Genomic DNA, 69,972 nt, shown 5'->3' with positions numbered 1-69,972 from the left:
AGTTGTTAACACACTTCTCAACGAAACCTTCTAAAACATGTTGGGGGAAATGAATGTGCTGCCTGAACTTCTCACCATTCTCTTCCTCCGCAAGAGACAGGAGAATAGCCGTTTCTAGTTGAGATCGATGGCCATTGAAAGCTGGAGAGTTAGAGCTCCTTTCCCAGGCTATATCAAGAGCAGTCTTCACAGACACTGCCTGTCAAAGAGCTCCTGAAAGCTCGTCACATAAAAAAAATCAGCAACTGCTGTGATAGAGGGCACTGCTTGGCAGGACATGTGGAAACTTGTGAAGAAGTCTTCTCTCTGGCCCCGCAGGTAGAAAGTGGGGTCGTTTGCTCTTGTGAAAGCCTTCTGCATCTTTGCCAACCTTTCTGCTGCCACTTTGCCTAGAGACACTGCTGAATGTCTTCTGTATCCATGAGTGAAGACATATGTGGAGTTCCTGGCTGCCGAGTCCACCTGTTTTCCTATTTCATGCAGTCTGTCATGAATGCAACTTTGGTTGTCATGCATTGGCTCCTGTTCCTGTGTGTCGATGGGGAGGCTGATGAGCTGTGTGATGCGGTCGTGAAGCTGCTCCGTTCTGGTAATAGCGCAGCTGCGCAAAGGCTTTTTCCTGAAGGGCAGTGCTCCCTTCATGACCACCTGCTTGGAAATAGCTTCGATTGGGCAGGTCTCTCTCAGGGAGTGGTCCTCTCAGGTCCCGAGTACAATTGTTTGCTGTCCCCACTGTAACACTGAGCCATCTATTTCGTAGGCCCTACGCACGGTGTCTGGTTCACTCCCCCAGGTGACATGACAGTTTTGATCCCACACATTCCTCCAGTTCAAGTCTTGTGGAAGATTCATGGCTTGCTAGACATATGATGGAGAGATGGGAGTTGGAGACTTGTATGCCCAGGCCCCAATCATATAGACGCACCGTTGGTATTATTCCCGATACAGTTGATTCTCTCTTTCATATTAACTGGAATGATCCCAAGGGGAATGGGGCTCCCTGTGTGCGTGGGCAGTGGCAACCAAGCTGTAATTTGGGGAGTAGTCACTCAATGTGCAAAACCTTTCCTTAGCTCCAAAACCAGATTGCTAGCTGTACGTTCTAACCATTCCCTCAACTGGTTTAAATCAACTAGGTGAACCAACCCCTGTAGCAACCATATGACCTATAGCATTTGAACACTACATGAGCACATTACAGGTGATTGTGGAAGATGTGTGATGGGCTCGACCATCGATGGGAACCAATTCTGAGAAGAAAGGAAAAGAAAACTTCTGGGATGTGAGTGTTAAAATTTTAGCCTTAACATTTCACAGAATCACAGGCTCAGAGAATGGTGGAGGTTGGAAGGGACCTCCGGAGATCCTGGAGTCCAACGCCCCTGCTCAGCCAGGGTCCTCTGGAGCATATTGCCCAGGATTGGGCCAGGCGGCTTTTGAATATCTCCAGGGAAGGAGACTCCACAACCTCTCAGGGCAACCTGGTCGAGTGCTCCGTAACCCTCTCCGCACCCCCAAAAAAAGGCCTAGATTCCCTCAACACCCCCACAACAAGGCCCAGCACACCCAAAACAATGCCCAGATCCCCACCGTACCCCGAAAACAAGGCCCAGATCCCCTAAGCACCCTGAAAACAAGCCTAGTTCTCCCAAAACAACCCCCACCACCCCCAATACAACACCATGACCACTCAGGACCCCCACGACAAGCCCAGCACCCCCAACACAAGGCCCACGTCCTCTAAGCACCCCCACAACAACACCCAGATCCCCTCAGCACCCCCATGACAAGCCCAGCAAACCCTACACAATGCCCAGCACCCCCAACACAATGCCCTGATCCCCTCAGCACCCCCACAACAAGCCCAGCACTCCCAAAACAAGGCCCACCTCCTCTAAGCACCCCCACAACAACACCCAGATCCCCTATGCACCCCCAACACGAGGTCCAGATCCCCTCTGCACCTCAAAACAAAGACCAGCACCCCCAACACAAGGACCAACTCCCCTCTGCACCCCCCACGACAAGACCAGCACCCCCAACACAACGCCCCACTCCCCCCTGCACCCCCGCCACAAGCCCAGCACCAGCAGACACCCTGACCAGAAGGCTAGCCCGCGAGTTTATTGTAGACATGTTTTGGGAAGTACGACTAGCATCTGAAATACAAAGCGATGAAATGAAATGCAGCTTCCCGCAGCAATGATCTCTTGCACTGCCTGCAAGGGATGCCATGGGAAATGCATCCTTTGGCAAGAAGCATTTTATTTCTTCCTCTCTGTTTGGCTCTTGCTTGAAATGTTCCAGCAGAGTGGTCTCACTAGGGAGGTTTATGTTTGGTTCTGCAGGAGGAGGTGCACTGGAAGATACTTTGTAGAGCCATTGTTTCCAGAGGCTAGTCAAGTGTTGCCTCAGCTTTTCTTCATGCAGCTCTTCCTTCTTTAGCGACCAAGCCACCAGTTGCCTTCTCTTGACAAGCTCGTGTTCACATTCTGGCTTCTTCTGATGCCCTTTGCTCGGATTCTTCTCCCGTTCAATGAACTCGGCAGACTTTCTCTGTGTCTCTTCCACAAGTGCTTCTCTCAGATCTTGCGGTTGATTTTCAATGCTTGCTTTCCGCTGAATCAAAAGCCCACTGGCGTCATCTTCCCTGAAATACGGTTCCAAGCCTTTCCAGAGGGTCTCATATTTATCTTGCACTTCCTCCATAAGGCTTCTTCGAGTCACATGCGGAACGTCTCCCTTTTTAATCCGATTGTTCCGTTTCATTTGCAAGTCTAGGATGTGGCTCCCCAGCTGCCAGGTCCACTGGCTGTCGGTTGTTCCTAAGCTGTTGTCTGCGGCAACTTCCCGAGTGTTTTGGAAAGGGAAAACAAACTTTCCATTCAGCAGAGCCTTCCACAAGTCACTCATACGAACTTTCAAGCTCGAGAGCCTTGAAATAGTGCCCTGCAATCCCTTCTTGGCAGCTTGGAGAATTGTGCTCTTTAACTGCTGCACGTGCTGGCTGTGTGTGGGGTTGGGTGGGGCCCTGGGTGGGTTTCCTTGCCACCCAGAGGTGAGCAAAGTAGTGACTGTGGGTGACATGGCAGAATGCCTGCTGGGCGGCTGGGTGGCTGTCCCTGCCATTTCCTCCAGCTTTTCCTGCAGGCGTCTTTGTCCTTGCATGTTTTGTTCCTGGGCAGTTATTTCTGCAACATTGTGGTGCACAAAGCAGCAGCTTGGCGAAAGATTGACTTGCTTCATGCGGAGAAAAGCCTGCCCAGCTAGCTGAAGGACATCTTGCATGTCTCCAGGATTTTCTCCCAAGATATTGATCAGAGTCATGTTGCCAATGCCAATGCCAAAGGTGGCTAGCTCATTGTTATCATTAAGTGACTGCTTATTGGCCACCTCCATGGCACAAAGTCCTCCTGTGTCAACAATCAGCCTGTAATCAAAGTCCACAGCCTCTTGGGGTTTCTCATCCACCTGAAGCAGCTGCATAAACACTCCCCGCGTGCCTCTCCCCGCACTGACGTTCCACTGCAGACCAAACATGGCATTCAGCAGGCTTGACTTCCCCGGGCTCTGGATGCCAAGCACTGAGAGAACAAACGCTCTTCTCTCCCCTAGCTTCTCAATTAACTTGTCAAAGATTGCCCCAAGCCATCGTCACCGTACAGACGAAGCATCACCATCCACCACTTCAAGGGCATACCCTGAAACCATCAGATCGACTGCCACGTCAGGTAGTTTGCAAAAACATTCATCTTTTGAGTTCAAGGATTCTAGAGCTTCACGAATCTGCCCTACTTCTCTCAAAAGACGCTTAAGACCAATGGATGAATCATTGACTGCATTGGAGAGGGCTTCTAACTTATTCATCAATGCTGTTTTCAGAGTGGTTTTTTTCCTTGCTTTTCTTTATTTCCAGGATTTGATACCTTCACTGATGAAACTCTTTCTGAAGTTCCTCCAAGTGCTCAGAGGACAGGTCATCCCTAAAGACCTTCATCCACTGCAGCAAGTATTTCTTGGTGTCTCTTGACTGTGCCTGGAGAAAAGCGAGGACTGATTTCATCAGCTGCTTGAGGGGGAACGCTCTGTCGAGTTGCTTTCTTCGTCCTGCACACTTCTCTGGCTCAGTTTGGCTCCCATGATGTTCTATGTTCTTGTTCCTCTTTTCCTGCAAGCGGGGGAGCTCTTTCTCCTTTTTACACCATGGGTACCATAGTTGTCCTTGAAGAGGCAGTAGCTGTGACTTGATCTCAAACACAATTTCTCCTTTGTCAAGAATCCCACCAAGGTTCTTGCCTTTGCTTTGGCTCTCACACACTCTTCTGCCTCTTTAGCCACAATAAATCCACGTTGGCGAGCTGTGTCCTGACAAGCATCAAGCCTTAAAAGGTTGTTTGACCTTGCTAGCAGGTCTCTGATTGTTTTTACCAGCTCCTCTACCAATTCTGCTTTGTTTCTGTTCTGGATACCTCTTTTTACATTCTGGCTAGATCGGCCACATGCAACATTCTCTTCTTCAGTGAAAAGACAAATCAAAGGCTTTTGAGACTGCCACAGGTCACGTACAATGTTCATGCCTTTCTTGTCACTCTGGTCAGACTCAGCTAACTGAGAGCCTCCTTCACAGAAGAGATCTGCTGTAAAAACGGCAATTGTTGTTCATGACCTCTAGCATCCCCATGCAGGTTACAAAAAGCAACACAGCCGTCAAAAGTGCCATCAGCACTGCCACTGGCACAGGACCAAGAGATCTGCACAACACCTGTCATTAGAAGACAGCCTTTGGTGCTGCCTTTGCAATGTCGGTGGAAGAAAGTGTCGTGTTTGTGTTTAGTCGGCAGAGCATTCAGGAGCTGAGCCTTGGAAGAGGAAGGAGAACTCCCGATCCGTATGAAGGACATGATGGGTGTGTCTGCCTGATCAATCGGTTTGTTTTTGTGCCTCTGAATTGTGGTCTGCTCCTCTGAATTGTGGTCTGCTTTCCCAATTGTTCCGTGGCTTTCCAGCTCTTTTTAACTTGGCTGAGGGAACTCTCTTGGTGCGGTGCATGGATTTGGTAGCAGGAGGGGGAGCGCCAAGTGGCACAAAGCGAGGTTTGTTGAAATGTACTGGCTCGTGAAATCATGGGCACCATGAAACATCGCCACCTGGAGGTCCATGGCATGTATGTGTGTCAGACCTGCTGTAACAGAGGCATCCCCTTCTTCACGCTCAGCATTGAAAAACTCACTGTCAATATCTGAGGCATTATCTGAGCACTCAGTGCCAAGGCTTGTTGCATTCGGAGTGCTCAGAACGCCTTCTTTTGCTTTGCCATCCTCCTGGCAAACCAGATACCTTCCACGGTAGTCCAGCATCAGCAGCTTGTGCCGAAAAGGGAAGGGGTATTCACTGCCAATCCTGGGCTGGCTGTCACACAGGGCAGTCTTGTCGATAACCTGAAGATCTGCCCTCCCCCTTTTCCTTGCGTAGCAATTTTCTAGTCCCGGGTGTTTGATCAAGTGGAGGACCTCTTGGCCTCTGGAACGCTCATTCCTTTTAGGATCCTCCCACTGTTCTGCTGAGGGTGATGGCTTGGATGAATCTTTCCGCTCAGCCCCCTGACCGATATCAATTCTCCCCTGTTTTATAACTTCTTTCTGCAGATCACTGTTGGAGGCTACATAGTCTCCATTCACAGGGGAATTCAGATCTTGCTCCAGAGTGCCCCCAGGATCACATCCACTGCGCTTTGTAAGGATCTCACGGACTTCTTCTGACAGCCAGTTTCCTATGTGATGGTTCATCTGAGCTAAGCATTTAAACTTCTGTTCTGGAGACATGTTTTTGCATGTTGCTGCTCTACTCAGCCCTGTCAGGAGCAGGAAAGCCTGAGTTCGGGGAACGGCTGGCTTCCTAAGACTCAGGGAGCATTCCTGCGCCGCCTTCTTTTCACTTCACATGGTGTTTCACTCTCGCCTCCCGCAGAGTCTTGCTCAGAGGTTTATTGACGCTGGCCCGGAGGTGGCGAAGGCGTCTAGCTCCGCGGGCGCTGGTTACTGGCACGTGTGCCCAGGCGCGGAGCCTGCTGCTGGCCCCAATCAGCTGGCCCTTGCCTGGCGCCTCCTGAGCACTCGCCGTGGCCCTCGCAGGAAGGAGGCGCATCTGCGGAGGCCCTTGCGCAGCCCTCTGAAGGCGCCTGCAGGGCAGGCTGGGCAGGCTGGGCACAGCAGGCAGGCCAGGGCCGCTGTGCAGCCGGTGGCTGCAGCGGGAGGGGAGGGCGCCTCCGGTGGTGGGCTCCAGAGCTGCATGGTGGGCCAGCGCTGCAGGGAGGTGGCACACGCTGGCTCCTCGTCCTCTTCCTCCTCGGACTGCCCGGGGGGCGAAACTGGCCGCACTGTGCCTTCCCCTGCCAGCGGGACGGGTGCCCAGGCACAGTGCAGGATGGACCGGCGCGGGATGTGGGCTGGCCAGTCGAGGTGTGGGGCTTTGGGGAGGCAGTCCAGCAGCTCGTGACCTTCCTCGCTGAGCAACACGGTCTGGTTGCGCCCAAAGCGGACCCGCCTGCGTGGTGGGGATGGCGGGAGGGCTGTGGGCACAAGCAGCTCACCCAGCACTGCTGCAGGTGTTGGGGGAGCGTCCAGCAGGATGGAGGTTGGTGGCAGTGGGAGAGGACCATCCAACTTCCATCCATCCGTGTGTGGCTCGGAGGTCGGCAGGAAGTGGCGAGGGGGCAAGGTGTCCTCGCTTGTGAGCCTGGGAGGGAGAAAGGAGGTGAGGAGGCTGCCTTGGGTGCCCCAGGGGGAAGCCCTGGTGGCAGCAGATGCTAAAGGGTGCCAGGGTGCGGGCGGAGGGGGCGCTGGGGCCAGGGCTGCAGCAGTGGGCAAGGAGCAAAGGGGCTTCCCAGTTGGTGAGCAGCAGGCATGCGGCATGTCCTGGGCGTCCCGCGCGTCGACCCCAGCCCTAGCCATGCCATGCCCTGCTCTTTGGGGGGCCCAGGCCAGGCGCAGGTCTGTGGCTCTGGGCTGCATCGGGCTCTTGCCTGCGGTGGGCCTGGCCAGGGCTGTGGGGCAGCCCCCCTGCAGGCCACGCCTCCGCTTACCCTGCCTGCCGGCTGGCTGCACAGTCCTGCGTGTCCACCGTGGGCAGGAAGGAGGCTGCTGGAAGAGGAGGCAGAGAGGCAGTGAGCGAGGGCAGCCCGTCGGCGGAGCCCCAGCTGGGGCCGAGGGCGGTGGGCGCTGGCGGCGCTGGGCTGTCTTGGCCGGGAGGCGCTGCCGAGCGCGCCTACGCTCTGGGCCGGGGCTGCTCACCTCCGGGCTCGTCCACGCTGCCGTTGCCCAGGCTGCCAGCACTGCCGCGAGGCCCCTGCACAGCCCAAGAGAGCGCTGCCTTAGTGGCGAGCATCCACGCTGCGCCAAGAGGCGCCCTGCTCGCGGAAGGGCTGCGCGGGGCACGCAGAGCTGAGGCTGCAGGCAGGCTTGCGCGCAGCACCATCAGGCTGCCCTTGCTGCAAGTGCTGCCGCGGCCTCAGCCCTCTCGCTGCCCGCGCCAGCTCGGGGCCATGCCCAGGCTGACTCCTACCTTGGGCCAGAGCCTTTTCCCCGCCAGCACCAACACTACCGCTATGCACAGGATCGTGAGGACGTTGACGACCGAGGGCATGTGGGCCAGGCACACCACAAAGAAGCTCAGCACCACAAACTCGCCCACGATGCTCAGCCTCCGAGGCTCCATGCCGCCACCGGAAGCGCGCCGCGAGCGTGCAGCCTGCTCAGCGCTCCGCCTCCACGTCCTGCTCCAAGAGTGCCACCCAAAACACAGCACCCACCTCTGAGCACGCCGCCCCTTGCAGCCACCCTCCCCCTCCCCGACCAAGGCAGACCAGCAGCCCCCAAAGCCCTGCTCCCCACCGCCCCTCCAACGCCCCTCCACCAACCTCCCCCGACCCTGACCGCTCCGCTCTGCTCTGCGGCTCACCCTGTGCACGCTCCTCCGCACCCCAAGATCGACAGCGTCAATCTGACACCAGGAGAAGAGCCAAAGGCCGCCGAGAGCAACTCTGCAAAAAGCAGGGCACGGTGCCCTCACTCCGTCGGCCTTGCCTGGCTGCCCGCTCCCACGGCTGCTTTCCCACGTGTGACGCGGGGACACCGGGTGGTGAGCAGCAAGGGCGCAGAATGGTGCCCGAGCGTGGCTGGGCTTCGCGGCGGGGACGTTTGCCTGATTGTGGCACTTGTGCCCACCGAGGGAGCGTGCAGCGGGTGGTGGGCGCTGGGGGGGCGACAAAGCCAGGGAGAGCGCCCCGAGGGGAGGAGAGACTGCAGAGAGACGGAAGGAGCCACCTCTTACCCCGCTGCCTCGCTCCTTCGCCCCAGCTCAACGCCACGCTCTCCACCTGCTCGCGCACTCGCTCGCACACTCGCTCGCTCGCTCGCTCGCAGGCAAAGTGACAGCAGCACTTCCCCCAGCCCCACCTCCAGAAAGACCCCGGCATTGTGATGCCATGGCCACATCACTTCCACACACCTGGTCTGCCAGGGCACCCCCAGGCCCCACCTGACGCTGCTCTCACCCAAACCCCAACAAGGCGCAGCCCGCCAAGGCCAGCCCCAACACAGCTCCCGCCAGCACAAAGCCCAACCAAAGCCCAGAGTCGTCCCTGACAAGCCCATGCCGAGCCCGTGGCTCGTTCTTCCTTTGGGCACTTTTCCCCTTCTGGACGGGTTGCTGCTGTGCCCTCCAATTGTGCACAGCAATCTTGTTGCAATTGTGAGCGGAAACGGCACACAAGCCATTTGCAGCATGCCTGCGGGGAGCTTTCTGGCGTGAGGCTCCAACTGGCAGAAGCTGCTCCTGCTTCTCTAGACTTTGTATAGGCAGCTTCCTTGTTATCCTCAAGCACGAGGCAACAGTGACTTGCTACAAGACTGGAGCAAAGGGCAGGGACAAACCGATTTCTTCTAACCCACTGGGTCCCATTGAGGACTTGAGGGCGATGGAAGTGAACACTGTGGTCCCCATCAGGAGCACGTATTGTGTCTGTGCAAAGAGCGCTGCACAACGGGCATTGCTTCCAGCAGCCGTGCAGCCCTTCAACTCCGATTGTATGAGGTTTCCAGTTCCAAGCTTTCAGATGAGGCATGGAAAATGCCTGTTTCAGGTTTGCTAGCACAGGGGCCAGAGCTTTACTCATTGCCTCCTCCAGGAGCTCTAGCTCCTTTCTTTCTTGATGCTCAGTGCTTTTCAGATGACTTCTGGGAAGTTCAGAATTAGCTCCAAGTCTGCTCCCAAATTCCTCTAGCCACAGGGAGACATTGCCACAGTTCTCTTGGACAACTGGAGTTGTAGGCGCAAAGCTAGCAGCAGCAACAAGAGTCTGGAATGAATTCAGGGAAACATGGAACAAGTTCTTCAGCCTTGAATTGTTCTTGTCTAAGCAATAGTTGTTAACACACTTCTCAACGAAACCTTCTAAAACATGTTGGGGGAAATGAATGTGCTGCCTGAACTTCTCACCATTCTCTTCCTCCGCAAGAGACAGGAGAATAGCCGTTTCTAGTTGAGATCGATGGCCATTGAAAGCTGGAGAGTTAGAGCTCCTTTCCCAGGCTATATCAAGAGCAGTCTTCACAGACACTGCCTGTCAAAGAGCTCCTGAAAGCTCGTCACATAAAAAAAATCAGCAACTGCTGTGATAGAGGGCACTGCTTGGCAGGACATGTGGAAACTTGTGAAGAAGTCTTCTCTCTGGCCCCGCAGGTAGAAAGTGCGGTCGTTTGCTCTTGTGAAAGCCTTCTGCATCTTTGCCAACCTTTCTGCTGCCACTTTGCCTAGAGACACTGCTGAATGTCTTCTGTATCCATGAGTGAAGACATATGTGGAGTTCCTGGCTGCCGAGTCCACCTGTTTTCCTATTTCATGCAGTCTGTCATGAATGCAACTTTGGTTGTCATGCATTGGCTCCTGTTCCTGTGTGTCGATGGGGAGGCTGATGAGCTGTGTGATGCGGTCGTGAAGCTGCTCCGTTCTGGTAATAGCGCAGCTGCGCAAAGGCTTTTTCCTGAAGGGCAGTGCTCCCTTCATGACCACCTGCTTGGAAATAGCTTCGATTGGGCAGGTCTCTCTCAGGGAGTGGTCCTCTCAGGTCCCGAGTACAATTGTTTGCTGTCCCCACTGTAACACTGAGCCATCTATTTCGTAGGCCCTACGCACGGTGTCTGGTTCACTCCCCCAGGTGACATGACAGTTTTGATCCCACACATTCCTCCAGTTCAAGTCTTGTGGAAGATTCATGGCTTGCTAGACATATGATGGAGAGATGGGAGTTGGAGACTTGTATGCCCAGGCCCCAATCATATAGACGCACCGTTGGTATTATTCCCGATACAGTTGATTCTCTCTTTCATATTAACTGGAATGATCCCAAGGGGAATGGGGCTCCCTGTGTGCGTGGGCAGTGGCAACCAAGCTGTAATTTGGGGAGTAGTCACTCAATGTGCAAAACCTTTCCTTAGCTCCAAAACCAGATTGCTAGCTGTACGTTCTAACCATTCCCTCAACTGGTTTAAATCAACTAGGTGAACCAACCCCTGTAGCAACCATATGACCTATAGCATTTGAACACTACATGAGCACATTACAGGTGATTGTGGAAGATGTGTGATGGGCTCGACCATCGATGGGAACCAATTCTGAGAAGAAAGGAAAAGAAAACTTCTGGGATGTGAGTGTTAAAATTTTAGCCTTAACATTTCACAGAATCACAGGCTCAGAGAATGGTGGAGGTTGGAAGGGACCTCCGGAGATCCTGGAGTCCAACGCCCCTGCTCAGCCAGGGTCCTCTGGAGCATATTGCCCAGGATTGGGCCAGGCGGCTTTTGAATATCTCCAGGGAAGGAGACTCCACAACCTCTCAGGGCAACCTGGTCGAGTGCTCCGTAACCCTCTCCGCACCCCCAAAAAAAGGCCTAGATTCCCTCAACACCCCCACAACAAGGCCCAGCACACCCAAAACAATGCCCAGATCCCCACCGTACCCCGAAAACAAGGCCCAGATCCCCTAAGCACCCTGAAAACAAGCCTAGTTCTCCCAAAACAACCCCCACCACCCCCAATACAACACCATGACCACTCAGGACCCCCACGACAAGCCCAGCACCCCCAACACAAGGCCCACGTCCTCTAAGCGCCCCCAAAACAAGACCCAGATCCCCTCTGCACCCCCATAACAAGCCCAGCAAACCCTACACAATGCCCAGCACCCCCAACACAATGCCCTGATCCCCTCAGCACCCCCACAACAAGCCCAGCACTCCCAAAACAAGGCCCAGCACCCCAGAAACAAGGCCCTGATCCCCTCTGCACCCCCATGACAAGCCCAGCTCCCCCAACACAAGGCCCACCTCCTCTAAGCACCCCCACAACAACACCCAGATCCCCTATGCACCCCCAACACGAGGTCCAGATCCCCTCTGCACCTCAAAACAAAGACCAGCACCCCCAACACAAGGACCAACTCCCCTCTGCACCCCCCACGACAAGACCAGCACCCCCAACACAACGCCCCACTCCCCCCTGCACCCCCGCCACAAGCCCAGCACCAGCAGACACCCTGACCAGAAGGCTAGCCCGCGAGTTTATTGTAGACATGTTTTGGGAAGTACGACTAGCATCTGAAATACAAAGCGATGAAATGAAATGCAGCTTCCAGCAGCAATGATCTCTTGCACTGCCTGCAAGGGATGCCATGGGAAATGCATCCTTTGGCAAGAAGCATTTTATTTCTTCCTCTCTGTTTGGCTCTTGCTTGAAATGTTCCAGCAGAGTGGTCTCACTAGGGAGGTTTATGTTTGGTTCTGCAGGAGGAGGTGCACTGGAAGATACTTTGTAGAGCCATTGTTTCCAGAGGCTAGTCAAGTGTTGCCTCAGCTTTTCTTCATGCAGCTCTTCCTTCTTTAGCGACCAAGCCACCAGTTGCCTTCTCTTGACAAGCTCGTGTTCACATTCTGGCTTCTTCTGATGCCCTTTGCTCGGATTCTTCTCCCGTTCAATGAACTCGGCAGACTTTCTCTGTGTCTCTTCCACAAGTGCTTCTCTCAGATCTTGCGGTTGATTTTCAATGCTTGCTTTCCGCTGAATCAAAAGCCCACTGGCGTCATCTTCCCTGAAATACGGTTCCAAGCCTTTCCAGAGGGTCTCATATTTATCTTGCACTTCCTCCATAAGGCTTCTTCGAGTCACATGCGGAACGTCTCCCTTTCTAATCCGATTGTTCCGTTTCATTTGCAAGTCTAGGATGTGGCTCCCCAGCTGCCAGGTCCACTGGCTGTCGGTTGTTCCTAAGCTGTTGTCTGCGGCAACTTCCCGAGTGTTTTGGAAAGGGAAAACAAACTTTCCATTCAGCAGAGCCTTCCACAAGTCACTCATACGAACTTTCAAGCTCGAGAGCCTTGAAATAGTGCCCTGCGATCCCTTCTTGGCAGCTTGGAGAATTGTGCTCTTTAACTGCTGCACGTGCTGGCTGTGTGTGGGGTTGGGTGGGGCCCTGGGTGGGTTTCCTTGCCACCCAGAGGTGAGCAAAGTAGTGACTGTGGGTGACATGGCAGAATGCCTGCTGGGCGGCTGGGTGGCTGTCCCTGCCATTTCCTCCAGCTTTTCCTGCAGGCGTCTTTGTCCTTGCATGTTTTGTTCCTGGGCAGTTATTTCTGCAACATTGTGGTGCACAAAGCAGCAGCTTGGCGAAAGATTGACTTGCTTCATGCGGAGAAAAGCCTGCCCAGCTAGCTGAAGGACATCTTGCATGTCTCCAGGATTTTCTCCCAAGATATTGATCAGAGTCATGTTGCCAATGCCAATGCCAAAGGTGGCTAGCTCATTGTTATCATTAAGTGACTGCTTATTGGCCACCTCCATGGCACAAAGTCCTCCTGTGTCAACAATCAGCCTGTAATCAAAGTCCACAGCCTCTTGGGGTTTCTCATCCACCTGAAGCAGCTGCATAAACACTCCCCGCGTGCCTCTCCCCGCACTGACGTTCCACTGCAGACCAAACATGGCATTCAGCAGGCTTGACTTCCCCGGGCTCTGGATGCCAAGCACTGAGAGAACAAACGCTCTTCTCTCCCCTAGCTTCTCAATTAACTTGTCAAAGATTGCCCCAAGCCATCGTCACCGTACAGACGAAGCATCACCATCCACCACTTCAAGGGCATACCCTGAAACCATCAGATCGACTGCCACGTCAGGTAGTTTGCAAAAACATTCATCTTTTGAGTTCAAGGATTCTAGAGCTTCACGAATCTGCCCTACTTCTCTCAAAAGACGCTTAAGACCAATGGATGAATCATTGACTGCATTGGAGAGGGCTTCTAACTTATTCATCAATGCTGTTTTCAGAGTGGTTTTTTTCCTTGCTTTTCTTTATTTCCAGGATTTGATACCTTCACTGATGAAACTCTTTCTGAAGTTCCTCCAAGTGCTCAGAGGACAGGTCATCCCTAAAGACCTTCATCCACTGCAGCAAGTATTTCTTGGTGTCTCTTGACTGTGCCTGGAGAAAAGCGAGGACTGATTTCATCAGCTGCTTGAGGGGGAACGCTCTGTCGAGTTGCTTTCTTCGTCCTGCACACTTCTCTGGCTCAGTTTGGCTCCCATGATGTTCTATGTTCTTGTTCCTCTTTTCCTGCAAGCGGGGGAGCTCTTTCTCCTTTTTACACCATGGGTACCATAGTTGTCCTTGAAGAGGCAGTAGCTGTGACTTGATCTCAAACACAATTTCTCCTTTGTCAAGAATCCCACCAAGGTTCTTGCCTTTGCTTTGGCTCTCACACACTCTTCTGCCTCTTTAGCCACAATAAATCCACGTTGGCGAGCTGTGTCCTGACAAGCATCAAGCCTTAAAAGGTTGTTTCACCTTGCTAGCAGGTCTCTGATTGTTTTTACCAGCTCCTCTACCAATTCTGCTTTGTTTCTGTTCTGGATACCTCTTTTTACATTCTGGCTAGATCGGCCACATGCAACATTCTCTTCTTCAGTGAAAAGACAAATCAAAGGCTTTTGAGACTGCCACAGGTCACGTACAATGTTCATGCCTTTCTTGTCACTCTGGTCAGACTCAGCTAACTGAGAGCCTCCTTCACAGAAGAGATCTGCTGTAAAAACGGCAATTGTTGTTCATGACCTCTAGCATCCCCATGCAGGTTACAAAAAGCAACACAGCCGTCAAAAGTGCCATCAGCACTGCCACTGGCACAGGACCAAGAGATCTGCACAACACCTGTCATTAGAAGACAGCCTTTGGTGCTGCCTTTGCAATGTCGGTGGAAGAAAGTGTCGTGTTTGTGTTTAGTCGGCAGAGCATTCAGGAGCTGAGCCTTGGAAGAGGAAGGAGAACTCCCGATCCGTATGAAGGACATGATGGGTGTGTCTGCCTGATCAATCGGTTTGTTTTTGTGCCTCTGAATTGTGGTCTGCTCCTCTGAATTGTGGTCTGCTTTCCCAATTGTTCCGTGGCTTTCCAGCTCTTTTTAACTTGGCTGAGGGAACTCTCTTGGTGCGGTGCATGGATTTGGTAGCAGGAGGGGGAGCGCCAAGTGGCACAAAGCGAGGTTTGTTGAAATGTACTGGCTCGTGAAATCAGGGGCACCATGAAACATCGCCACCTGGAGGTCCATGGCATGTATGTGTGTCAGACCTGCTGTAACAGAGGCATCCCCTTCTTCACGCTCAGCATTGAAAAACTCACTGTCAATATCTGAGGCATTATCTGAGCACTCAGTGCCAAGGCTTGTTGCATTCGGAGTGCTCAGAACGCCTTCTTTTGCTTTGCCATCCTCCTGGCAAACCAGATACCTTCCACGGTAGTCCAGCATCAGCAGCTTGTGCCGAAAAGGGAAGGGGTATTCACTGCCAATCCTGGGCTGGCTGTCACACAGGGCAGTCTTGTCGATAACCTGAAGATCTGCCCTCCCCCTTTTCCTTGCGTAGCAATTTTCTAGTCCCGGGTGTTTGATCAAGTGGAGGACCTCTTGGCCTCTGGAACGCTCATTCCTTTTAGGATCCTCCCACTGTTCTGCTGAGGGTGATGGCTTGGATGAATCTTTCCGCTCAGCCCCCTGACCGATATCAATTCTCCCCTGTTTTATAACTTCTTTCTGCAGATCACTGTTGGAGGCTACATAGTCTCCATTCACAGGGGAATTCAGATCTTGCTCCAGAGTGCCCCCAGGATCACATCCACTGCGCTTTGTAAGGATCTCACGGACTTCTTCTGACAGCCAGTTTCCTATGTGATGGTTCATCTGAGCTAAGCATTTAAACTTCTGTTCTGGAGACATGTTTTTGCATGTTGCTGCTCTACTCAGCCCTGTCAGGAGCAGGAAAGCCTGAGTTCGGGGAACGGCTGGCTTCCTAAGACTCAGGGAGCATTCCTGCGCCGCCTTCTTTTCACTTCACATGGTGTTTCACTCTCGCCTCCCGCAGAGTCTTGCTCAGAGGTTTATTGACGCTGGCCCGGAGGTGGCGAAGGCGTCTAGCTCCGCGGGCGCTGGTTACTGGCACGTCTGCCCAGGCGCGGAGCCTGCTGCTGGCCCCAATCAGCTGGCCCTTGCCTGGCGCCTCCTGAGCACTCGCCGTGGCCTTCGCAGGAAGGAGGCGCATCTGCGGAGGCCCTTGCGCAGCCCTCTGAAGGCGCCTGCAGGGCAGGCTGGGCAGGCTGGGCACAGCAGGCAGGCCAGGGCCGCTGTGCAGCCGGTGGCTGGAGCGGGAGGGGAGGGCGCCTCCGGTGGTGGGCTCCAGAGCTGCATGGTGGGCCAGCGCTGCAGGGAGGTGGCACACGCTGGCTCCTCGTCCTCTTCCTCCTCGGACTGCCCGGGGGGCGAAACTGGCCGCACTGTGCCTTCCCCTGCCAGCGGGACGGGTGCCCAGGCACAGTGCAGGATGGACCGGCGCGGGATGTGGGCTGGCCAGTCGAGGTGTGGGGCTTTGGGGAGGCAGTCCAGCAGCTCGTGACCTTCCTCGCTGAGCAACACGGTCTGGTTGCGCCCAAAGCGGACCCGCCTGCGTGGTGGGGATGGCGGGAGGGCTGTGGGCACAAGCAGCTCACCCAGCACTGCTGCAGGTGTTGGGGGAGCGTCCAGCAGGATGGAGGGTGGTGGCAGTGGGAGAGGGCCATCCAACTTCCATCCATCCGTGTCCGGCTCGGAGGTGGGCAGGAGGTGGCGAGGGGGCAAGGTGTCCTCGCTTGTGAGCCTGGGAGGGAGAAAGGTGGTGAGGAGGCTGCCTTGGGTGCCCCAGGGGGAAGCCCTGGTTGCGGCGGCAGATGCCAAAGGGTGCCAGGGTGCGGGCGGAGGGGGCGCTGGGGCCAGGGCTGCAGCAGTGGGCAAGGAGCAAAGGGGCTTCCCAGTTGGTGAGCAGCAGGCATGCGGCATGTCCTGGGCATCCCGCGCGTCGACCCCAGCCCTAGCCATGCCATGCCCTGCTCTTTGGGGGGCCCAGGCCAGGCGCAGGTCCGTGGCTCTGGGCTGCATCGGGCTCTTGCCTGCGGTGGGCCTGGCCAGGGCTGTGGGGCAGCCCCCCTGCAGGCCAGGCCTCCGCTTACCCTGCCTGCCGGCTGGCTGCACAGTCCTGCGTGTCCACCGTGGGCAGGAAGGAGGCTGCTGGAAGAGGAGGCAGAGAGGCAGTGAGCGAGGGCAGCCCGTCGGCGGAGCCCCAGCTGGGGCCGAGGGCGGTGGGCGCTGGCGGCGCTGGGCTGTCTTGGCCGGGAGGCGCTGCCGAGCGCGCCTACGCTCTGGGCCGGGGCTGCTCACCTCCGGGCTCGTCCACGCTGCCGTTGCCCAGGCTGCCAGCACTGCCGCGAGGCCCCTGCACAGCCCAAGAGAGCGCTGCCTTAGTGGCGAGCATCCACGCTGCGCCAAGAGGCGCCCTGCTCGCGGAAGGGCTGCGCGGGGCACGCAGAGCTGAGGCTGCAGGCAGGCTTGCGCGCAGCACCGTCAGGCTGCCCTTGCTGCAGGTGCTGCCGCGGCCTCAGCCCTCTCGCTGCCCGCGCCAGCTCGGGGCCATGCCCAGGCTGACTCCTACCTTGGGCCAGGGCCTTTTCCCCGCCGGCACCAACACCACCGCTATGCACAGGATCGTGAGGACGTTGACGACCGAGGGCATGTGGGCCAGGCACACCACAAAGAGGCTCAGCACCACAAACTCGCCCACGACGCTCAGCCTCCGAGGCTCCATGCCGCCACCGGAAGCGCGCCGCGAGCGTGCAGCCTGCTCAGCGCTCCGCCTCCACGTCCTGCTCCAAGAGTGCCACCCAAAACACAGCACCCACCTCTGAGCACGCCGCCCCTTGCAGCCACCCTCCCCCTCCCCGACCAAGGCAGACCAGCAGCCCCCAAAGCCCTGCTCCCCAACGCCCCTCCAACGCCCCTCCACCAACCTCCCCCGACCCTGACCGCTCCGCTCTGCTCTGCGGCTCACCCTGTGCACGCTCCTCTGCACCCCAAGATCGACAGCGTCAATCTGACACCAGGAGAAGAGCCAAAGGCCGCCGAGAGCAACTCTGCAAAAAGCAGGGCACGGTGCCCTCACTCCGTCGGCCTTGCCTGGCTGCCCGCTCCCGCCGCTGCTTTCCCACGTGTGACGCGGGGACACCGGGTGGTGAGCAGCAAGGGCGCAGAATGGTGCCCGAGCGTGGCTGGGCTTCGCGGCGGGGACGTTTGCCTGATTGTGGCACTTGTGCCCACCGAGGGAGCGTGCAGCGGGTGGTGGGCGCTGGGGGGGCGACAAAGCCAGGGAGAGCGCCCCGAGGGGAGGAGAGACTGCAGAGAGACGGAAGGAGCCACCTCTTACCCCGCTGCCTCGCTCCTTCGCCCCAGCTCAACACCACGCTCTCCACCTGCTCGCGCACTCGCTCGCACACTCGCTCGCTCGCTCGCTCGCAGGCAAAGTGACAGCGGCACTTCCCCCAGCCCCACCTCCAGAAAGACCCCGGCATTGTGATGCCATGGCCACATCACTTCCACACACCTTGTCTGCCAGGGCACCCCCAGGCCCCACCTGACGCTGCTCTCACCCAAACCCCAACAAGGCGCAGCCCGCCAAGGCCAGCCCCAACACAGCTCCCGCCAGCACAAAGCCCAACCAAAGCCCAGAGTCGTCCCTGACAAGCCCATGCCGAGCCCGTGGCCTTTGCGCGGCACGGCCGCGATGCTGTGTGCTGGCCATGCCGCCAGTGCCAGCACTGCTGGCTCCCCAAACGCTTTGCCCAGGGCCAGCACACCGCACACTCGCCGATGCCTCACAGCCCAGCGGGCTCTGGTGGCACGTCTGGGTGGCCGCGAGGGTCGGCTTTGCATGGCTGTGCAGCTGAGGAGCTGCCAGGTCCTGGGGCGGGCCGGGGAGTCAGGCCCTTTCCCTGGCGCTGCCTGGATGGCTGCACAGGCAGCAGCCGGCCCAAGACTTGCAAGGCAGGGCTGGGCGAGTGCCCGGTTGCTGTTACGGGCCCTCTGCAGGAAATGCTGGACATGGGGCTGGTGCCTTCCAGAAAGCCCCATGCGGCATGACCCTGGAGGAGGCAACGGCACGTTGCAGCACGCCCTGCTGCCGGGTGCCGCGGGCCCTGGCCCACTGCAGCTGCCTGGTGCCCCTGTGGCCCTTGTGCCCGGGCCCTGGCAGCCCCCAACTCAGCACTCTGCCCGCAGCGATGACCGCAGCAGCTCTCTGGCTGCTGGGAAGGCAGCTGCTGCAGGGCCAGGCACTGCCCCTGGGCCCCCCGCCCCGCTGCCCAGCTTGCAGAGTGGCTTTGCTCTGCTTTGTGTGGGGGGGAGGCCCCTCTGGCTCCCTGAGCTGCCCACCACCCCGTGCAGGGCCGCTGGGGAGGGCGCAAGCCCCCTGCATGGCTCCGGGCCAGGAGGCACCTCTGAGGCATGCTGCTGCGGGGCTCCCAGGTGTGGCCGAGGGAGCCGGCTCCCTCGCAGCACAGGTATGTGCTGGGTGAGGGAGGATCAGGACACGGACCTTGGTCCCATCCTTATGCTGCCCAACTCACTCCCCTTCCAAGGAGTGTGCAGGAAAAGAGAGGGCTGTAGGTTTTTTGTGCCTTTTTGCATTTGAGGTTTTTGGGGCAACTGAATGGCACAGAGAGAGGCACTTCTATAATCCTGCAACAGTCACCAGCTGTACAGTTGAAATCAAATGCCTTGGTGAGATTTTGGAACAAGTATCACTCTGCATTCCCATAAAATCTTGGACAGAGTTGTGTGTCACTCACTTCCAACAAGGGCACTGGTCTGATGGGAGAATTGCATCTACTTCAAGGAGGTGCTTTCATGGTGTATTTGCCCAGGCATTGAACGCTCTGCTTGCCCAAACCATCTCCTCCTTGCCTTGCGGCTCCTTCATGCTCATCTTCTTGTCAGGAGGGAGATGCATATCCAGGTGCCCTTCTGGAGTCCTCTGAAGCTCCCACAAGGACTTGCATGGGGTGTGCGCTGGCCAGTCGATGTGTGGGGCTTTGGGGAGGCAATCCAGCGGCTCATGGCCTTCCTCACTTAGGAACATGGTCTGGTTGTGCTCAAAGCGGACATGCCTGCGTGGTGGGGATGGCGATAGTGGTGTGCAGATGAGCAGCTCGCCCAGCACTGTGAGTGTGGGTGTGGGGGGGAGTGAGCAGTAGGGCCATGAAGGGCTGTGGTGGGACAGAGAAGAGCAAGTCGCATCCGTCTGTCTTCTGGCAGTGGGCCTGGTGGGGGCTGGCCAGTGGGCATGGTCTCCTTGGGCATCTGTTGGATTTACCCTTAGCCTCAAATTTTTTGTCATCTCCACCTTTAGAGAGATACTCATTGGAAGTAGCTCTTCGTCTACTGACCTGGGACTCTGCTTTGTTGTGTTTTTTTTTTTTTTTGGCTTTTTCCTCATCTGCAGGTCACCAGCATTTGGGATCTGTCAGAAAAGGGAACCCCAAGGTATGCTTCCTGTGGCAGGATGGGAGTGGTGTTGGGAACGATGACAAGTTGACGCTTTTGAAAGATGGCCCAGATGAGTTGGGTGTCCAGCTGGGTGGCAATTACAGGCACTGGGGAGAATCGGGATGGGGCATGCCTCCTGGTCCTTTCACAAGCTAGGAGGGTGGTAAATCAAACCTGCTGGGGACCAACACTGCAACCCAGCAGGTTCAGATGAATTCCCCTCAGCATTTCTAAAATGCCGCAATCCCTGTACATGCTGTTTTTTACAGTGTTTTGGAGTACGGAAGAAGGATGGCATGGTAGGGTTCAGTCTGAGCTTGTGTGGTGGGTGTCTGCGATCCAGGACTCCATTCAGTGGCCTGAACAGTGAGGCTGGTGCCATCGGAAGTGCCCTGGAGGAGAAAAGGAGAAAACTGATGTTCTGCTAGATTTCTCTGAACTGAGCCCCCAAAAGAGGAGTTGTAAGTAAATATAAATAAATATAAGGTCTAAAGCAAGAAAGTTCAAGGATAATAAAACTTAAAAACAAGCTATTAGAGAAAATGCATGTGAATGAGACCTCAGTGTGCAAATGAAACTTGTCAGTAGAGTATAACCGGAAGAGTCCAGACAAAGGAAAACTGAGTCAGGCCTGTGATGGTACGTCACCATCAGACCACCTTGGACACAGGATCACTCCAGGGTGGTCAATCCACAGCAACTCATTCCTCTCTGCAGCCCCCTTTGGGGTCTCAGAGACCACAGTGGCATTCCTCTACTTAGCTTAAGAAGCTACTGCAGTGACGTGGCCAGTATCTGGGGCTGCATGGATCCTGCCCACCTCCCCACCAGTCTCTGGGCTCTAGGACTCACGATGTGAAGCTGTCTTCGCTGAACAACCTCCTCCTTGTCGAGGCAGCACGGGGAGTGCTCCTGGGTGAGGCTGGGCACCGCATGCAGCGGCCGTCACGATGCGAAGGAGCCGAGTGACCAGCACCGCCCCTACATCTGCTTACAAAATCGCAGCGGAGAGTTGCTGCAGAGAAGACACAAGCCTGGTACAAGTCTACTAACAACAGCAGAGTCAGTCCAAAGTTACACCAGTAGAGCTGGATGCAGGATCAAGCTAGGATCCCAGAAAAAAAAAAAAAAAAAGAAAAAAAAGCAGAGAAATGCAGGTTAATTGAAGAAGATGAGCAGAACTGCAACGCAGGAATATTCTTCCTTCTGTTTGTTTACCGATGGGTAGCAGCTTGCTGGCTAAGACGTGACTAGCGGTGGTGGGCACGTGCGTGTGGGCAGCTCCTAGCGGTGGTGTGCAGGTGCACATGCGTGTAGAGGTGGCGTGCGTGCAGGCACCTGTGCACGTTTTAGAGGCTGCAGACGCTCCCAAAGTCGCCCTGCTCACAGGCCGACGGTGCTCCAAGGCGTCCAGCCCCAGAGCAAAGAGGTTGCTTCCTCCTTTTGGGTCACACCAGAGGCCCGACGACACCTGCCTCCGGTCACCACATGGCTCGGGCGGCGCTCACGGCATCGCCAGCAGGCACGGTCACGGGGGACGTGGCACCATCCCTTGGGGAAGGGCGCTGGAGAGGGGTGACCTGCCCTGGAGGGGGACGCTCGCTGCAGGCTGGGTGGCCTGCAGTGGGTGTCCGTCCTCCGCCCCCCCCCCCCCGCCGGCATGGCGGCAGACATGTGGTGACCGCTGCCTCGGGGACGGCCCGAAGGCGAAGAAAGCGCCCGGCTACTGCCTTGGTGGAGGTGCCCGAGGAGGCCCGGGAAGCTGCAACACCCCCCCCCCCCCCCCCGCCAACGGGCGAGGGCGCCGGCACCGTCGCGGCCCAGGGCCTGGCCGCGGCACCGCCATCTTGTGCAGCGCCGAGCGCCGCGCTCCTGCCGCCCGGCAGGGGGCGCGCCGCGCCGAAGATGGCGGCGCGCGGGGCGGGGAGGGAAGGGGCGGGGCGCGCGCGGTGACGTCAGGGCGCGCGCCGAGGCCGCGGAGGAAGCGGCGGCGGGAGCGGCTCTACGGGAGCCGGCGGGGGCCGAGTGGTGCGCGCGCCGGGTGGCGAACGGCGGCGGGAGCGGCTTCTACGGGAGCCGGCGGGGGCCGAGTGGGAGCGCGCCGGGCGGCGGCGGCGGGGCCGCCCTGGGCGCCATGGAGTACGTGAGCGCCGAGCAGCTGGCCGGCTTCAGCAAGTACAAGGTACCGGGGGGGCACCGGACTGCTCTTCCCTTCCCCCCCCCTCCCCCCAAAACCCCGGCCTCCGTCTCCCTCCCGCCCGCGGCTGTGCGCGCCCTCGGGCCGCTCCCTGCGGCCCGGGGGGGGGGGGGTAGGCCGCGGGGGGGAGGAGGCCCTGTTGGGGGGAGGCCTAGGGAGGAGGCGGTGGGGGTGCCGTGGGGGGGGAGATGCGATGCGGTGAGAGAGTGGCTGCCTGCAACGTCCCCCCCCCCCCCCCCCACCGATGGGGAGAGGGATCGTGAGGTCCTGTGCAGTGAAAGCTTGGCTCCATGCTGAGTGTGTCTTGTTCTTCCCCCCCCCCCCCCACAACCCACCGGTGTCCCCGGTGGGAGACGCCGTGGGTGAGGCGGGGAGGGCTGGGACAGGGGGAGGGGGGGTGCACAGAAAGCCAGGACCCCCCCCCGGCTACTCCCCCCCCCCCCACCGCCTGTGTGCAGTGCAGTGGGGTCCAGCGTGGCACGCGCTGCAGGCCAAGCTGCCCCCCCCCCCCCGCCAGCTGCACTGCATGCAGTGCTGTGGGGTCCCACACAGCGTGGTGCAAGCGTGTCTGTATACCCGGGGATGCCCCCAGGCTGTTCGTCCCTTGGGGGCGGAAAGGATGCGTGCAATGCAGCAGGGGTCCAGTGCAGAGTGATCAGCGCTTGGCCGCTTCCCCACGCGGGGGAGAAACCACACCGTATGTGATGCTGTGTGATGCAGCGCAGGGTGAGCGTGGCTGTGTACCAGGTGCCTCCTCCTGCAACAGACCGTCCCTTGCGTTGAAGGTGGTGTTGTGGGGCGCGATCCGGTGCGCTGCAGTGTGAGTGTGGACACGGGCAAAGCCAGCGCCCCCAGGCTGTTCCTGGGGCAGAGGATATTGTATGCGGTACAATGCGCTGTGATCCTGTGCTGTGTAAGCATGGCTGTGCACGTCCAGCCTGCACCCCCAGGCCATTCCTGGGGGAGTATTGTGTTGATCGTACTGTACTGCACTGCATGCAACGCAATGCAATCGTGGCCATGCGTGAAGCATGCGCCCCTCCAAGAAGGAGGAGTCCTTGCATGCAGCGCAATACAGCGTAAGGCAGTGGCAGTGTGATTGCATACAAATTGTGCGCCTCTGGCTGTTTTCTTGGGCTGGGGGCATGTTGCATGCGGTACAGCGTAGCACGGTACGATGTCATGCTGTGTGGTGTGATGGCACACAACGCCTGCACCCCTAGGCCATCCCTGGGAGTGGGCAATGCTGCATGCAGTGCAGGTGTGATTGCAAGCAACGCTGCACCAGTCTGTCTGTACCCCACTGCCGTGGATGGACTGGGAGTAATGTGGTGAAGCAGGGCCTTTGTGGCATGTCACTGCATGCAGCAAGGAGGGCACCTTGCCAGGCTGTGCTGTGGCTGCTCCCATGCTGGAAGGGCCAAGGAGAGAGCTCTGGGTGTCCCTTGGCCAGAGGACATCCCAACTGGGAGAAGGAGGGCTTGGGGCCTTCCAGGGGCCGTCCCCTTCCCTGGGACCTCCCTTTGCTGGGAGAAGGAGGCAGGGTTGCAGCAAACAGGGCCTGTTGTGTGGGGCTGGAGCATGGCAGGTTTGCCATCCCAGCTCTGTGCAGACCTCGGTCTGGAAGGTGTTTCTCTCCCCAGGTTGCCTTCTGGGCACCTGGCTGTGCTCTTGCAGGGTCATGATGATGGTAGCAGCCTTTTGCAACTGTGCTGGTCACCTGGATAGGGAGGATTTGCAGTTGTTTTGATGAATGGGGCAGTTGGGTCAGCCTGGTGACTCGTATCTGGGATGTCCTGCATCTGAGCATCGTGGCAGGCACATGGCCCAGTCCTGGGGACTTCCCCTGCCTGCGTAGCTCAGGGCCGTGTTGTTTCTGTTGCATGGCTGCTCCACGCAGACAGTCCGATCCGCAGAAACGTGCTGCAGGTCGTCCTTATCTCCTGGCGTGAGCGTGCCAGGTCTGTCTCGTTCTGAAACACTGGGCCCCTTCGAAAGAAGCTGCTGTAAATGCTGACAGGCTCTGCTGTATGTTGTGATTTAAATCCCTAGAGGCTGGGCTTTGGGCCAAAGCATGTGGCATCCTTAGTACAGGGGAGCACTGGGGTGTGGGGGTGTGGTGGAGGTGAGTGTATTTTTTTTCCTCTCCCACACCAGCAGTGAAACTAAAAGGGTTCATCTCACCTTCTCCTTGCTTTGCTCTTGTTCTAGTAGCAGTCTCATTGGGCCATGTTGCTGTCCTCCCTTCCAGGGGGTTCCTGGGGTGTCATTTAAACCTGCAGGGCGGTTAGGACAAGTCTGATGCGCTCAGGAAGCGAAGCATGCAAAGTGTCCTCTTGTATAGTCATCTAACGCTGTCAGCGCTAGTCTGGATCTCTTCCTAGAGTAGTCTGTGGAGGCAGGGGTGATCAGGGCTTGCTCTTACCCTCCCTTTCTGCTGACATGCTGGAAAAAAAAAAAACTTTGCAGTGTGAGTTTGAGCAATGTGACAGATTGCATGAGGTTCCCCGCAGAAGACAGATTGTATATGTATACAGCAGTAAATTCTCAATGTATTTAGAACAGCAGTGAAAGGTGGATGTTTTGTGTGGGTGCTGGAAGAAAAAAAAGGGTGAGAACACACTCAGCCTTGAGCCAGCTCCCTTGAGCTGACTAATTTTGTCCTTGTGAAGACAGTGCTCTAGCTTAAGGAGGGAGGCTGTAGTGTGTTAAGCCTGTTTCCAGCAGTGTCTGAATGGTTCATGGTGTTGCTACCTTTCCTTGCTTTACCTGGGGGGTGAGGAGGATCTCTCTCCTCTGGACATGGGGCATCTGCTTGGCCAACCGCAGCAGGAACCTGTGGTGGTGCTGGGAGTTGAACTTGGTAGGGTCCAAACAACCACAGTGTCCTTCTCGCTCATGTAACAGATACTAGCTACCTGGTCCCCAGTTGTGGTCTTCCTGGAGTCACGTCTGATGGGAACCGTGTCTGAGCTGCACCTGCTAATAGGACTCTGAACACAGGCTAGAGTGAGGAGGGAACATCTAGCGTGTTAAGCATTGTGAGGGCAACGTATACTGCTTGTTATTGCCAGTTACATACTGACACTGTACTCACTAGCCTTGGTTTGAGATGGCATGGTGCTGAAACACGTAGTAGGTGTCTGACTGAGGTATCGTTCCCTCATTGGCGCAGCTGAATGAACAGAGGCCAATAAACCTGTGTATGCCCTGAAGGCAGGAGTGCAGTCTTACTGGCAGAAGTAGCTTTGCTCGAGAGATTGTGGTTTTACTGAATCAATAGGAACTTTGATAAAGCAGATAGGTTCACACTTAGTGCTCCAAGAGCATCCTTTCTTGTGTATGCTGATACCCTGTCATGTGCTTTTCAGGGTTCTATAATGCTGTTAGTGTAAGCACCTCTAGGTGAAAGCTCTTTGCTGAGGATTGCAATAAACTCTATTGAGAAAAGCAATTAATACTGACATAACAGTGTGCTCTAGGGTTAATGAAGTCCCAGTTAGTCTCTTTGCAGTGCTCCCTTCCTAGATGTCTTGTTTGCTTAGGGAGTTTTTGTTTTCTTTGCTTTTATAGTCTTCAGAAAGTGGCTGATCTAGGCATGAATCTCTAATACTGGGTCACAGATTTCCAGCCTTGCTTCAGAGATTGAGACTTGTCCAGCTCTGCTCTTTCCATGTCACGAACGTAGGAATCTAGATCCATTACTGCTCCGTTGCTGAACACTAGCAGTTCTTACTCAGAAAATTTCTGTGACAGTGCAAGCTCTCACCCCGAATGGATAGAGCAAGAAAGGTGCTGCATGAAATGTATAGTGATGATAATACAAGATAACAGAAAGGTAAGTTGTCTGGTGAGCTGTTTTCTTTGCCTAGTAGCTAGGGTGGGCTTGCATTAAACCTTAGGGGAGGAAGTATCCCATGAAGTGCATGGCAGCTGTGCAGGAGGCTGCCTGAGAGCGTGGCTCACATTACTGTAACTTGAATACGTGCTCAAAGCCAGCAGAGCTGGAAAGCAGCTTAGGACAAGTGATTGCTCTTAGGTGAGACAAACCAAAAAGGTGATGCGTGGTCAGAACAAAATCCTGAACAGGAACGATCTGTCAGTTCCTACTACAAATGTCCCTGCTGCCCTTGATGCTGCCTCTGTCTTTAATCTGGGCTTTCATGTGGTAGCTCTCCTGGCCAACGCACCATAGATCTGGAGGACAGCAAGCAGCTTCTGGGTGAGGTGGAGAAGGCAACATGCATCTAAGGGGAGGAACGTGTCCCTGCTCTTGAAGAGGAGCTGATGTCTTTGGAGCTAACAGAGCAGGAGCAGAAGAGCTTCTTGCAAGATGATCCACCGATAACTACAGCAGCTCTGGCTGATTTGTTCCTTGTGCTGCTGCCAGGGGCGGGTATGAAAAGTGGCAAGTCAGAAGCTGCCAGATGGTTTTAGCTTTGTAGAGTGCACGTTTCTGCTGGCTGTGGGAGAGGAAGGTGTGCACTCCTCCTGTCGCAGACCGGCTCAATTCCCACTGGTGGGATTGTTGTACAGAGAACAGTCTTTTATCTGCTCTTGGAGAAACACTGAAGAGCTTGTCTGTGCAAGGAAGCTGTGCAGCAAAAAGTGCAGTGTTATTGTAGAGTCTTTAATTATACCTCTATAACTTCTTGTGTGAATACTCCTCCAGTAGGAGACCACGCTATTCAGGTGTAGTTGACATAGCTTTGCAGAAAATTTAAGTTGAACTAACCTAAAATGGGTAATTTAAATGGGAAGGACTTCTCTATTGGAGTGAATGTACATCTGTTCTAACTAATGCATTGCACCCGTGCCTGGCTTAATTGTGATAAAGTTTCCCCACAGTGTACAGGATGCTGTACTTGAGGTTTGTGTCTGGCTCTCTGACCACTAAGTATGTCTGTCTCAGCATTTCCACCGACTTGTCAGTTCAGTGCGAATGATTGATGCTTTTGGCAGGACAGAGGTTCTTGATGTCAAAAATAAAACTCTTGTTTCAAGGCTGTAGAGCAGGATGCATGTGTTGGCCTTCAGAGGACATAAGCAAAACAGATGCTCTGTTACTATTAAGTATTAAATGTCCTCTGCCAAGAGGGGTGTAGTCAGACACTGTTATTCAGGAGCATAAATGTTGCACTTGAATGCCAGAGGTCATACTCCGCTTCTTAGAAGTCTGTCTGTTAGAAGGAGGATGCATACAGGGAAACAGCCTCTTATCATCCCTCTCGAGCATGCCTTGTCTCTTCTTCTCCCCAAATCAGTTGATAGGGAATCACTTCCTGGCAGACTTCTGGGCAACTCTGTTCTATAAAATTATGGACAGGGGGAGAATGGTACCATCTGGAACATTCACAGGGATTTCTGCCTGTTATATCTGCACCTGCTTTGCTTTCTCTAGGAGGAAGACCCACTCCTTTCTTCCCTCCAGACTGTCCTTAAGTCCTGTTTTCACAGAGCAACACAAATAACTCTTCCCTTTTGCAAGTTGTCTCTGCCTCCTCTGAAATGTGGTGCCCAAAGCAGAGTGCAGCGCGTGAGCAGGAGCCCTGCCAGCACAGAAGAGAGTGGGAGGATGGCTTTGTGTGTTGCATGCAGCACTCCTATTACTTGTGTTTGCCTGTCTCAATGAGATGCATGCTGCTTTCTGCAGCATCATGACTTTTGTGACTCACTGCCGTGCATCGGGGAGGCTGTGCTTTTCGGTAAGCCAGCTGCCACTGTGTGGAGAGCAATTACAGAAAGTGAGACTAACTGAGCGAGGGCTGAGCATTGCAATTTAATGCGTCCCGTTTGTTAGACAGCTTCATTGGTTTGTCTTTTTGGATTCCAGCCATCTGCCCTAACTTTCCTGCAGCCTTTCCTTCCTTGTGTGGTCTGGATCAATTGCAGTTCTACTTCATTTTATTCATCAATGCCATGTGGAGTCCTGCTCTGCACTGGGGCCTTCCAGTGTGATGCAGTCACTGGTAACTATTCTTAGACCACATCCTACAACCAGATGCACCCTTACTGTGTAGCTGTTTCATCCAGCTCATATAGAAGCAAAGGAAATACTCAAGTGATAACAGTGTTATGTAGTAAGGCTCTTGACACACGTATAATTGATCTCTGCTTGTGTGTTTTCTTCATTTTGTGAGTTGGGTATAAGTGCAAGTAAAAGCCTTGGGACTGTTTGTGTGGGTGACTGGACCTCAGGCTTTCCTTAAGGATATTTGTTATTTTAGAGAGTTATGATTTGGAGGAAACCCCAGGAAAGAAGAAAGTTGGAGTGCCGTTCCTCACATGTGGCATGAGAGCTAGTGTGTGTGATGAAAGGCAATGACACGTATCATATTTGGGTCCAAAGGGTGAAACAGGCTGATGTTTCGCCCCAAAGACTTTGGGAGTGAGCGTGAGTTCAGTAAGAGGGAGTGAAATGCAGTTTGGAAAGTGAGAGAACTCTTTATAGCAAAACTACTGGGCTCTAACATCCTTCCTCTGACATTTCCATGTCCTGGCTTCTGAGCAGGAGGCAGTGATTGCCGCTCAAGGGTAGCGTGCAATGAGCAGCAGCGTGAAGGAGGCTACCGGCAGCCTGCTCTTGCCGATAGCTGTTGCGAAAGAAAGTCTCTTCGTCATGTTACTTGTGTGAGCAGTAAAATGAGGCCCTCTTGGTGTCTGGTGGCCTGAGAGCCAGGGAGTGGCTGGCAGTGCTTTATGTGCTAGGTTTAATTCACTGCTGCTCCCCGCAGTTACCTGTGCTGGGCTGAGGGATCTGCTGTGGGCTGATGCCCTTCTCCCAGCCCAGAGGCCCTTGGCAGATCCCAGCTCTCCTACTTGAGCTTTGCTGGTGCTCTTACCATGGCATCAGACATCTTGGTGCCCAGAGCAGCTGCTGCAGGGCACCTTTAGCGGTGAAGGGTGTATCTCCTGCCTCATCTTGCAAAATGAAGGCTGTTTTCCAACCGCTTATTCCTGAGGGTGGAAAAAAAAGTCTCGTACTAGAATAGCTGTTTGGTTGAGAGCGTGTGAGCCCTGGGTCCCCGTGGAGGTTCACGCTTAGCCGACTTGGTTTGCAGTAGTATCTGTCAAGCATGGTTGTCCTGCAGTGTCAGATGAGGTGCTCTTCCCCTCTAACTCGGCTGCAAGAAATCTTTCCTTCCATGGGCTTTGGAAAATGTTTGCTATCTCCTCAGCACTTCTGAAATTGCTAGGAATAGCACACTTAAAACTACCGCGGAAAGCAAGGCTACAGATGCTACACTGCAACAAGCAAATGGATGGAAACTGTCTATGGCAGGATGTTGGTGTGTGTGTGTTTTTCTTGTTTGTTTGTTTTTCCTTCTTCAGGCTTCTCAAGAAATATGAGTCCATAAAGATACATCTTCAGGGTTGACTCCCCAGAATGCTGGAAGATCGGTGTGTGTCAGTGACTCTTCAGACTGATGGAAAAACAAGAAAACTGGTAGTGAGGTAGCAAAAGGGAAGACTTTGGGCATTAACAGTGTGGATGTGAGGCTTGAGGTCGTGATGACAAAAGGCCACTCTGTGCCACCTCCAGACAAATAGCTTGCATTCTTCTGCAGGGTCGTTTAGGATGAAGGATGTGGAGGAGGGGAAGCCTTTGGGCCCTGTTCTTGAATCACTAACTCCTTCCCCAAAGGCTCCTTTAATTGCTCTGAAACAGAGAGGATGTGTGTGTGTGTGTGTGTGTGTGTGTGTGTGTGTGTGGCTACCTCTAAACAATGCAGTGCTCTCTGAGCACGCTCTGGCTGCAGTGTTGCAGAGGATGCTGTAAGAAAGTCTAGAAGACCTCCTAGATTTCGTGACTTTGAAGACAAGCAGCTATAGGATAGAGAGGAGGTTTCTCCTTTCTTCTGTTCTTCAGTTAAATTCCAGGTTTGAACCTCTGCCCAGCTTACTGTCCCTTGCAGCTCTTGTGGTCTGAAAACTGCCCAGCTGTCTTGGTTGGAGGAGACAGCAGGAGCACTTACAGGTTAGCTGGAAACAAGCAGCCTGCCCCATGAGCCTTTGCTAAGCTTTTGCTCTGTGCTAAGCAATGAGACGAGGTTGAGAGATTTAGCTTCCTTTCTAGAAACGCTTCTGACATGTATTGTGAAGTCGAGCTCGTCCTTTCCCAGGACCTAGTCTGTGTGCCCACATCCCATCGTCTCAAGTAATCCTGAGATTGTTGCTAGCAGCTTGGGCTGCCGTTCACTACTGCCACGGATCTAGTTTCTGGGCTGTATCTTTTGCTTGACAAGATTTTGAAGATACAGAACTATGTTTTGATGGGGGTTTCCCAGTCTCTCCGTTTTCAGTTGCTTAGTGGCAGTGGTTAGTGCTGGAATCCCTTTGTGGTTAGAGATGCACTGCTACTTCAGTGCACAGTGGGTCATGCAGGGTTGCCTGGGAGGAACATCAAACCTCTGTGGGATCTTGTATGAGAAGATGATTTGTCTAGGAATACTTAGATCGGCTGTGTTCACTTACAAGCAGCAGATGCATCAGCTGTCAGGCAGAGGTTGCTCTTCTGCATGGTGATCTGTTGTAAAACTCATGGGCTGACAGCGGTGCTGCTAGCAAACAACCTCTGCCCCTTTCTGGGGAGGGGAGCTGCCTTTGGCCTTGTGCATTGCCGTTTATGTGTTTTTTTGCTGTATGCCCTAAAACTAAAGGCCTTAGTAAGGCCAGCTGGTGCGTGCAATGGATGCAGCTAGTGGAGTCCTTGTCGTCTCCCATAGTGGGCATCCTCCCCGCTCTTCTCTTGCTGTGGAGGTGAAGGGTGCAGCTCTTGTCCTGCCCAGCTGACTGCTGCCCGCTTTTCTGCTTTTGTCCCATGCTGAGATGGAAGGTTACTGCCTCTAGCTGGTGTTTAGGGCATGTCATGCTACAACCAGGTGTTTTTGCATGCACGTGTGCAGTGAAGGAGTAGGAAGCAGAGCTGGCTCCTCAGCAATGTTTTGCTCTTCAGGTTCCCTTTTACAAATCTCTCCCTTGGATACTCTGCATTCTTGCTTTGGGTAAGAAATCTTTGCATGCAACTTCCCCCTTTGCTGTCCTGCTTGGAGTCTGCTGTGACGATTGTGTATGTTTCTGTGCCCTTCCCTGTAGGAAGCAGGCAGCTGGCAGAGCCCTCCTGGCTCTGCTGGGTTCTTCCTGTCCCTGTTGTCAGGGTCAACAAAAAGCAAATCCCCAAACTCCTGGCTACAAGGATGTGAAAAGGAAAGAGAACTAGGGGAGGTGGGTTCCAGTAGTATGCAAGCTGGCGTATTGGACTGTTTGAGTCCTTTCTGTGTGCTGGAGGAGCCTTCCTAGCCCTGTCAGAGAAGGGGAAAAGAGGCAAGGTTGGCACATCGTGTTCAGTAGAGAGCTGCGTTGCAGCTCTTCCTCGAGTGCTGGCCCAGCGTTGCAAGATGGGTAAAGTTACTTCTTTGCACAACAGCCTTAAATAGAGTGGACTGTTTTCTACACAGGTGGAAGTAGCTCTCTAGAAGTTAATTCTCCCCCATGTGCTCTGGCAGCATGAACAGTGTTCTTTGGCAAGGAATGGATATTGGGAAATTACAGTAATGAACTCTGAGGGTTTATAGCTTCCCAGGGAGGCCTCACTCTCTCTCTCGAGAGAGAGAGTGTATGGTGAAAAACATTCTTTTTCTCTTGTCAGGTAGAAGAAACTGATAAGATCAGAGTGCGTCTTGAGTCTCTCTAATTGGACCGAAAGTCTGCTGTGACATTTATTGTTGAATGTTGAATCTTGGCTACAGTGAACCCCATCATAAATGCCATTCTCTGCTAATTAGCAGTGAGTATCTGGCTTGGTGGAACTGTTTGGAAGAGAACCTGAGTACATTACAGAAATTAAAGTATCACTTCCAGTATCTGGCTCAGAACATGGCTGTGTTATTAGGGCTCGCCTAATTGACTTGGCTTGCTGCGCTTTGTCTTGCACAGAATGGGATGGTTGGGCTTACAAAGTAACACCTGTTCGTCTGTATTTGTGTTAATTGTAAATTCCCCCTCTCAAGAGAAGGGGAGTGAGGGATATAGCTGGGTAGCAGTGCCTCACTCTGTAGTGAATTAGATGCTTTGGAAAAAATGTGTTATTTGTCCCTTTCAGATGGGCTCTGCTGGAACTTGTAGAAGGGATTCTTCCTTCCTCCACCCCTGCAGTGCCCTGCTTCATCTGTAATCATTTCCTAATGTGCGTGGGTTTGGGTTTTGCTTTGATAGGTACACTTAATTTCGACTGATTCTTTTTCTTAGTATTGTCATGAATTCTCTGTTCTTGCACAGCCTTGCATGCTTTCCTGGAGGAAACAGAACGGATTAGTATCACACGCAGCTCTGTGCTGGATTCAATGCGCTTCTGCCCCAGCCTTGTGGCCATCCAAAAAGGGGACTGAGGCTGCAGTCTTGTGAGTGGCTGCACCTCTCTGAGGGCTTGCTGTCCCTGAAAAGGGAAGCCCAACCTGCAAGTGGCCAGTTCAGCTCACTAATCCAACAGGAAATGGATTTGTTGGTCATTCTCCTGTTAGGAACCTCAGGAAAGCACAGAGTGGATGGTGGAAGTGGAAGTGTGCCTGGAGAAGGGGAGCAAGAGCAGGCACCTCCTCTTCCCCTGCCACCTAGGCCATCAGCGCACTTAAAACTGTAGCAGGAGCCTTCTGAGAGAGTGAGAACCTCTTTCCTGGCTTTTGATATCTTCCTGGTCTCTTCCATTCTGCTTCCTTCAGTGCTAGAAAAGGGCTGTTTCCCCCCTTTTCTGACTTGCAAACTACCTGTTCAGGCTCTGATCCTCCCCCTCAGATACTTCAGTCCTCTTGTTCCAAGTCTGAAGCAGCTCTGGTAGGAGTAAGAAAGTCCCTCGGCCATCACAACGTTGTTGTAACAGGTTTCCTCTGTGTGTGTGGTTTTCTTCCCCTCAGTCTTTCCTCCCCAGCGTTGCTACCCTGATCCCTGGCCTCTCACTCCAGAGGCTGGTCTCTGGCTTATCTTCCTCTAACTGCATCCCCGCCTTGGGCCCCTTAAGTTCTTCTTTCCTACTCCTGTGCTTGCCATCTGTGTATCCTTACTGCAGCTGATCGCTTTGAACTGTAGCGGAAGCGATGGTGACCCATATTCGTATATATTTAAAGCTCTCTGAGAGGGAGCACTCAGGGATGCAGTAGAAATTGGCAGGCTGCAGTCAGGAGCCTGCTCTGCACGTTGTTGCTCCATATTGTGTATCCATGGGAAAATGATTTCCCTCCCTCACCCCCCTGGAGATGGGATGGGGCTGGGACACAGCAGGAAGGTGGCTGCCTGCTCCTTCCCGCCCTGGGGTGACACTGGTGCCAGCCCAGAGTTGCAGCTGTCTGAAGGCATTGGTTAGACAGCCAAGGAGCAACTTGAGTGCAGGCTCTGCCTGGAATGAGACTCTGTAACCTGAGCTCCTGTGTCCACCCTGGAGTGGCCACCGGCAGGACCCTTAATGAGCTGCTATGCTGGAGAACAAGACTTCTCTGCAGAGGAGGGGGCCAGGCTGAGGTTAAGCCAGGGCAGAGGTGTGCTGTATACGAGCGCTGCCTGGTGCTTTGTATCCAAGTGTGTGTTATCACTCTTGTAATACATCTGCTTTGAGGCAAACCTGTTGTCCTGATGAGCGTTCCTCCTCCTGAAGCTGCTCCCTGTTGCCGGCACAGGGCCGTTGCTGTGCGTTCTCCAGCTGCCAAGCTTGTGGCTTCTTCAGCTGCCCTTATCTGCAAGGAAGAACGAGCTTCTCCCAAATGCTCGTCGCTAGCAGTTCGCTGGAGGAGCGGTCCCACGTCTGTGTTTACAGAAGATAGGGATAATCTCCCAGATGGTGATGGGGAGAGCTGAGGCTCTGAGTGTGACAGGGTGTTGGCAGAGAAGAGATCTTTTTTTTTTTTTTTTTTCCCCAACAAATTTACGCATCTTGTGGGGTTTGCGGAGCTGAAACAAAGCTTCTAGCTGATATGGTAGTTCCTCTTGGAGGAGAAGGGCTTTGATCTAGGTACAATCCACTGCGTGCTGTGTTTTGAAGCATCTCTTAATTGCTAGAGGTCTAAAACGTTTACAGTGGAGAATGAAAAAAACGGGCAGGAGGAGGAAAGTGGTGTCGGTACTGAGACTTGCAGTGGTTATTGGTGTTTGATGGATGGATGCTGGCTGTTCAGACAGGTCTCAGCCTTCCCTTGGTGTCCCGCTGCTCTGTGCATCCCTCCCTGCTGCTGTGCAGGAGACAGAAGGGGCATCCTCCACACCATTTTTTTCCCTTGGTGAGCTGCTGTGAGCGTGAGCTGCTGCTGCTCTTGGTGGGAGTAAAACCTGTTGGTTCTTGTGGCGATTGCAGATTTACTATTGTCAGAATACTTCATTCTTTTGCCAGCTGCGAAATGACCTTAGAAAAGATAAACAGAACTCAAGTTAATAAGTACCATTAAAGCACGACGCAGCTTTTAACACATCAGCAGTGTGTGGGCATAGTGCAAATGTGACTTGTTTGCACTGGCACGGCTCTGCTCGATTATGTTTATCGGGGATTGTCAAGTTCACTGCCTCCAGGCTTATCTCAGGCCTGATAGGAAAATGTTCTTAGCCTTGTGCCTTCTTCATACTCAGAGAGATTTATAGGAAATGGCCTTATAGACTTACTGGAGCTGTACTACCCGGACTCTCTCGGCCCCGTTCCCGGTTACAAGCCTTGGAAAGACCTACAGGTGGCAAAATGTTCATTCCTCAGTGGCCATAATGCCACCACCCCTCGTCAGGGACTAGGCTCTCAAAGCCCGTTTGAGTTGGGCAAGGAACGAGCACGTGACTGTTTGACAAGTGGAAAATACGGTTTTCTGTGGTGTAGGCTTTCATCTCCAAGGAACCTTCCCCCTTTTCTTCTCGCCCTACCCCAAAAGGAAAGTGGTGCAGATCAGTGTTTGTAAACAGGGGCCGCGTGCTGTGGGATGGAGCCAGGCTTTTAGGTGTCAAGTAATGAGCAATGCCAGCCCTCTTCCACCAGCTTCAGGCTGGCATCATCCCTAATGCATGGTCTCCATCTTTGTGTTGGGTGGAGAGGTTTAGCCTGAGCAGCACTGGTGATGTGACTCGGTCTGCCACCAGTGCTGTCCTCCCTCAGCCCACCCCACATCATATTTGAAAGTTTGATACTGGTGTGTACAGAGTGCCCGTACAACAATGTTCTAGTCTGATCCTGGCTCCTGGTAACTGAATTACTTCAAAGCTGCGTTATTTTTCCAGGCAGGAAAGCTATTAGTAGAATCTAGGCTATAAATCTGTATTTTCCTCCTTGGACACATAACTGGATCTTCCGGAGATGTCCCGGCTGCATGATTAACATTACTTTTAAGCTATGTGAGCCATTCGTGCCTCTAAATCCCGTAACAATGGCAGTCAACGGCACTGTGGCAGCTGGGGCTGTCTGCTGTCCTGCTGGCTTGTCCTATGGGCCCTTGCTGGGGTGCTGCAGTGCATGTAGGCGGAGGTCTGTCTCATGGCAAGGCTCAGGCTTTGCTTTTGTAAGCATATCTCAAAAACCTGTAGCTAGCTTGTAGAGGCAAGGAGGAAGAGTAGTTTACGCCATCCTTCAGCATGCACAGTCTGGGATTTCTGATCAGCTCCAACCTAGCACTGTTGCTGTCTGACCAGGAACTGGACAAGCGGGACTCCTTTGCTGAACTGATTCAATGCTTATTTAGTACCAAGCGTGCATTTGCTGTTCCTTGCCCAAAGCTGCAGTCTCCCTTGGTTTGTAATTCTGGCCACTATAGTCATTAGCTTGTGCAAAGAGCATACAATAAATAGGTGCATCTTGGCTGGCTCAAATGTCCAGGTAAAGAGTTTCAAAGTTTAAATTATACTGAAATTCAAAAAAAAAAAACCCTGCCTCTGTTCACAGCTTTTGCTGTGTGTAAGAATAGTTACCTTCAGTTGAAAATGTTATCAAGCAGGATAGGAGAGCCTTGTTGGGTGCGTGGCACGCCTGTGAACCCGGGCTGAAGAGAGCCTCGGTATATAAGGATTTTTAAAAGCATATGTTGCTGCTTCGTTTGGGGGGGGAAAAAAGTTCCCGAGGAGTGGCTCCCCTTCCAGCGTTGGTGAGATATATTCTGCTCGCATGCTAATGCAGTCTTGCTTCATGTGGCTCAGGGATGTGCAGGGGAGAGTCGCCACAGATGCGTAAGCCGGACAGATTCGGGTGGGATCTGTCTCTAAAGGGTGAGGAGATGGAGCGAGCGAGGGTCTGAGCTGGACAGGCCGTTCTCTCTGCCGTGCAGTCCGGCTGTATGCCGCTCCTCCCTGCCTTGGGGAAACGTCCCTGTCTGGGTGTCTTTATGCTGTATATGAATCTAGAGTGGCGTCTCTGTTCTTAAACTGCCTTTTGGCAGGGAGCGTGTCCTGTGGCTTTCCTGGCATGGACGGGGCACAGGAGAGGCTGCCGTTGCACGATGTAAACGGCGAGACTGTCACTGCAACGTTGGCTCTGCCCTTTTCTAAGGGAGTTTAAAACCAAATCCTCAGGGGGCCGTCTGGGTTAGGTTGGCTCCTTCCTGCAGAAGAAGTGGTATCTCTGTGTGTGATGCTATTTTAGAGCAGGCTCCGTTGCAAATGTCTGCTTGCTTTGGGAAGGAGACTCTGGAGCGTGTGAAATTCTTTCCCTGCGCTCGTACCTTTCATTTGACCTTCTCTCCTTGAAAATGAGAGAAGTCGGGCCTAATCGATGGCGGTCATCGGCCATGTTAGAAAACTGACTCGGAGAAGGATAATAGTCGCATGCATTAGTCACTAGACCATTGTGTAGAGATGCAAAATGGAAAAGATGATGCTAATTTGCAGCAAGGATGAGGTGACTGAATGATAGAGTTGGGGCTGTGGCAAGCTAAAACACGACTACTTTTATAGCCTTGAGACTATTTCATCTGAACAACTGAACCAACAACTGAGCAGGAAACAAACTTTGTGGGTGTACAGGCCATTTTTCAACTTGTTGCTGTAATGGGCTGTTGTGCTTCAAGGCACTAAATTTTTAGGAAGGAAACCAGAATGTGTAAGGCTTAAAAATAAAAATGAGCTATGTCAAGCCAAGCGGCGTAATGCTTTACACTGCATCTGAATTTACTTCCAGAGCTCCAGTCGCTCCTGCTAATACTTGAAAGTAATGTTTGGGCTAGACTGACCAGCCAATGTGATTGGATTAATTCTGCCAACTGGGAATCACAGAATCACAGAATCGTTTAGGTTGGAAGGGACCTCTGGAGATCATCTAGTCCAACCTCCCTGCTCAAGCAGGGTCACCTAGAGCATATTGCCCAGGATCACATCCAGACGGGTTTTGAATATCTCCAGCGAAGGAGACTCCACTACCTCTCTGGGCAACCTGTTCCAGTGCTCTGTCACCCTCACAGTGAAGAAGTGTCTGGAGCTCCAGAATTGTCTGGAGCTCCGAGATGGATGCGACTGTAGGAAGGAAGCCAGGCGAAAGCAATCACAGGGAGGCTTGGTATGGAGCGTTTTTTTTTGGTTTTTTTTTTGAGTTTTGTAACTGAAAATGCCGGGCGGGTTGTTGATATTCCTGCTGCAAGCGGCTGTCCTGTGCTGTCAGTCTGGGCGAGCAGCCTTCCAGCCCCGTGCCTGACTCCCCAGGAGTGCCGTTTCCTTGGCATGGCGAGCCCTGTGCTGCAGCCAGCTGCAGCTCACACCTTTCGATTTATTGGCGTCCTCTGAGCTGACAAAGCGCTTACCTGCTTTGCTCAGCAGGCAAAGACGCGTCCCTCTGGGAGAGCGGCTGATGGTGGTTGTGTCGGCGAACCTCTGCAGAAGGGCTTCCTCCTCGCCCTGAGAAATGGGTCATTCAGGGGCTTTGAGTTCCATGTGTAAGACGGGAACATGTGTCACCATTGGGAAAAGCTGCTTATTGCCCGTTATCCTCCTCTTCTGAACGTGGCAGGGGGAAAGAGGGGAAAGCTTCCCACAACAGGGACTTGGAAAAACATCCTAAAGGTACCTTAATAACATGTACGTATAAACTCCAAAGTGCTTCTTCTCGCTTGTTCCAAACGCTCCATTTGGTTTCTCATTTCAGGCTGTTATGGAGATAATGAGATTTAATCAGTCTCTACATCTCCTCCTCCCCTAAACATTAGTTCAAATCTTATTACCTTACAAAGCATTTGGAATTTTGTCTTTCAAAATTACATTAAGCTGGGATGGAAATTCCTTGTGGCTTAAACCTCGTCTCCATAAAAGCATCAGAGTTCAGGGTTTTGTTCCAGCGTTGCAGCTGTGCAGCTCGTACAGACTTACTGGCATGGAGAGACTGGGATGAGCAAATAAGCAATGTTTAGCTAACGTGTAGTGTGACAGTATGGGAGGATCCATCACAGGGATGGTAGGGAAAAACTTGGGGGGGGGGGAGGATAGAAATTTTTGCTAAGGATGGGATTCAACACCGTTAGGAATGTAGGAATAAAATGTTACAAATGCTGTAATGATTGGAAAAAAAAAAAAAAGTAGGTGGGCTTTCCTCCACCTGTTTGTTGAAAGAACGCTCTGCAGGCTTGTGTTCAGAGCTGCAAGCAACGAATCTGGCGTTAATAAAGCCCTATGTGAATGCTTCTTTTGCAGATCTTTAGAAGAGCAGGCATGTTCTCATTCTTCAAGCGCTTCAGCCCCAAAACAAGTTAGCAGCAGCTCTCCATTGCCCTGAGAGACTGCTCGTAGTCTATGCGGTCGGGGCATGAACTCCTCTGTGCGCTCTGCTGGATCAGGTGCCCTTTCCTCATGGGAGCATGTCTTCTGTGGGTTGCAGCTTTTCCTTTTCCCATGACAGCAATCTGGAGCGTCAACTCGTTCTTTCTTCCCAACGTCAGAAATGGACAAAGTGTCCCTTTTTGCTCCCAGGAATGGGGTTTCCAAAGGAGGAGTGGAGAATAGAGGAAGGACAAGCTGTTGATTAAGAGAAGATGCTGGTTAGTGGTTCAAGGCCTTGGGGTGGGTGGGGACTTGTAGTTGCTATCTGCTGACGTGTTTTGTTTTAACAACTCTAGGAATTCCTCTTTATCTCAGTGAGTGCATGGGTTACACCTGCGGCTCTGCAGGAGAGGAGGCGGCTTTGATTGCTCTCAGTAACGCTGCTCTTAAACTTTCCCCTGGGATGTGGTGATAGCATGAGGTGAAAGTAGGGACCAATGTCTGATGCAGTGGAAGAGTTGTGCAAGTGTTGTGTCTCGGTGTCCTGGCTGTTGGGCTTGTTGTTCAGAGCGAATGGGTGCCCGAGGTTGCCATGCTTGGCGCTGAGCACACTGAGCACGTGCGCGGAAGAATTGGGGAAGAGGACTTTAGACAGGATAAACTCTACTAGTAAATGGCCATGAGGTAGAAGGCAGATAACAGTTGTTTCTGGTTCTCTTCAGAGCCAATCATGTGAAATTTTAACTTTCTAAATGGAAATTGTACTGTGGCTTGTCTGGGCCTTGTATTTGTGGTGGTGTGTTTTTTTTTTCTCTTTTTCCTCTACTTTTTCCCTCAAATAACCAAAAAACCTTTGAAGTGAGCAATAAGAACTCCCGCTCCCCATTTCCCAAGAAGAGCGGTGACCTCTGCAGAAATTGCAGAACGGTCACAGAATGGTCAATGGTCAGAAATCTTAACTCCTTAATTAAAAGGAGCCCTTCTGAGCAGTGCTCTGAGAGCTGTCCTGCACCCAAGGGCATAATGATGTTTGCTCACCAGTTCTCTGCCTTGGAAACATGAGCACCAGTTCCCAGCCCTGCTGGAGCGCAGAACTGGGAACGGACCAGGAACAAGATACTGATGCTTTAACAAGTCAGTGGACCTCTGCCTCAAACTACCCTGTCTTATTAAATAAAAATAATGCAAACGGTGCACCTGCAAACAGTGAACACAAAGCCTGCCCAAGGCAAAAATCTTCCTGTTGGGTTCTTTAGCCTCTTGTATTCCAGCTGCCTCTATTTAAGGACAGAGAAAGGAAATTGCTGTCTTAACCTTTTCTCACCCAGCGAGCACTTCTGCAGCGTTTGGCTGTTTTGTTTTCCCCCTCTGTAATATCAGGTGTGGCTCGAGACAAATGCCAAAATCAGTGGTCCATCCCACCATGGCCACTTTGTGTTCCCTTGCCTGCTCTGATTTTGGTCCCCACCTGCTGTGGTGAGGTTGGGAGCTGGGCTGGGAATCCTACATCATGCGGTACCAGTGAAGCAACCCACGCTGCGCCTGTCTCACTGCATTGGGGAGCTGCTGTCTGTACTTCTTCCACGTTTTTTTAATGCTGAATGACCCCCTACTTAAATTCTAATGACACGCGCGTGACTTGGAGGCAGTCATGCATGAGCTGCATGGTGGTATAGTAGTTTATGTGGCATTTTGAAGTCCCCACAGACCCTATGGGAGAGGAGATTAGGAATAGTCCTTTTATTTACCCTCCAACTCGCAGTAAAAAAGTGGGTCCACCCTGGATGTGCAGGAACTGTACCTTCTTGCAAGAGTTATTGGCGCCATAACTGTTGTTTATTTTCTCTCTCGTTCACAGTACAGTGCCGTGGACAGCAACCCCCTGTCTCTGTACGTCATGCATCCGTTCTGGAACACGATAGTGAAGGTGAGACCTCGCGTGCCCTGTGAGTGGGGATAGCAAAACACTGGTCTCTGCAAAGTCTTCTGTGCAAAACACTGTCAACTTGAAAGGATCTGCTTCGGCTGAAAAGACCCGCTTGGTTTGTGGTGTGACTAATGCAAGGGGTGCGGTCATCCTGATCGCAGCCTGCACCGAGCTTGTTGCGTCATAGCCTAAAGCTTTGTGTTGCCCCGTAATAAGTCAGATGTGACTAAGCAGCATTGTCTAATGCCCATGATTGTAACCAGGCTTCTGCCATGGCCAAGAGCAGTGTCTAGTCCTTATTACATGTGTTAATGAGTTCATGTGTTCTTTTGCTGATTTCCCATAGATCTTCCCTACCTGGCTGGCCCCAAATCTGATAACGTTTTCTGGCTTCCTGCTGCTTGTCTTCAACTTCTTCCTCATGGCATACTTCGACCCTGACTTTTATGCTTCTGGTAAGGCTGCCTGTTTCTGTTTGGATGTAAAGCATCGGAGTGGTAAAATCTTTCAACTTCTCTGCTGCAACTTCTGGTGCTTGATGATTAGCCTTGTTAATCTGGGCATTCCCAGAGCCAGGTGGCTGTGTCAGAGGAAGGACCGTTTGAAGAGTTGAAGGTGGAAGTAGCTGGCCTTCACGACAAAGACTTGCCCAAATATGACACCTTCCTTCTAGCTGCTGGGTAGATGTGTGCCTGGCTGGGGGTATGTGGGTAAGGGAGGAGGAAATAGCTAAACTTTTTTGAGTAGGAAGCAGCTCTGTTTTCAGAGTTGAGAAAAACCTAATGCCTCCTTTTTAAAACAAAACAGTATGAAGCGTGGAATTGCTTTCCCGAAAGTGAGCAAATAGAGCCTTGTTGTTTGCATCCCAGCTAATTTCCCCCTTGCAAAAACAAGCCAACGCCACGTTCAAACTAACAAAGACAGAACCCTCTCTGTTTTACCATTCTGCATATTTGCAAGGATGCACACAACTTTTTTAATTGCTTGCATTAAAAACTACATCTTGTCTTGTTGTTGGATTCAGAACGGCAGAGATTAGCTAAGAGAATGAAAGTTGCAATGTGTTACCCATGTACTTTCCATCCGTTCTCTCCCCTGCCACCCAAGGGATGAAGGTTCAGTTGCGTCTTCCCCCTTGTGAGGATGTCTCTGAGAATTACTGTGCTGTATTACTCTTTTCGTTGTCGCTTACAGGCGTCTTCATTTATGTTTTTTTCCTTCCCCTTCCCCCCTTCTAGGTTTAGTTTAGGGGTCTCAGAAGAGTTTGCTTAGTTCTTCTAGAACTGGGCCAATCATCAAAACACAGTTCAGTGTGGAAAAATACTGATTTCTTGGGATTGTCTTTATCTGTAGGTAGACAGGTACTATTTATTATTAATAGACCAGCTTTTCAGAAACTTGAGTGGCATCAGTGGCCCTGTTAGTTAAGTTTTGGACCATGTTTTGGTTCGTGAGCCCTATGCAGCAAAGCTGACAGTAACTCAAGGCAGAAGGCTCAGTGTAAGGATCTGTGGAAGATCAGATTTCCAGGAACTTTGGCTCTGCCAAAGGCACAGCAGAACAAACTCATGCTTTGGGACTCTTTTATGTACATGTTATACGTGTCCTACCTAGAAAGGGAGCATTTCTTTTCCTTTTGCTGAGGAGGCCTCCAGAGGCTTGTGCCTTCCCTCCTCGTTGGACACTTTGTAGATCTGAGATGCTCTGCAGTGTCTGTGAGTAGTTTTGCTGGAAAGGCACCGTTATGCTGCTCTAAGGAAACAAGAGGCACCCTTATGTGGAATCATCGTTCCTCCTAGAAGACCTCCGCATGCCTTCTTGTGAGGCCGCTACAAAGAGACTGTGTTTGTTCTTGCCTTTTTTTTTTTTTTTTTTTTTAAATACAACCTTTTGGCTCCTAGAGTTGCAGAAAGCTAAGCTTGCTATCAGTCAAAACAGTGCTGAAGGAAGAGGTGGTGTTATAAAGTGAGAACTATTTTGATCAGCAGGATACAGACTGGAGACTCGGAAAGCCTTCCCTGCATGTCTGGAAGGAAGGGTACAGTCACTTGTCCAGCAGTGTTGCTCTGCTTGATGTTGGCTCTGTTAGCAAGGGACTGAGGATAGTCTAATCTGCGTGCACTTTTCCGTTGTGCATTTGGACTACAGTTGCTAGCTGCCATCACCAGTTCTTTGATCCTGTGACTTTGGAGAACTGAGAAGAGAAGTAGGTCCTGGAAAGCAAACTCCCATGACTCCTGTTCTCACTGACCTGTTTTCTCATTGTTCACTTGGTTTCACCAGGTTTCACACTGCCATTGCATCCTGGAAAGCTACCATCTCATTTCCACCGTTTCAGTTGCACAGGTGCTTTGTATTGGTGAGCCACCGGTCCTTGTTGCTGTGCCTCTTGTGCCAAAATAAGCTTACTGAAAGTACATACTGAGCTGTCCTGTCTCGGGTCTTTCTAATCTCTGCAGCTCCTGATCACCAGCACGTTCCAAGTGGAGTGTGGGTCATTGTGGGTCTCCTCAACTTCATTGCCTATACGTTAGGTAAGACTTTATCTAGTCACGATCAATTCGGGGCGGGGGGGGTTGCGATCTGTCAGTCGTCTGTTCATGCCGCAGTTGTGTGTCGTCTTATCTCCGTGCCCTTTGAGAAACTCTGATTCTGGCCTTCTGCCATGCCCTGCTCTAATTGCTGCTTGGGCTACTAGAGCAGTTTCCAGAAGTTATTTTGCAAAGCAGATAGAAGCAAGTTGGCTCAGAGCCAGGGGTGCAAAAGGAGGAATTGGCTTTGAGATGATCTATGAAATTCTGGCTCTGCACAGTGTTAAAAATAATCTGAACCTGTAAATAAGACTTCCCTTCTATTCTACTTTTCAGTTGCAAAAAGAGAGGGGGGGGGAAACCCACTCCTCACAGAGGATGGAGGCAGTGGAAGCTGTTGTTCACTCCCTGTGGTAACTTCAGCAGCTGTGAGCAGGCCCATTGTTCTGCATGGGGATTTCCAGTGCAACTCCATATTTCTCTACTTTCTTTCCAGATGGTGTCGATGGGAAACAAGCTCGAAGGACCAACTCCAGCACACCACTGGGAGAGCTCTTTGATCATGGCCTGGACAGCTGGGCATGCGTGTACTTTGTTGTGACAGTCTACTCCACCTTTGGACGGGGCTCCACGGGCGTCAGTGTCTTCGTTCTGTACCTCCTCTTATGGGTGGTCTTGTTCTCATTCATCCTCTCCCACTGGGAGAAATATAACACAGGGATTCTCTTCCTGCCTTGGGGATATGACATCAGCCAGGTGGTAAGTACACACCGCAGCCCCTGCTCTGCTTCAGAAGAAATTTGATTAACTGCAAGCATGTATGGGTAATATTGCCCACTGAGGTATCGGAGATGCATGTAGCTCTGGTATGTGCCTAAAACCTTGTAAATCAGTCACTGCCACGTTACCTGGATGTGGGTTTGCTCTGCCTGTGTCTAGGCATTGTGGAGGAGAGCTTTCTGGGCCACGTGCCTGATGCGCGCTTGGTTGAGCAGCACAGCATTGGGAATCCTCTCAAAGGTGAGGCTCTGAGTCCTTTGCATGCAAAAGGAGCAGGCTGCTTGCATTACTTTTGAGTCAGTTGCTTTAATGAGCAGGTGTCATGCGGCATTAGAATTCATCTTCTCAAAAACAAGGTCCAGGGAGGTTTATGTGGTAAGATGTGAATTTTTCTGCTCCGAGTAGCTTTTGTGCTTTCTGCTGGACTTTCTGTACTAGCAGGAAAGAAATTAGCCTTGAAAAATGAATATTGGCTTGGATTTCCTGCGCTTGGTTTCTGTCTGCTGTGCTAAGATTTCACACGTTAGCTACTTGAATTGCTGCTCTAGTTAATTGATGCTCTACACTGCATCAACAGGGGTACATTGAAGTACAGGAAGTTTGGGGTGCCTTTTTGCACTAGCAGGATGTGTGCCAAAATGTACCTGGGTAACTAATTGGCATGTTAATCACTCTCTGCCTGGAGCAAAGGTTCTTCTGGGAGGTGCCTCTCTGTCTGTACCATGGTCATTGAACAGTGGACATTAAGATTTTTATTAACAACGATGGATCCTTTGGTACGTCAGCATGATCTCCTATCATTAAGGACTTCAGAAGGAGTTTCCTTCTCAGAAGAGTTCATCAGAACTGAGATGCAGTTCTGCATGAGCAAAATTCCCCTTTACTGCTTGAAACTGTCCTTCCTAGCCAGTGTGTAGTCTTGCAGCACTAAGCAGCGCACAGTATTTGTTTGTCTCCTGATTTACCAGATCCTGGATGAGAAATGCAAAAATTTGGAAAGAGAGTGACCGGGTGCAGCAGTATTAATTGCAATAACAGTCTCTACAAATAAAAGGAAACCTTAGCTGGTCTCTGACTAGCTATATTCTGACCCCTTTCTCCAAAAGCGTGGCTAAGCCCTTAAAACTTTTGGATCTCTGACCTCCGCAGGAAGGTGCGGGGTTGAGGACTAAGCTAACCTGCAATGTTTCACTCAAGTTCAGGATTACTATTACTATTAAACTAAAAAGCATCCCTTGCTAGCTTTTTTCTATATTGCTTCAGCAGACAGGTATAAGATCCCTGAACAAACCCTCCAAAGTTGTAGTTTATTCCTAGAAAGTATATCAGAGTTGGTCATTGCAACTGGTTGTATAAAACTTGTCTCTTGTTTTAAGCATCTTGTGAATTCAAGCTGTGCAAGGGCCTCTTTGCTCATGCTGTGAGGAACAGATCCTAGTCTTTGCGCTTGCTTTCCTCTCACTAGAAGAACACGACGACTTGCGTAGTTTTTCGGCAGCTCAGCGACTACGCTTTTATTAGACCTAGTCTTGTAGCACAAGGTTGTGTTCGGTTGGGTGTTTTGGTTTTTTATCTTGCGTGGTTTTCCCCCTGGTGCTGGTGGGGATAACTGAACATTATGTAATTTAAAGAGTACCTGGAAAGCTGTATTCCCGTGAAGCTCCTTGGCGTGCGTGTTCGCTCTGCCAAGTCCCATGCTGCCAGACTCGTCTGTCTGGTTACTCATGCCTGCTTCTGTTCTGTGTTTTCTTTCAGACCATTTCAATTGTCTACATTGTGACAGCCATTGTGGGAGTTGAGGCCTGGTATGCACCTTTCCTGTTTAATTTCTTATATAGAGACCTATTCACTGCAATGATTATTGGTAAGAAACTCCATGTTGAAGCCTGTCTTTTAAACACCAACTCTTACCCAAACTGAATGTCTTGATTATTTTATAATGCTGTTCTGTTTGCTCTAATGAAAGTTTTTGTAGGCTGTTCTTGAAGTGATTAATCCAAGGTGTTCTTGCAGCCTGTCCTTTGATTGTTCCACATAATTAATTTGCAGAAGTTAACTAGCCCCAGTGTGCCTTGGTCTATGTTGATCGAAAGAGCAAGGAGATAGTGTGTGTATATTGGGATCATGCCTTTGGATTTATTTTGTGCTAATCCCAAGGGTAGAGGTGCATGCTGCTGTTCCAGGGATTATCCTGGTGCTGCGCAGCTGGGGTTAAGGTGCTGGGCAGACAGGCATGAAACAGTTCCTTGTCCGGAGCGGCATAGCTGGGTTTGCATCTGAGCAAATGAGAGCCGCTGAGGGTTGAGCTGGAGCCGACGAAGTGATGTGACTTCTGCTCTAGGCTGGGCTTGCCTGCCTGGTTGGGAGGCAGCTGGAGCTGAGACCTGGCCCCTGGCTGGTAAATATGAGGCTCCTTCAAGCCTAGGATCTGTGAGTATATGAACGCATGTCTCCTCTGAATACCCATGTGTATGGAAAAAGGAGTTGCCTGTGTGCTGGCCACGTTGTCCAGGGGAAGCGCGATTCCTTTTCAGGAAGGGCTGCAAGGTTTTTAGACTATAGAGTGCAGACCTGCCCATGGTGGGCATGCCTGCATGCAGGTTGGTGCATGGTTTCTGGGACCTCCCTGGCCCTTGTGCTGTTTGTAGAGGGTGGTTAGGCTCTGCTTGAGGCTCTGTCTGGCTGAACAACTTCCTCCAAGGTAGCATCAGCAAGGGAGCCTGGCTGTGTCTTGTCCTGCAACACGGACCCTGGCAATGGCCTTGGGCAGGCAGCGTTTGTGGAGCAGGACCAGAGCCCAAAGGATGCAGCTAGGAGCCTGGGGCTGCTGCAGGGAGGAAAGCTTTAGCCAAAGAGTTGGGAAAATGCACTCTCCTTTCTGGAGATCCTGCCCTTCACCCACCCATCCAAAAATTAAATAAGAGCGTGCAACCTTCCTCCAGAAAAGCCTAGCATTTACCTCCAGTGGCTATTCAGAACAAATTGCTGCAAACAGGGGAATAATGTGGGTGAAACTTAATAGCGGAGAACTATTTTTGCTTAATGTAGTTTGACTTACTCAGAAGATCTTATTCAATTTAATTTTTCTTAATCTATATCTTTTTCTTTCTTTAGGGGTTAATTATCACTGCTTAATTTCAAGTTGATATGTTTGAATTGTTGCATTAAATCTAATGCTTGCACTTTTTCTTAATCAAAAGGATATCTGAGCTTTCCTTTAGCAGCCATGTAATTTAACATGTGAATAATAAATACACTTAGTCTATTTTCTTACATGGAAGTAAAGAAATGGGGCATGACACGTTTGATTACCAAATTTGTGCCCTTGGATAGGAGTTGGGTTATTAAAAGCAGAAATAATATGCACAGCTCTATTAAAATACTTAGTGCAGGATAAACGAGGAAGAAGTTGTGATAGACTCTCATGGCTTTGTAGCTGCTGTTTCTTAATGAGGTTGAGGTTTTCAGTGCCATTTACACTCTTAGTCGAAAATAACTTGACAAATGATACAAACTCTTTTTTTTTTTCTTCCACAAATGGGAACTGAAAATGCTTATAGGTGGTGGGAGAAATAGCAAATTGGCTTTTAGACTGAAAACTCCTTAGTGTACAGCAGCATCGCTACTTGCGGAGTTTGAACTCGCTTCATGTCCAGTTAAAGTCAATATCGTTAAACCTTGTAACAGTTTAAAACATAAAGCTGGGCTCATTAATGCAACTTTTTAAAATTCAAAAGTCTTTAATTTATAGCAGACCTTAAATTGCAACTACAGCTCTTGAACCAGAATGAAGGTTGCCTACTTTTAAATGTGCTAAGCTATTCTTGGTGCGCCTCTGAGCTATTTTTGTTGCAAGCAACTTAAAGCAGAGCTCAACCATCCATCTGTTCCCGGGGTGCACGTGATGGAGATTCCCTCTACTGTGCGGCAGTAACGTGACTCTTTCTCTTCCAGCTTGTGCGCTCACTGTGACACTGCCAATGAGTCTGTATAACTTCTACAAGTAAGTTTCTTCCTCTGCAAGTCTCCCTCCTCTCACTAACCTCTTTGCAAGAACCCCTAATCCTCTTAACTTGTATTTCTTAATGGTTTTCAGATGACTGTCTGTAGTATGACGAGATGGCTCTTACAAATCAGAAGGTCCCAGTTTTTAGGGCCCACCACAGAGAGCAAGCTGGCAGCCTGCTGAACAGGGCCTTAGAGAAGGGCCACCAGTTGTTGAAGGCTTACTCTGTTGTTCACAACCCACAAAGCCAGCCAAATGCCTTTGTAATTTGGGAGCTTTTTAAGCTTTATGTTAACAAGCAAGGTGTGTATCTTCCTTGTGTGTCTGCAGTTATGGACTGATATCAACAGCTTTGGGTAGCAGCGTGACCAATGAGATCTTATGGTTCTCTGGAGGCAAGGACCGGGTATCTTATAGCTATGGTTCCAGGTATTTTCATTTCTTTGACCTCTTGCCTTTCAGGGCCTATAAAAATAACACCTTGAAGCACCATTCTGCGTATGAAATCACACTACCGCTGGTGTCCCCAGTGTTGCTTTTTGTGCTCTGCACTGCTTGGATCTTCGTGTCACCGACAAACATCCTGGAGATCCATCCCAGGCTCTTCTATTTCATGGTTGGAACAGCCTTTGCTAACATTTCTGTAAGTGCTTTATGCTCTGGTCTATCCTTCGGGGAAGTGTGAAGTGTCCCAGGATTGCTTGGGAGACAGGAAGAAAAAGACCAAGTTCCAGCTGGAAGAAAGAAGGGAGATATGAAGATTAGCTTAAAACAGCTTTTATATCTTGCTTTGACTGAAAGAACAAAATGGGAGAGTGGGCAGAGGCTGTAGAGTCTGCAGATTTCACAGGCATTTCTGTACTGCAGCTCTCATTCTTGAGAAACCAGAGAAATAGTTAAATTGCTTGTATCCTCTGTGTTGTGAATAGCAGACTGCTAATATTGAGGAAGTTCCTGGGTTTTTTTGGCTAAACCTGAAATGAGAGGGACTAAAGCTTTTGTCAAAATCTGAGTTAGCTGCGTGTTGCATCTGTATTTGCTTGAGTCCTGAGCAAAGGCATCTGTGCTCGCCATCTCAAATGGGCAGCCATGCAGCTCTGTGTATCCATGTTCTAGGTCCAGCAGCTGGGCCTGCTGCTTGGCAGGATTTTCTGCAGCTACCGTAGATAATGCTGGGGAGGCTTGGTCAACCGAAGGGAACTCCCTTTTCTTGAAAGATGTCCTTGATGCCTGCTCTCCTATGACTTTTCTGCCCTGCTTCATGTGCCCCAAAGGAATTCTAATGTAAAGAAAGATCCTGAGTTTTCTGGGAGGGAGTCAGTGGTGGTAGTTTTAAGTGCAGATGTTGGTACATATGCATACATGACCTTCCTGTCTGCATTATGGATAGCTCTGGCTTTGCGGGGTGGGTACCAGATGCAAGCCAGGGAACCTCTGACAGCTCTCTCTTCCTACAGTGCCAGCTGATTGTCTGTCAGATGAGCAGCACACGCTGCCAGCCTTTGAACTGGATGCTGATCCCCATAGCAGTGGTGCTCGTTGTGGTGATATCTGGACTCGCACCACATAGCGAAACACTTCTCCTGTACTTGTTAACTGCTCTCCTCACCCTGGCACACATCCACTACGGAGTGATAGTGGTACGTAAACTCAGTATTTAGGCTTTGGGCTTAGCTGCTGTGCTCTGATCGTAGGATTTACATGGGTGCTGTTGTTGCCTGGGATATAGGATACCCTGCTTAAAAATGGGAATGTTGGTGAAAATAGCTGGGGGCACTCAGCTTTCTTTCGCGCTGTCTGTGACCACGTGAAACTTGAGCTAACTTGCTTGCAAGGTTGTGTGGGCTGCTGCATGGGTTTGAACAAGCTTTCCACAATGTGATGGGGGGCTGTTGTACCAGAGGTTAGTTTGAAACAAATACTTGCATCTCTGCTGCCGTGTTTAACTTGTCTTGGTGGCAGTTGCAGCTTAGAGACCAGGGGTTGTGTGCAAACTGAGTTGGGTCACCAGCGAGAGATTGCAGAGGTTGCATTAAGGGTCAAAAAGCTGTGATCAAACTGGGACCCAGGATGTGGGCTGTGACTGTAGATTAAATAGGATGCAGTAACACAGAGTGGTGATGAGGGGTGTGAGGCTGACTTCCAGGTGTTTCATCTGTGTTGGCACATGCTGCATAGGCCCTGACGTCTGGGCTGAGGCTGTGCTTCCTGCCACAGGACCTCAGGCAGCCAGAAGGGCCACTCCAGTAGATACCTGGAGCAGTGGATGTTGTGTCTAGATGTCAGGCAGAAGTTCTTAATTTTGAATTTTTAGCACTAAAACCATTAAACTGCTGTTGCTCTTACTCTGGCTAGTGAGTTTGGTCTGTGACCTTCCTGGCATGCCCTGTGCATGTTGCTGGGAGAGCCAGGATGGAGAGGGGTGTCACTGCAGAGAACGTGGTAATGCTGCAACTGCCCAGCCTTTGCCCCTGCTGCAAGGGCTGCATAGAGGTCCGAGGACTGATTTGCTCCACTTGCTCGGTGCAAATACTGCCTGACACCCTGAGCTTTGATTACTAGAGAAGAGAAAACGAGCTCTGAGGGGTCCCATTAGAAATGCCCCAGGACACTGCTGAGAAACTAGGGCAAGCGACCCTGTGCTCTCTGCAGAGCTGGTTGCTACCATGTATGTACCTCCTCCTTGGGAAGCCCTGTCCCCTAGGAACTCCAGGTCTAATATGGAGCCTCTGGAGTCAAGCCTCAACTCTACTTATGGTAAGGAAATAATTCCCAGGTTGTCTTGTCTTTCCAATTAGTGTAATGAGGCTTCTATGAAAGAAGGATTTGAATAGCTAAGCAGTTTAAATAGACTTGGTCTTGGAATCATAGCTGAAGATGGGGGAACTGATGAGAAGGTGTAATCCTCCTGTCTGCCCATGCTTGTCAAACCTTTGCCGTGAGTTTCTCAGTGCTCTGCTCAGCTGAGTTTATATGTTCCCCTCATCCACCCATTCCAGCTGTCCCATCTACACAGTCTCCTCTCCTAGGATAAAAGAGCCTGTATTGAGCTGAAGAGTCTTTTAAGGCTCTTTGAATGGCATGTAATCCCAAGCTATTCCTGACTTGGGAGTAACAAATTGGAATAAATCCTCTATCCTGACTGGCTGCCTGGCTCAGCGTCTGGTGCTGTTCAGCCCTGCTCACTTGTGAGTCTCGTAAAGACTCTTACAATCACCAAATGCCTGTGCTACGCTATGTTTTTTATCCTCTTGTCTGCTGCTCTGCTTCTTTGTAGTTCTGCAGTTGTTGCTAATTCACCCTAATACTGAGAGAAAGAGGCCAAATATCTGAAGCAGAGTAAGTTCTGTCATCCCATAAACCGGAAGTCTCTAAGCTGTGGGAGGATTGCAGGCTTGCTGTAACCAGTCCAAAGGGGTTGCGGTCACAGCATCCTCCTCCCAGTTCTCGTGGGTGGATTCGTGTCCTCACAAGCAGTTGTTGATGTCTGGCAGCACTTTGTGCACCCCACACCCAGTCATGGCTGGTTCTGCGCGACTGCAACGGCTGATGGAAGTGAGGAGCAAGCTGGTGGGGCCTCAGGGAAGGGCAGGGAGCTAGGATCCTGGTACGGAGGCCGCAGAGAAGCGGTGGGAGAGGAGGTGACGAAGCTGCACGTCTTCCTGTGTCTGATGCCGACCTGAAGGCTGTCGCTGCTGTCAGCAACAGTACACCCCAAACTGCTGTTTGGAAACGTCTGGCCACTGGCCCCGTGCTGGGCAGAAGGGCAGCTCCTGTGTCTGCTGGTGGCACTGGTGCCTCTGGAGAAACCCTTTGCCTTGGACGGGCTGAGGGGAGACAAGGAGCAGCAGGGCTGGGGAGTGGGGCGAGCAGCTGTTCATCCATTGCTCTGCGTGTTGCCAGCTGGAGAGCACTTAGAAGTGGTGTTTCTGGGGCTAATGGCGTGGTGGAGCTCTGCCTAACCTCGGCTGAAAGCCTGGTGAATCTCTAGTCCTGTGTGGTTTTCTCCTTTCCTCAAAAGAGAGGCAGTGAGAGCTTTTTTCTAAGACAGGTGTAAAAGGGGGCTTTGCAGGCGATGTTGAACAGCTCTGACAGCGTTATGTGCAGCATACGTCAGCATATTTCGGGAGGCAGCCTCTCCGGATGGTCCTGTGTGGATCTGGCCAGGGTGGAGAGTGCTGTGAGCAGGATGCCCTTACAGGGAAGCAGCTGGGGCAAGGAGGCTGGGCTCTGCTCTCTTTGCAACCCAAACATGCAGTGCTTACCTGAGGAGCCTCGTGGCACTGTGCAGAGGCTTGGCTGGCAGTGCTGGTCCAGTACTGTGGGTGAAGACCCGCGATTAGGTCTCCTTGCTGGGGTTTGTATCTGTGAGCAGGCCTGATCCTACTCACTGTGTCTTCATATTCAATGTGAGGTATTTGACTCCCAGTTCTAATTGTAAAAAGATTGGGGGAGCAATTTTCCACATAGATATGAGACTATCAAATTAACTTAGGCAGGATATTAAAAAATATTGCTTGAAGGAGCAGAGAGGGAGCAATGCTGCAGGATAAAATCCAGAGTGCCTGGGTTTGGAGCAGGGCGTTTCTGGCCCTCCCCTCTGATGGGAGGGCAGGATAGAGGTGAGCACGCTCCTGGACAGGCCAGGCTATTCTTTTGTTCCTCAGAGCTGTTTCTCCAGCAGGATCTGGGATTCAACTGCTGTGAAAACCCTGACATATAAAACCACTTGGGGAAGAGGGTGGAGAAATTCACTCTTCCCTGGTGCAGTGGGACAAGTTGGGGCATGGTAGGAAGGCAGGGCTACATATCTCAGGACTGTGCACCTGACTGGTCCTGGCATTGGATTGGTAGAGGCAGAGCTTGGCGACTGGGGAGGGTGGCATGTCTGTGTGCTTGGCCAGCCTTGTGACACAGGGCAGATGCTGCAGTTCAGGTCTGCTCTGCCCATGTGGAGCGTGTAGGACCTGCTAGCTTCTGTGCCCATCCTGGGGAAGCTCAAGAGTTTGGACCTGTGCAAAACAAACAGTGGTCGATGATGAGAAAATGGGTGCAGGAAGGTGGCAGGGCCTGGTCAGCATGGGAAGGAACTAGTCTAGCTCTCTGCCTGCTTTCCTTCTCATCTGTCTGAGCCTCACTAACTCAGTCTTTTTGTCTGCTTTGTCCCCAGGTGAGCCAGCTGAGCAGGCACTTCAATATACGGCCTTTCTCACTAAAGAAGCCCACAACAGATTGACTAGGAGTGGAAGAAGAGAAAATCAGCTTGCGGTCTGCAGAAGTACTGTAAATAACTGCTGCAAATACCTGTAAATACTTCAACCATCACCACAGATCTAAACCTATCCTCTGGACGGACATCCAGGCAAAGTATGCATGGTTTCCAGTGCAGCCAGGGCAGGATTGGTACGGGACAGCCCCCGCTGCTGTTTGAACACAAGCCTACGGTTATTTGGTGAAACTGGACAAGGAGGGTAGCCTTTCAGGTCTCTATTACTGTATATTAGACCAGCTGAATGTTCCCAGTGAAACCTCAGATGCCAGCTCTTGCTCAGATAAAGCTGGTTGAGAACGCAGATGACTTTACCTGAGCAAAGCGCCTCGACCTGTCGCCAAAAACAGCATAGCAGCTGATTTCTACAAGGTCAGGGGAACGTCCTGGTGGTAGAGGGATTCCCCTCTGTCCCTAATCCTGTTAGACAACCATTGTCCTGAGCCAGTGCTTAAGGAACAGGTGGTTACAGTTCTCCCGTTCTGTCCTGCCTTCCTGCACTCGCCTCTTCAGGCAAATACTTGCAACTTCTTAAGAAAAAATTCTAGTAGTATTCCACTTGGGGGACTTAGGAATCAGGGCTTAGTTTCATTTAAAAGTGAGAAGGCAGCTTCCCCCTCCCCGATGCAGCCGCGGGTACCTAGGACCATGTCTCGACACTTCTTGTCTGTCCATGTATGTTCCCTGACTGGCATTTGGGGTGTGGGCTCCAGCTGGCCATGGTTAGGGCAAAAAGTGGCTTAAAACGGCCTCTGTAACGTAGAGCCAAACTCCTCCCTTATACCAGTATGAACTTGCTGTTCAGGGTCAGCTCCGTTGGGTCATTACATGCTGCCTGGACCTCTTGTTTTTAGGTATTACAGCCAGGCCCACTCGGCACATAGCCCTTCCCACCAGACCAACAGCAGGAAATCCACAGCTTAAAAAAGCACCTTAATAAATGTTGTGTCAGTTGTGTGTGTGTGTTCACTTTCAGAAAGCTGACAGGTGTGTGGTGGGGTCCTTTTCCAATACCACTATTTTCAGTACTATTGTCCCCAACGGCTGCATGTTTCATCCAGGGTTATGTTTGTTTACTGTCCATTTGTAAAAGGCATGTTTTCATTGATTTTATTTTATAATTTGTTTTTTTTTCAGTTGAGTGGGGTGGTGAAGACTGAATGCTGATTTTCTTTTTTGTTCACTTTATTTAATGAGGATTTGTGCTTGAATGAAGAGTGTAGCTTAAACCCAGGCTCTGGAAAGGCTGCATCCGGAAGCGAACAAGCACAACAGATTGTTCATATGTAATTTACCATGGGAACAAAGTTGCTTATACACTGATTATTGTACAACGTGGTTTGTAGAAGCTTGGTCACAGAATTTTCCTTCTGCAGGTGAAGAATCTTCCTGCTGTAGGAAACCTTCAAACTGTAACTACTATTTAACGCTTTTTCTTTTGTAAATTTGAATCATTGTCATGCAGACGACGAGACTTGAAATCTTGAATTTGGTTCACAGCATTCACTGTACATGGAGCACGACTGCTCTGTGTGTTGTCACGTGTGAAATCATGGTTGGTCGGTCATGGTACGCCCTGCGAGGAGAGAGCGAGCGTTCACCTGCGCTAACATCGCGAGGAGGGCTTGCCGTGGGAATGTGAGACTAAATGTCTGTATGGTAATGTGTCTGTACGGCTATGCGTCTGGAAAAGGGTGTCTAATCTGGGAGAGGTTTTCAGAGTTTATTTAATAAAGTAGCTTATTCTATATATTTTACTGACATTGTACAGAAAAAAACTAAGTGTACAGAGGAATTGGGCTGTGCTTGAATTTTGACTCTTGCTATTTAATGAAATATAATTATGAGGGAGATTTAAATCACGGTTGCACGAGAACTACAGGGAACTTTGAAATGGGACACAACAGTTATATATGGAACGTGTTCAGATAGGGAAAGTGTGCTAGCAGCGCTGATACCAAGTGGAGGTTGGATGATTTCTCTCTAGTTAGGTGTTTGCAGGACCAGGGAATAACTGAGCTGCTCCCTCAACTTTTCAGTTGAGTTCTGGGGTCCCAAGGCTGGAGCTTGTGTTGTCCTGTGTCTTCTCATTAGCGCTGCTGGGCCTTAAGGACTGGGCCGGTGCTGATGCTGTGAGAAGACATCCGATCTTAAATCTCGGGATGTCACTTTGTCTCCTTAAGGCACAGTTTGTTTGTTGTCCCACCTACCTGCAGGCTAGTGCTCTTTGGTAACAGGTAGGAATAGACCCTGAAAACCTCCCTTTGTTTGTGGAAGTTAAACGTGTTAAACAGAACCTCCTCTCTAAAATCCTGCAAGTGTTTGTCATACTGCGAGACAAAGACATCTCTTGAAATCTGAAACCATTTCCTATCTACACATGCTTCATCTTTAGAGAGTTCTGGATTTTTGGTGCCTTAATTTATTGCACCTTGAAGCTTAAAAAAAAAAGAAATCTACTTAAAATCAGTGCTGGCAAACAGGCTTGCTTTTTCTCTAGTGCTGCCTATCACAAGGCAGGCTTGTAGCACAGCGAGGTGAGAGCAGACCTGGATCTCGGTGCACATCCGACTCTGTTCCTGACACGTTCTGCTACGAAGCTGTTTGGGTTTCCGTTTGGGTTATTTTTAAACTAAATGACTGCTTCTCACAGGTTCTGGGGGAATGGAAATACTTGAACAGAAAGACCAAACTGATTTTGCCATGGTGGGGTGTGGCATGCTGAGAAACAAACTATTTATTAATAATAATGGTTTTGTTTTAAGTCTTAAGAATAAATTTATTCCTTTCTCACTAATACTATCTGAGGGTAACTGTCTTATGGCAGTAGTTACTTGCCTTGCTGGTTAGGCTCTGTTTTCAGGTCTCCTCTCTTTCTGTTAATGGGCAGTCCTTTTGGCTTGATGGTGCTCTCTTGGGAACGGACAGGATCATGTTCAGATCTGGCAATATATGCACTCACCCTTTTACTTTTCCTGTCCTGTATGTGACAGCTGGTCTGTGTTGTCTCTTCTTCCAGGCATAGTTTTAATCATGCTTCCTTAATTACTGAAGGACTTGCTGAGCTGTTAGTGAAGCTGTTTTATGCTTTCCTAATTCTGTTTCAGCGCTGCACATTTTATCTCTATCCAGAATATTGCCAGGAAAATACTGGTTTGGGGGAATGGTGTTGAGGGCTGCAGTCCTTCAGGACCCAGACCTTGGCTTAAGGGTGCCAGTGCATGTTGTATGGCTCCTGTGCCACTGAGTCCTGCCACCAGGTTGTCCATCTCTTCTCCTTGGGTTCCAGGCATGTCCTAGTACAGTGAAAAGAGGTGGCTGGAGCTGGCAGCCACTCCTGTTTCTTACAGCACTGTGGATGAAGCAGGTCTTTCTTGGAAGCCTGGGACATGTTAACCAGTATCACTGCAGGAATCCTGTAGCCAAGGTGGAGAGGCAGCCACACTTCCAGGCTGAGTAAATCCAACAATTTTTAACTCATTTTTGTGGTTCATATCTGCAGCTCCTGCCTGTGAGCTGATCCAGGAACCCAGCTCAGGAACTAATAAAAGGGGCCGGAGATGAAGGTGAAGCGTAGGTTTCGGGACCAGTTTGGGTTAAAGTGGCAATCGCACTACCAGCATCCTATGAGTACAAATACTGCAGTTGACCTCTGGGCTTAGAAGCATAGGAAAATCAAGCACTTAAGCATTGGGGTTTTTTCAGTTGGTTCCTTTTCCACAATGCATCTGCACTGCAATTAACTCCTCTTTTCTGTGCTCTGTCACTACAGGATCTTGGTAACAGTCTCTCCTGGCTCTTAAAGGTCAGTAATCTAGTAAAGGCAGCTTTACCAGAGCCACGGGCATGAGCTTCTAAGGCTCTTGAAACATATATTTAAGCTCCTTAAATAGAGCTAGCCTGATGTTACTTTTCAGGAGCACTGAGTACCTGTAGTTTCTAGTCTGAGAGCTGGTTTGATCTGTGCCTCTGAACAACAGGTCAGTTCTAGCAAGGCCCCTCAATTCTTATCCTCAGAGAACGTTTGTACCTGCTTGTAATAGAGCTGGAAAGTCTCCTCTAGAGAATTGTTGCTCTTGAAACTAACTTGGATATTTGTTTTTTATACTCTTTTATCGAAGAGAATAGTTGCCTTGCGCGCAAATACAAGCAGTTAGCTGAAGCTCTGGTGTCTTAGCTTATGGCAAAACTGTGCATAGGGGTTTTGTATCCATCTCAAACTTGCATTTAGGTCACTTATCTGAAACAGTCTTGTTTCCAGTTGTCTCTTTTTTTTGCTTAGCTTGCATTAGTTACCTGGGAAGTGGGAATTCTTGTTGTGTGCTGAAGGATCCCCTTCCTTACACACCCCTATCCCAAAATCTTTTTAGTGCAGTGTCCGTCTTGCTTAGGTGCTGTGGGTCAGTAGGACTGATGGAGCTTGGACAGAGCCTAAAGCTTGCTTGCGCTTTGCTTCTCTAACGCAGATCTGCAACGCTGGCACGGAGTTGCAGCTTTGAGTATCTTGTTTGCCTTACCCACCTGTTCTACCTCACAGCACTTCATCGGGAGCAATGACTGGGGCGATGCGGAGACTGCTCAGTCCTGGCCTGGGACATGGCGAAGACGGACGCTCCACTAACCTTCTGCTTATGGAAAAGGTCTCTGTTAGTCTATAGATGATCCTTTGGCCCAACCAGGTGCGCTCAGCATCACCTGGTGCTCTTTGCCCTAGGCAGCAGGGAAGGGAAGAGAAAAGCACTGCAGGAGCAGAGGAGCTGTGCCAGCCTCAAGCCTAGGATATCCCCAGGAAGAGGCTGTGCTGGTTACGTTCCAGCAAGCAGCTCACCGATATATCCTTTAGTGTGTGTTGTGCGTTTTGTTTTTGTAATCAGTGATGGTCTCATTCAAAGATGTGAACTTGCCTTTGTTTACTCTGCCAGGACCTCTGGTTGCTGTTGGTTTGGTATAGTTACTTTTGGGCTTAAAAAACAAAAAAAACCTCACAGGGTACTGCTTGCTGAGGCACTTCCCCTGGTCCTGGTTGGGCAGGCGCTCCTGGTACCTGGAGGGAGCAAGTATTTAAAGCGCTGTCTGGCTGGGAACATCTCTGGGCTGGCCTACAAGGGGGTGTTCAGGGGACTGCAGACTTCAATGAAGCTCACTGCAAAACCACCCCAAACGGTGCCATTTGCCTCAGCAAACAGCATCCGCAGTGGCCGTTCGGAAACAGTGGGTCAAGATTTGAGCCCTCCTTAATCAAAATCTTTCCTCCCCTGTGCGAGGAGACTTGCTTGGCACAGTTTCTTGAGCTTTTAACTGAAACGTGTTCTGGTTTTAGCGGTGATGAATGTTGTTCCTAGTTGCCAGCGTCCTGTCTGGATGGAAGGAGAGGGTTATTCATATAAGAATATTCTAAGTCCAGGTCTCCTTCTGAGTGAGTGCTGTGTCAGTGTCTCTTTTCCAGTTGTAACCCTCGCAAAGCAAGCTTGTGGAGGGGCTCCATGGGGCGAACGGGGAGTGAGTTGTGAACTGGGCCTCTTGCACTTTACAGCCTGGTCTTCTGTCATGGACCCCCCCCGTTAGGTAGGGACAGGCTTGGCCGGCTGTCACTGCTGCAGCGCAGGCTGCTGGCAGGCTCTGTCTGCTGTCCTGCTTCCCACGGTCTGGGGGACCGTAAAACAACACGGGCTAAGAAGCACTTGGTCGCTGTGTTGGTGTTCTGGTTTGGTTCTGTCCCTTCCCCGCTGAGCCTTTTTGAGATGCCACCGTTAGCAGGGGCCTGGCAGGGCTCGGGCACCGCATTGCTAGGTCGTAGACATTGTGCAGCTGCGGCTGGACTCTTTCCCCACCGCTATATGTCCGAAGAGCTGCTGCGTTTCTCCCGCGCAGCACCGCAGGAGCCTGGGTGCTGTGCTGGGACCAGCTCATCTGCTTTCCTTAAATACCGATCAAACAAGCAGACCTAGCCACAAGCGGTTCTCGGCGCTGCTCCGTTCCCAGGGCTCCCGATCGCTTCAGCAGAGTCGTCCTGTCGCTGGGAGTTTAGGTACTGAAGTGGGTTTGAATTCCAGTCTGTTAAATGCTATGACTGAAATATTTATTGTGTAAAAACAAACAGAAATCTATTAAAGTTCACTAAAGAATAAAATTTTCCAAGCCTTTTAACGGTGTTTGTCTGTCTTTTCAATGAATCCTGGAGGGGGCTGGCTTCAGGGCCTCCTCCTGGCAACCTTGCTTTCGGTAACTGCTTTTGCCAGGGAACAAGGGGGGAACTCGCGTTAGTTTTCCCCCTGAAACAGTATTTCTGTTTTTTCACATGCTGTGAAAGGCTGCAGAGCTGCTAGCGGGGAGGGAGAGAGCTGTCTGGGCCAGGCTGCCTTTCCAGGTAGGGCATGACTCCTGCAAGGAAAAGGTAGTGTTGCCCTGTGTCCTACCCACCCTTCTCACACTCAGCCTGGGGGCAGCCTGCCTCTCTTAACTGGAGCTGCAGGGAGCCTGGGAAGTGGGGCAGGGGTGCAGAGGCTTGCGTGGCCTTTCCTCTGAAACTCTGCCATCCCAATGGACTTGTATTAAAGGACCCTGGAGCGAGCTGACACATTAAGCGCATTACTGCGGGTGATGGTGGGCTGGCTGCGCTGAGACACGTGCCCCTCCTGGGAGAGAGATGAGCATGAAGCCTGCTGCCGTGGGAGGTCAAAGCAGCTCTTGTGCTGCATGGGGAAGACCGAGGCTGTGGTGCCTTGGCTCAGCTTCTGTGGGACCGGGGCATTGCAAATCCATGTGGCAGGCAGTGGAGGAGAAGGTGGTCTTGGCTGGGAGCTAGTGCAGGTGCCTGCCAAATGCTGCAGCTTCCTCCCACCTCTCCAAGGCACAAGCAAATTTATCTTCCATCATATGGATCCTACCAAAATGAAGTGGCTCTGCCAGCTGTAGGTTTTTTTTCCCCTTTGCTCTGCCAAATTCACTGTCAAGCACTGAGGGGTGTCTGCACCTGTGACAAGAGCAGCACCTGCTTCCTGAACAGGCTCCAGCAATAGTCAATTGTAAAGTAATTGGAGAAATAAGAGGACTGGCTGAGTTGGCAAGTGGCCCTGGAGCCCCTTGTTGCTGGAAGACCTTGACCCTCCACTCCTGGTGCCTTTTGCAGCCCTGCAGCTCTGCTGTGGAGCTTGGCTGTGCTCCTGGGGAGGAGGCTTGGAGGAGCTGGAGAGCCTGAGCTGGGGCCGGGTGAGGAAGAGCAGGGATCATGGGAGGCTGGTGGGAACCCTGAATTCAGTAGCTCCACAGTCTGTACAATGAGCAAGCGCCTATGTTTTCTGACTCTTCTTTTCCACCTCTGCAGCCAGTGCCCTGCTCCAGCATTAACTCCTCACTTACCCATTAGCATGATCAGTGCACAGGTGGTGGCATGAAGCACAGGGATGCTGCCTCCAGGGCAGTGTGCAGAGAGCTGATTTCTTCATCAGTGGCTGATCCTCTGTTCCTCCTTTGCTGCAAGGTGGATAGAGCAGTTCATTGTGGGTCTGAGGAGGCAGCAGATAGAAGCTAACAGTGCGGGCTGTGGGCATAGCTATTGCAGAGGGGCAAGCAGGATGTGCATGCGGAAGGTGATGGGGTGGGGAAGCACTGTGCCCTGCTGCTCTCCCACCGGGGCAGAGCGCAGGGTCAGGAAGTGCTAGCAGAAACCCCTCTCTGCTCCGCTGCATGGGCGGAGGGGGTGGGAGAAAGGGGCCTGGTTGGATGGGGACCAGCAGCCACTGGGAAAGGCTGGCAGGCTTGGCTGAAGCTTTTCTTTCTTCTATGGCTGTTACTTCCCCTGGGCTGGGGGGAGAAGATGGGATGGAGGCATGGAAACTCGCTCTGCAGCAAGCAAAACTGGTCGTGCCGGGGGTTGCAGCCCTCTTAGAGCAGCGGAGCTGGGCAGTTCTTGGGCTTTGCTGTGCATACGAAGGGCCTCGTCTCCTTGCACGATGTGGGACCTGCTTTGGGCTGCCCTGTGCATGAGTGCTGATCCCAGGCCTTGCTAAGTGCAGGCGGCTCTGGATCTGTCCTTTCTCCAGGCTGTATGCCCTGCTCTGCAACATGTGCCTGGGGTTAGCCCTAAGCCCCACACAAGTGATTAACTCTCTAAAAAGCCCTTATAGTTGGTGCTGAGTTTCCATGGATGGCATCCAGGGCTCAGCCAGTGCTGCTGCCCACTCCATCAGCGTTCATGCTCACTTGGTGCTGCAACTGCGCAGGGCCTCCGCCAAGGGGCTGCCGGTGCTCCCAGGGATGGCTCTGCTCCAAAGTGAGGGGCTTGAAAGACGCAGTGGACAAAGGTGCTGAATTTCACTACGTGACCCTTCCCTGCCCTCTTCAAGCAGGGATCATGGTCTGCTTTCACGGTTGCTCATCCAGATGCCTTCCCAGTCATATCTGTAGTGCTCACCCCAACTACCCTCAGGAAAAAAATGCCCTATCTGAGCCCCAAGAAGAGGTTGGGTAACACTGGAAATGGTGTTTTCCTGCTGGTGACTTGATGGCTTGCATCCTCTTAGTAATCCAGGCAGATAAGTCAGGTTTTGGCTCTGCCCAGATAAAGCTCCCTGTGATCACAGCGATCTCTTAGCAGCGCTGTCAGTGCCTTAGCGCTAATCGGGGTGATCCAAGCCTTATCCCTATGCGAAAGCAGACCGAGCTTCACACAAGGGAATAAGCTGCGCCCCACATCTGCTGTGCTCAAGGCCAGAAACTGCAGATGCCTGTTCTAGCTGGGGAGACCAAGGTCATGAATTAAGGAAAATATCCCGGCAAGCTGCAACCCTGCTTCATCCTGGCGGGGTGGGGGGAGTGGAGCCAGTGGCCTCAAGGGCTGCTGAGGACCGGATGGGCTGGGTCAGATCAGGTGGACTCTGCTGGGGCAGAGATGGGAAGATGACCAGGAGACACAGCCCTTGCTCCGGCACACAGCCCAGCGGCAGGGGAAGGCTGCAGCATTAGGGGGCTGCTGCATGCATAGCCAGGGGACCCCCTCTTTGATCCTCTGCTTTTGAATCGCACTTTGGGTTTTGCTGTAGTTTACTATTAGAAAGACTGAGATTCTGGGTTTGTTTTTCTCCTTCAAATCCTGCAGCCTCGGAGCTCCCCCTGTGATTTTGATGAAGATCTCTGGATTCCCGTTTTGGCTACTGGGGCCAGCTGTTAGCTACTCCTTATACGAGCTACAAAGTGGCCTCTTGGCACAGCATGGAAGCAGAAGACAAAGTCCTCTGTCCCAAAGCACATAGGGGAAAAGGGCAACGCAAGGCTGCTGAGAAACAGCCTTGCAGAGGACAAAAAAAGGAGGGGGGGGGGAGGGAACAAAGGTGGCTCATGATCCTGTGAGCCCTTTCCAAGGGACAGTGCTGTTTCAGCGAGCGTGGGCAGGGTGGGTTATTCTCCTAGGATCAGAGCGGGAGGCTGAGAGGTGCCACGTTGCTGGACAGGCCCCAGGGCTTGGCTATAACCCTGCTTGTTGATGCCTGCTGGTGACTCTTTCCAGGATATAGTCACCAACTCTGCCTGCCCTGTCCATATTCCCCTTCCACTCACCACCACAGGGCTGGGAAGGATGTGGACTCACCCTATGCAGAGGATAAGGAACCAGGACAAAGGGATCAAGATTTCTTCCAGGAGCGCACAGGGATGCACAGCCAAACTCCTCTTACGCAGGAGCAAGGGATTTATGGGATATGATGCCTATAGGAATAGCACGGCTCATGCTCAGTCAACCTGCAGTTCACTGCTAGCATGGTCCCATGCCTTTGATGCAGATGCAACAGAGCACGGGCCTTTGATGCAGATGCAACACCACGTCCTGCTTGACTCTAGGCCAGGAGGTGGGAGCTGTTGTGATTTCCCTGAGGGTACCTGGGGTTGTATCAAGGGTGTTGGGGGGGGGGGGGGTTGCACGAGCCATGGATGAAGGACTTGTCTTTGCTACACAGACAGAGCAGGCAGGATGAGGCTGGGATATTCCCCCTTTGGAAAGGAGATCCAGGAAAGGAAGCCTGGCGTCTGGGCTGGGATGAAGTAGGGAGCCCAGGAAGGGCTGTTTCTTCCTGTTGCATGGGGGAATGAAATGTCAGAGCAGGAGGAGATCAAGGGAGCTACTGGGAGAGGGGCCATGAAGCAGGAGAGCTGTGAGGTGTGCAATGCAGTCCCAGCTTGCACTGTGCTGTGGAAGGGGAAGTTAATCTGGCTTTGAGGGAAAGGGACCTGGGTGAGGCCAGCCACTCTGGGGCTGGGTTTTTCAAGCAGCGCTGGAGATCTTCAGAGCAACACACTGGGACATGGAGTGCTGGGAGAGGCATGGACTCAGAGGTTACAGCCATCCCGGGAGGAAAGGAGGCTAGCGGCAAAGCTCTGAGAAGAACCCAGGAGTCCTGCAGCCTCTTCCTGTGCTCTAGGCCATGCTCTTTAAATCTGAGCTAAAGCCTAGGTGTATTTAAACAACGCTTTGTCCTTTATCAGCTGTCCTGAGGGCTTCTTCTAAGAGGATTGTTGTGGTAGGTGTAATATACTTAAGGGATTGTTAATAACAATAGCGTTTCGGCAGTCTTCCATGTATCCGAGCTGCTGTGCAGATGTTAGCTGGCTGGCGCAGGCTGCAAGCTGGTGGGGAAGCCCTATCTGACCGTCTGTGCCACGGGAACCAAAATGTGAGCTCTTCCTGGCCACGTGGCACCTTGCCTACCTTTGGACTTGCTGGTACACATCCAGGGCAGCGGGGGCAAGCGCTGATAAGGTTATTTATTGCCTCCAGAAACACTGCAGAGCGGGAGCTGAGTAATTCCCACTGTTGGGGGACCAACGTATCCTGGAGGGGGAGATCAGAGCATAGCTGCACTCCCTTCTCCATGCAGAGGTTTGCAGCTCTGGGAGCAGCTTGGAGATGCCTGTGACAGGCAGCACACCCTGCATCCCTGGTTCAAGCTGTTGAGGGAGGACAAACCCACCTCTGATAACTTCTTAGCATTGCTTCCAGCAAACAAGACCAAGTGCCCAGCACCAGAGCACCCTGCCTCCTGCCTGGCCATATGTCCTGCAAGCTGTGGGCAATGTGTAGCTGCAGGAAAGGGCCTGGTCTGCAGTGAGCTCCAGTGTGCGAGCAAACTTCGTAACTACCCTTCTCTTTCCTGCCTCCCCCTTGCTAAGCCCTTCCCTAGCTGCCCAGACCAGAGCCTCTGCTGCAGGACATGTCTGGTGAGGGTCTGGCAGGGTGTCTGCAGCCTGGGGACAAACAGCAGTAGCAAGTACCCATTACTATTTAATTAAGGTGGCATTTGGTCTTGTTGCAAGCAATGGTTTTGCAGAGCCACAGGGTAGTATCACAGCCCTCAGAAAGTCAGGAACAACCTGTGACAGGATGGAGCTGTATGAGGCTGGCAAGGTCAGGCTGGAGAGCAGGTCAGCACTAGGTTTTGGTCATGAGGTGTCAGTGTTCACGATCAGCCAGGCACATCCCATGTCCTGCTGAGGATTTCTCGCCGTTAAACAGCTCCTGCACGTTTAGGGAGCATCCTCTGTGGGGGACACCGGCGTGCACGCCAGGCGGAGCAGCGGAGGGGCTCTGTGTCCTTGGCTGGTGCTTAGCTCATGGTTTGTGTTTGACTGGCTGATCTCTTGTCCTTTAATAACTTGTTCCTTGGCTGCAATTTTTCAGCTTCTGTAGCCCTGTCCTGCCGAGGGGCAGAAGCTCCCACCCAGCTCACCAGCCAGTCGCAACGTCTCCCTCTGCTTCTGATTTTTGCTACCTGCTCCCTCCAGCCATGTCTGCTCAGGCCTCACAGCTGCATTTCTCCCAGACTGCACATGCTAATGGTGCAATGGATGATCAGTAGCGCAAAAGTCAAAAGTCGAACAGCTCGGCTCACGGCAACGGGCACGCAGACTCTCCCGCCTGCAAAAAGCACCATTCCTGCATGGAGCAACTCGTGGCCGCTCACTGCTGTCCGGGGCTGCAGCCTGGGCTTGGGGAGTTACGTTGCTGGATACGTCTGGTCACAGATTCAGCTGTTTCTGAGGAGAGGAGCTGCTGTGGTGGATAATTTTACATTTTGGGATCCGCTCGAATGATGAGAGGTGATGAAACTCTCCTGAAGAGGCTTAGCTGATATGTCTGGAGGGAACTGAAACCCCCGCTTGGTCCCAGGGACACAGGGCTTGGGGGTGCTGGGTGTTGCTTGTGGGCATCTTGAGTGCTGACGTCACCGTTTCTACATAGAGATTTTAACCAGTGGGAGCTCATGCCCAGCACGGACACTGTCAGTTCACCCCGATGCTCACAGGAAAGCATCAGGGCAGCTTGCAAAGTCTATTTGTGTCAGCATGCACCCGGGAATCAAGGTCTGCCTTGTCCTCATGGCCTCCTGCTGAGGTTCATCCAAATGCCTCGTTCCATCAGAGCAACAGGTCCATGCTCCACGGCACGACTGACAGCTCAAGCGTCAGCCCCAAGCCCCCAGGAAATGGGGTAGATGCGCAAGTCGGTACAAGCGTTGGGCCCTTCCTCTACAGTGAACACCCCATGAAGGGCCAAAAAGGCTTTCAAAGTGCCAAAGGAGGGTTTCCGAGAGCAGAAACTGCAGCCAATGACTGTTTTTCAAACAGGGAAGCTCCCAGTGAAGCGCAGGAGCGAGGCAGGCTGCTAGCAGTGCCCCCTCCTGCCCCTCCAGCCGGGTCCTCTGCTCAGGTTTGTACTCAGTCCCATGGTGCAGGAGTCCGACCCGCATCCCAGCATTTGACATAGAAACATGGAATAAGAAACTTTCTGAGTGTTTCTGCGCCTGCAGAGCCGGCACACAGACCTATGTTGGCTCCTCTGTCCTGGGCAGGGCTGCACGCGTTTACGGTCATGTTTTCTGGCTTCCCTTGGTCTGGCTGCCACACTGAGAGGATCTTGGCTTGATCCCACCATCCCTTGCACACAGCAGGAAAAAGGGAGGCTTGTGGCCCATACCAAAATGTCTTTGTATCTTTGCAAACTAAGGACAGCAGTGTGTGGTTCAGCTGCCCGCCTTTAGCATTTGGGCCAGCATGCTGGTCTGTCCCCTCCTCTCCACTAGGAGTCTTTATTAGTAATTTGACCATTCTTCTCCCCCAGAAAGAAATCATTTCTCTCAGTAGTCAGCAGAGATTAGATTAAAGCAAATAATCATCCCTCAGACTTACAGGGTATCTTATTTTCCCTTCTGCTTTATTCTTTGCAGCAGCTGATGTCTTGTTGCAGCAAACCATGTGGGTTTCCAGGCAGAATGAAAACCTCATTGCCCTTGTCCCTCACTGAGCATCCCAGGTGACTTATCCCACTCAGTTGCCTTGCATTAAATCATTATTCTCAGTGAGCTGCTAAAACCTGGCATCCTTCAGCCTGGAGCTATCCACAGAACTGCTGATTCAGCTCAGATTTCCCTGGGATAGGGCTCTTTTTCTTTCCAATGGCCATTTGAGTATCTAGTGACAAAGGAAAAGTGTCAGCAGCTTGTAAATGGTGCTCACTCTTGAGTAGCTATTTTCTTTAACGTCAGAGCAGCACTCCCTGCCTTTCTCCAGAAAGGAGCACTTTCTCCTTTCTTGTTTCTTCTACCCAAACCATTCACAGCCTCTCTCCTCATAACCCTACAGTGATCCCCGTTCAAGGACTGCTTTCCAATACACCCTTCCTCTCCTTATGGGCCCCTCCAAAATGCCAGATGCCTTTTTGCTTTCTCTCACCGCTCAGTTTCTACACCTGCCTGCTCTCGTCAGCATGGTACAAACACCAACGTTAATCTCACCCTTCCTGTTCTACACATGAGGTGTTTTGCCCCACTTTCCTTAGAAGCCACTATCGCTGCTGAGAAGCCACTATCGCTGCTGGTGGAGCATGGATGAACTGGAGCTTGTGTTGGGCTTCTGTTCCCAAAGCTGGTAAGAGGTAATTCCCCTTTGAGCTCTGTGGTTTACCCATGTTTCATAACTTCTTTGACGTCATTCCATGGCATCCAACTTTGTGAGATGCTGGAGACCCAGGGGTAGTCCCTGAGAAGCACCTTCTGCTCCAGCAATGGGTGGCTGTTTCCACACTGGCCTATTCTGAGCTGCTCTCCTGTTACCAGCATTGCCAGGCAGCAGTGCAGGTGCTTTTCTGAGCTCAAGCTCCAGTTCTTCCTGTGTTTGATTGCAGCACCCTCTGCTGCGTGCCTGAATCAAGGCATTCCTAAAAGCTGAGCTGTCATTGCACTAAATCCTTTTACCTCTCCCGGTTCTTCCCACAGTTACCCCAAATATGAGCAGCAAAAGAGAAAATGCTGCTTTGGGTCCTGTTTCCTTGCAGCAATTGCTGTGCAGTCGCATGTTGTCTGCAGGAGAGCCTCAGTCAAGGGCTGTCAGTTTCCCATGGGTTTCAGCACTGCACATTGGAGAAGTCTTCTGGGATGCCCAATGCTGTACCACAAGCGTTCACCACTCTAGGCAAGATTTGGTGCCACCTGGTTGCCCCCTTGACTGCAGCTTGCAGCCTCAGAGCGAGGGCCTTTTGGTAGTTTTCCAGAGGGAGGACCTAAACTCAGGTGAATATTTCAAGCTAGCAATGCTGCCGGATCAGAGGGATCTAGGTCCAGAACCCTGTCTGTAAGCTAAACCACTGGGCCTGTTAAAACCCTTAAATCACTAAATCCCCATGCAGAAAGGGCTTTTAATAGCCACAGAGTGCCCTGAAGTTCATGTTTGGGCAGTTCACAGGCTCTTTGGAGGTCATGCTGGTGTGAGTCCTTTTCAGCATGAAAAAAATGGAGCTTTTGAACTGAAAAAGTGCTGGCCACTGGTCTCAGTGCTCAAGGAGAAAACCCCTGTGGGGCTTGAAGAGCACACTCACCGCTGGAAGCACTGCTGGAGGGGGCCCTGGTTTGGTTGACTTAGGTGTCGCTGCTGTGGCTGGAAACCTGGCCTGCATTCCCTGAGCAGAGTGGGCTCTGCTCATTAGAAATGAAGCACCAGAGAAGCTCAGAGACTGCTGGGAGAGAGGAGGAAATTTCAGTATATGTCCCAGGGAAACAGTAAACTCTGAATTAAAAAGGCCCTCTGGGCATCACCGTCACCACACACCACAGAGACTGCCGTTCATGTAGTAGTTTTGTTTTTGCTCTTCCCCTCCAGGTTCAAAATATCATAGTCACAGATACTTAAGGCGACGGGAAGGTCTCCTGGCCTTTTTCTTGAAAGTTTTTCACCACTCTCCAGGTCTTCCCTAATCTGCAACTCAACCTGCAACTTTCCCCTCCAGCCCAACACTGCATTGAGCCCTCAGTCCCAGGAGCACCAGGAAAGAGCCACCGCTCCTTGCGACAGTGACCAGACCAGCAGCTGCTGCTGCTCTCCTCCAGAAGGGCCTTCTGCTTTGCCCAGGCACGTCCCCTTTCCTGATGCTGCTCCTCACACGGCATTTCTTCTTCAGTTTGGACCAGCATGTCTTGGCGCACTGCCGAATTCCTTTCAGCACCACACAGCTGCACCCTGAGCAAAGCAGGGGCTGCAAGACAGCTCTCCAGCCCCTGGGTTCACTGGGAGGGTGGGACGGCCATGGTCATGGTGGAGGAGGCGCTGTGGGGGCACCTCCTTTGTGTGGAGGAAAGTGCCTCTGGCCAGCTGTCCGCACAGAGCTGGCGCTCCTGGAGGGAGAGCATGTTGCTGGCTCCTTGGCAGGAGGAGGAGGCCTTTGCTTCTTCTCCTGCTGCCCCTCGCTCCTTCCCTGTCGCAGCTGCTGTGCCCGCTGCATGCCCGAGGCTCCTGTTGCCTGGGCTTCTTCAGCGGCCAAAGACGATGCCTTTGAGCCTCTGCTGCCCCAGGAGCGCCCCTGCAGGCATGTGGCAGGCCCTGCCCCACTGGGCGTCTGAGGGTGAAGGGAGGTTGCAGCCTGTTCCTCTTTTGGCCTCTGTGCCTCTGGAGACCTCTGGAGATGCTTGGAGCTGCATCTTGGCTGTGTCAGAGGAAGGCACGAGGGAGGTGGGAGCTCCTCTTGCCCTTGTCCTTTGACAGGGACACAGGCCGAGCTCTGCCTTCCCCTCTGAGCAGGATGGGGCCAGACCTCTGGCTGAGAAGTGCTGCCTAAGTGGGAGCCACCAGTGGTACTGCGAGGGGCTGTAATTGTGCAGGGAAGAGCCAGTAGCGTCTGCACATCTTCCACAGGCAGCATGGGGGCACTCGCATGGTGGACAATGTCTCTTTGCTCCACCTGGGAGGGAGAAAGGAGTTGACGAGGCCCCTCCAGCCCTGTGTTTTGACCCTGAGCAGGGACCCCCTGGGGAAGGCAGGGCTGGGAGCCATCGGGGAGTGTGCGGTGTGCTGGCCCTGGGCAAAGCGTTTGGGGAGCCAGCAGTGCTGGCAGTGGCGGCATGGCCAGCACACAGCATCGCGGCCGTGCCGCGCAAAGGCCACGGGCTCGGCATGGGCTTGTCAGGGACGACTCTGGGCTTTGGTTGGGCTTTGGGCTGGCGGGAGCTGTGTTGGGGCTGGCCTTGGTGGGCTGCGCCTTGTTGGGGTTTGGGTGAGAGCAGCGTCAGGTGGGGCCTGGGGGTGCCCTGGCAGACCAGGTGTGTGGAAGTGATGTGGCCATGGCATCACAATGCCGGGGTCTTTCTGGAGGTGGGGC

At 52.0% G+C, this 69,972-nt stretch overlaps 1 protein-coding gene across 2 annotated transcripts; it reads left to right on the top strand.

The window, feature by feature from the left end:
* The first annotated feature begins 21,942 nt into the window (after positions 1-21,942).
* Positions 21,943-59,486, top strand: SELENOI (selenoprotein I). 2 transcript variants are annotated; one of them, XM_068936672.1, is made up of 10 exons: positions 21,943-22,122; positions 40,685-40,753; positions 41,100-41,208; positions 43,213-43,287; positions 43,781-44,043; positions 45,820-45,928; positions 48,019-48,067; positions 48,533-48,713; positions 49,528-49,710; positions 53,241-59,486. In XM_068936672.1, exons 1-10 carry the CDS (start codon positions 22,075-22,077, stop codon positions 53,355-53,357), a joined length of 1,203 nt encoding a protein of 400 aa, XP_068792773.1. In that variant the 5' UTR covers positions 21,943-22,074; the 3' UTR covers positions 53,358-59,486. The 2 variants fall into 2 exon arrangements, with proteins under 2 accessions (XP_068792773.1, XP_009667954.2); XM_009669659.2 differs by lacking the exon at positions 21,943-22,122 and adding an exon at positions 31,800-31,924.
* Positions 59,487-69,972: the final 10,486 nt, after the last annotated feature.

The sequence above is a fragment of the Struthio camelus genome, chromosome 3 (genome assembly GCF_040807025.1).
Source record: "Struthio camelus isolate bStrCam1 chromosome 3, bStrCam1.hap1, whole genome shotgun sequence".
Classification (NCBI taxonomy): domain Eukaryota; kingdom Metazoa; phylum Chordata; class Aves; order Struthioniformes; family Struthionidae; genus Struthio; species Struthio camelus.
The sequence above is the reverse complement of the archived record's forward strand: the minus strand, read 5'-3'. Positions and strand labels throughout refer to the sequence as shown.